This window comes from Acipenser ruthenus, chromosome 4 (genome assembly GCF_902713425.1).
Source record: "Acipenser ruthenus chromosome 4, fAciRut3.2 maternal haplotype, whole genome shotgun sequence".
Lineage (NCBI taxonomy): Eukaryota > Metazoa > Chordata > Actinopteri > Acipenseriformes > Acipenseridae > Acipenser > Acipenser ruthenus.
In genome coordinates, this window is record NC_081192.1 from 3111380 (window position 1) to 3183468 (window position 72089).

Below are 72089 nucleotides of genomic sequence, written 5' to 3' on the forward strand. Positions count from 1 at the left end.
CAAACCCCAAACAGAAGAGGAACAAGCCGGAGGTATCCAACTAACTGATTTATTCACAACACGTGCTGCCACTAGGGTACCAGCAATGGTAGCCCCAGTGTCACATTTAATAAAAAAAAAAAACAAAGCTAAAAATAGTTTGCCACACAAATGGTCCCGCTCCAGAAACTTACATTACGCAAATCCTCTACACTGTTTGGGATCAACATCCCCTAACTAACCTACTTCTGGACTCCCAGAGTCCTGGCATTCTCATGACGACTCCTGCCTCTACAAAACGGCCTTTTCAAACGGCTTCGGCTGGGCAATGCCTTCACAAGCACTGTCTTGCAGTGGAAGTGTTTCATGTAGTTAATCCTGTGGAGCAGACACTTCTCCTTGTAGTCAAGAAAGCACCCCTCTGTGTGGCATGGAGGTGCAGTCGCCATGAGTTGTGGCGCAGACGCCAATTCTTTCAATATGCATTCTTTTCGACGTAGTCTTCTTCTGTCACGTTGTGTATTTTTGGTGCATTGTTAAAACTTTTGGCAGTTCACTGCGCGTTCATCTCAGGAGCTGCTGAGTCCATGTGAACATATTAGACTGGGAAAAGATTGCTTTGCACATGCGCACAATGAGAAGGAGGCACCGAATTTGATTCTCCACCGGTAAAGTTTGCTTCTGGTAAGTGATTGATCACACTGCACAGAGCTGCACGATTACAATGCCCAATTACTAGCTGCAGCATCAAACATCTGAAATATGTCTGCTAAAGATCACTTTGTCCTGTACAAGAAGGGGACATTTCACTTGTCTTATTTTTACTTTTATTTAGGGAGACTCAAGCTCCATCTGAGGGGGAGGGCTTAGAGATGATTCACAATAATAAGGGCAATTTAAAATTGCAAGCAAAGTGAGCAGAAGTAAAATCTGCTATAAATTGCATTGGTTTTGCTTTTTATTTAAATCAGATTGTGTTTAAGACATATAGTTCCCTGGTGTTTAATGTATCTAGTTCCCCGGTGTTTAATGTATATAGTTCCCTGGTGTTTAATGTACAGACTATAGCTGCCTGAAATTGTATGCATTTAGTCCCCTGGCACATCGATTGTATATAGTTCCCCTCCCACAACTTAAAAGTTAATAAAAAAACATCCATTACATGAAAACAAAGCATACAAAAGGAATGTGTGTGCAAAATATACATGTCTCCTCATATTGTCCCCATTTGAAAATGTTGGCCACCATTAAAGTTCACTTGGCAAAGTTATTTGTCAAATGACCACCAGCCTACAAAGTGATTTGTCCCACCCTGGTCGAGACACAAGTATTTTTTTTATACATATTTCATTTTCATTTGTTTTATTCATTTGGTATATCAAGCCACTATCCTATTCTTGTTTTATACATTTTGTTTAAACTTCACATTATTGCTGTTCAGTCAGCATTCGAAAACACACATTTCAAAATGCCATCTTGACTAATTACAAACATGCACATGCTCAGTTGCCCTTTAAATCGTATTTTAGCTTGTTTACAAATTAAGTGAAGTGAAATACATGCAACACATTTATCCCCAATATTGTTATTTGCAGAAAAAAAATTCTCACACTTGTAGGTGACCTTAATTATTCACAACCCCTCCTCCACTGCAACTCCACTTTTAAAATGTACTCCCATCACAACTCCCAAGAAATCTCCTCAGCGCCCTTGTGAAACTCACATCTCTTGTGACTACCTGCCCCAAAGCTGCTGTTTTGTTTCAAGGCCAGAGTCTGCCTGTTAAACATTATGGAGCCTGTTCTGAGGAAAATCAGTGTGATGAGACATTTTTAATCCTTGTGATTTAAGAATTATTTATGCCAAACATCTATGATGTCCTGATTTGCCAAAAAAACCAAACAATATTGCAACCTTAAGCTTAATCCAAGCAAACGCTACACTCATTATTGATGTCATACTCATGAGATAAGATGAATGCATTGTGTTGGCAAAACTGGCCCGCTTCTCTGTATCTGCTTCTGAAAGGCGTGTTTGTTATCAAAGGCTTGTGATAGTTAAATAAATAAATAAATTCAAAGCATATGTAACCAAGTAGCACAAATGAATCAATTCATCACTAATCACATTGAATTGTTGTTCTGTTTGCTTTATTTAACACTACACATGTTTTGGAAACTTTCAAAATTTACCGACACCTGTATGTGCTAGTACAGTCGTCAGATATCAGAACAGATCTGGATAAAAAAAAATGATTTAAAAAAAATATATATATTTTTGCAGACATTAAGCTTACCAGACATCCTGGGAAAACTGGGATTATTATCATTTCTTTACTTAGTAGACACCTTTATCCAAGGCGACTTGCAGAGACTAGAGTGTGTGAACTATGCATCAGCTGCAGAGTCACTTACAATTACGTCTCACCCGAAAGACGGAGCACAAGGAGGTTAAGTGACTTGCTGAGGGTCACACAATGAGTCAGTGGCTGAGATAGGATTTAAACCGGGGACCTCCTGGTTATAAGCCCTTTTCTTTAACCACTGGACCACACAGCCTCCCAGTTTTCAGCATTCATTTTTTGTCCCGGAAAGAAACAGTAAAATCGTCCCAGTTTTGCCATTTTGTATTCACATTTTTTACAAGTACAAAATGGTAGCAGTGTGCTAAGCAAGTTGACAACACAGTAATTTAAATTATACAAAAATTAAAGAAACATATGGATTACTTGTTTAATAATTCTGATTATGTGTTTAATAATTAATATTCTGTTTAACTTCCTGGACCATGGCTAGTTTTTTTTTAAATTATTATTTTATCTTCGAAATGCCATCAGTCATGTTTTAAGTTAGACCCCATTGTATTTTGATTGACACAACCATTTTTTATAACTGATTTAAAATACATATATACACCCAATGTTTCATTTTTATGATTATGTTGTTGTATGCTTATTTTAACTGCTTCAGAGTTGAATTGAAGAAGAAATAAAGTCCCAGTTTTTCACTCTAGAAATCTGGGAATCTTAGATATCATTATAAAATCCTTGCAATCATCACCAGTCAAACATTGGGATAATTAGGAAAATGAGCACATTCATGAGACATTTACACAAGAAAAATGCTTTTTTGGGTTTCCATTCGCTCAGTTTATTTTACTTGAGTAAACCGGGCTTTTCACCCAACGTCATGCATATGAAGGGAGAAAGGTGGAGGTTGATATGTAAATTAACTATGCATAAAGTACTTGTGCTGTTTTTGAAGATTACTAGTGACATTTTGTGAAAATGTGGTTTCCATGCGCAGAGAACTGGTACACGAGTGAATCTAAGCTGCTGTAATAAAGCAAAATACCCTGTGCATGCTTGGATAATAATGTGTTTTACTGCTCTTGACCAAATTGTTTTTCAAATGTCAGGTGGGTTGGCTTGTCGTTAGTATTGAATCCGGTTGCAACTAATTTATTTGACGACTCATTAATTAAAAATTAACTCGGAGGTATAAAATGAATCTGACCGACACAGGTATTGCAGATATACCACGACTGAAAACCGGCGGAGAAGTTATTTTATATATATATATATATATATATATCATTCAGTCATAAGAACATAAGAAAGTTTACAAATGACAGGAGGCCATTCAGCCCATCTTGCTCGTTTGGTTGTTAGTAGCTTATTGATCCCAGAGTCTCATCAAGCAGCTAATTGAAGGATTCCAGGGTTTCAGCTTCAACAACATTACTGGGGAGTTGGTTCCAGACCCTCACAATTCTCTGTGTAAAAAAGTGTCTCCTATTTTCTGTTCTGAATGCCCCTTTATCTAATCTCCATTTGTGACCCCTGGTCCTTGTTTCTTTTTTCAGGTAAAAAAAGTCCCTTGGGTCAACATTGTCAATACCTTTTTAGAATTTTGAGTGCTCGAATCAGATCGCCGCATAGTCTTCTTTGTTCCAGACTGAATAGATTCAATTCTTTTAGCCTGTGCATACGACATGCCTTTTAAACCCGGAATAATTCTGGTTGCTCTTCTTTGCACTCTTTCTAGAACAGCAATATCCTTTTTGTAACGAGGTGACCAGAACTGAACACAATATTCTAGATGAGGTCTTACTAATGCATTGTAAAGTTTTAACATTACTTCCCTTGATTTAAATTCAACACTTGTCACTATACTGACTGGATACTGTTTTAATTCTGGAAACAGGTGTTTTTTTAATCTTTTTCTAAATGGCATTGCCTTTTACGTTTTACGCTGTTCTGTGCATGGGTAACATTTTGATTTCATTTTGCTGTTTGGGCCGTTCATGTGGAATTTTACATACTGCTAGAATATGTGCCGGATTTGAAAGTATTGTAGCGCTGAAAGTATTGCTGGCCTTTTTTATAGCTTCCCCACATTGTCTAGATGAAGACATTTCTGAGTCAGCATAAACTCCTAGGTCTTTTTCATAGTTCCCTTCTTCAATTTCACTATCTCCCATATGATATTTATAATGCACATTTTTATTGCCTGCATGCAATACAGCAGGGGATCAGGTGATGCTGCGTATACTACCCTGGCTTAGAAACCCTACCCGTACGGACGACTGACAGTTGCTGAGGAAGCATTCAACATCACACTTGGGCACTGGGCACTTGAAAGGGAGGTGGCAGATTCTGATGAAAGGCTATGTGGTCCAGTGGTTAAAGAAAAGGGCTTGTAACCAGGAGGTCCCCAGTTCAAATCCCACCTCAGCCACTGACTCATTGTGTGACCCTGAGCCAGTTACTTAACCTCCTTGTGCTGTCTTTCGGGTGAGACGTAATTGTAAGTGACTCTGCAGCTGATGCATAGTTCACACATCCAGTCTCTGTAAGTCGCCATGGATAAAGGCGTCTGCTAAATAAACAAATAATAATAATGAAACTGAAGTCCATTCATTTTTTCCCAAAATTGCCACTACCTGTTGCCTGCACAAACTCTTGTCAACAAAATTAGGTGTTCAGGAATCAGTGGCTACCTGTGAGACAGACGAGGAAGGTTACGTCTCATGAGAAAATAACGCGGCAATGCCTTTCACAACAAGCCCAAAACAACTGCAACCCATGTTAGAGTGGGTGTTTATGCAAATTACAACCCGTGACTCTAAAAATGTATTATAAGTGGACTTGACAACTGTGAAGGTTACCTCAGCTGCCAGTTTCAATTGGACGGCAGCGATTTGAGGAGGCTCGTGATGTCAGAGATGCTCTCCTTTCTTTTAAGTTGTGTTGGATTTACTGCTGTGTTAAATATTAATGATGCAAACAAATAAAACACAATCAATACGTTCATTTGCAATTTTATTTGGTCAGTTCTGAGAGGTCATCAGCAACTTGGATGTTGTTGCTCTGTTTTGGGCGATTGAGCTGGCTTTTGACATCCAGTTCACAAACTATATTTATTAATGTCGAGGGCAGACACACGCGTTGTCTTTGGAAATAGCTGGGATAAGAAAAAGGACGGGAATTAATTCAGTTAAGCAGCTCACTTGTTCTTCGTGTTTAACTTTAGCGTAGTTTTTACAGCAATGGTATTCTCAAACAGCTGCTTTAATACTATAACAAATGCATAACACAGTTCGTGGTAATTGGTTTTATACAGAACTGTAAACCCACAAGATATATACAACATGACAGACCAGACACAGCAAAAAACAGTAATAAAAAAGGCCTCCCGCATTAGCATTAAGGTGAACTACTCCACTGCTAACCACAAAATCACCCATCAGCCACTACTTTCTGCCATCTTGGAATCCACAGTAACAACTGACCTGCTCCCTTGCAATATTTATAGTTAAGAATAAACACGCTCATTAACATTTACACGTAAAATGCAGGTTTCCATGCGAAACTGGGTGTGAATTTTCCCCGTGTGTTTCGTCATTTACACGAGTAAATGAGATTTACCCTATCCTCCTCTTTGGCCATTTTTTTCAGCCACAAACCTGATTTACCCGAGTAATTCTCCCAAACGTGCACTCGCATCGCCATTTCACGTGTAAATTGCCCCGCATGGAAACCCCATGAATGTCATGCACGTCGACAGTCTCTCCTGCCTGTTGCAGGTTTGTTTTCACAAGGTTTGTATAGAAGGCAGTTTAGTTTACTGTATTTTTGTTTTCTTGGTCGCCGATGAATGACTGTCTAACTTGTGTGGGAATTTCATAAGAGGACAACAATTTTCAGCGTTTGGAATTTTCGTAAATAAAAATGACAGTCAGCAGTTTAAGAGATGTACAGAGAATTCCAAGAAAAAAAGTAGTTGGGAAAGTCATAAATAGGTCATATGCATTAAATATGACTTTTTGACGTGATATCACTTAATTGTGATTGTCCTACCCCCCCACCCCCGTATAGGATGAGATGCAATTATAGTACGTAGATAGATAATGGACGGTGCAAGAGATTTTTGCAATAAATGTGTTCAAACATTTAGACTGCCTGTTTTTGTTAATGGCAAGCTGTAGTTCACTTTCCTTGATCTGTTCTGTAGGTCTGTGAATCACACACTGAAGCTGTTGACATTATTCAAGCAAAATCAATGTATTCTTCCCTTGCCTCCATCTTAACCACATTCAGTCCATCAATTCTGATCTTCCCCCTGCAGTACCAATGAAGAATTAATATCAGTTCATTCATTTCCTTTTGATACAAGCATGTTACGGATTTTGTAGACCTACTGTTGTGTAAAAATAGCCTGCTTTAGCAGTTCCCATGCCCCCTCAATGGCCTTTGGGAGAATTTTTTTGAATTAATGTGATCCTTAAATGAATAACAGTAAAATCTTGTTTTAAATGATTCCATTATCAGGCATATTTGCATTGATTGTAGACCACTGGAGTTCAGTATTTATGTGATGGTAAAAAAAAAAAAAAAAAATGTTAAAGCATTTTGACTGACTTGTTTGATTTCCATGCAATAAATAAATCAAGACAAAACAAATTATTGATTATATCACAGCAATTTATGATTGCTCCAACCCCAACTTATTCCTATCTTCCAACTCCACAGCTGTTACTGAGCACGCTGGATCTTTGCAAAGACACGTTCAGCAAAGGATATTATAGGCCCCAGTCATAAACCCTGAATCCCCCAAACATCATTTAAGGGTTTTCTGAGGGGATTTGTACCGAAGCCCTGATCCGCATGGTGAAAAGAAAAAATGAGGAGGATTATTTTGTGCGCTGTGCATGTGCAGAAGTCTGATCTGAGCAGATCACAACCTTATAAGCTACTACATCATAAAACCACTGCATATTAACAAAGAGGATTTTATCTGTTTTGACCAGTCTAGGTCTGCTTTAAGGACAAAATCCAGAATTATACTAAATAGGGTGTATATTCTGGTTTAAAGCAACGGGTTTCGGCAGAAACTGTTTATTTTTTTCCTTGTTTATTCTCCAAACATACAGAACATTGAATAATAAAGCTATGGAAAGACTGCTCTGCCTACAGTACCAATGGGTTTATTTCTTATCACTTTTGGGCATCCTTATAAAAGACCAATTCAAAGCTTAAATTGAACCCATATGGGAAACCTGCTCTTGTATGAGAGGTGTGCTATTCTTCTGGACAGTCCAGGAAGCAGGTTTATTATTATTATTATTATTATTATTATGGCAGTTTTAAGATGCTCACCCCACTATTTCTCACCCTCTCCCCATAGTTAGGAGGGGAAGTGAAGTCTTTCGTAGACTCTTCTCTGAATCGCTGGCTATCTAAATGGTGTGCTTGCTTAGAGAACCTAGGCTTCATCGATAATTGGGAAAGACCTGGGTGCTTTAAAATATGGTCTGCACCCAAATAGGAAAAGCTCATTCATATTAACACAAAACAGAGAATTACTGTAATAATGCAGGACATAATTGTACAGGCATCCCTATCTCTTCAGTTCAACCACCCCCTGCCAACATAAGCACAGCATTACTTGATATGTCATTTGGTGAAGCAACTCACAAACCTCAGCTTTGTATTCAAACTTTACATCCAAAACATTTCATTGAAGTAATCAGTCCCCCATTATCAATTTCCTGCCCTCTTCTGGGGTTCATGCTCCGAGAATCTAATTAAAATGAATATTTCAGCTAGTGACTTGCCTATTAGTCCTGCATCGACCCCACTCCGTCTAGCATTATTAAAACACAAGGTCTCTGAATAATAAAATCAAATATCGATATTGTAACCTTAGTTGAGACCTGGTTGAAGCAGGATGATAATAGAACACTAGTAGAGGCCTGTCGCACAGGCTCTTCTTTCTTTCAGAAGGCACATTCTGTGGGTCATGGTGGTTGCATTGCCACCATTTTTGGCAAGGAATTTGATCTTAAAAATGAGAACACAGAAGGTTATTCATCATTTGAAATTCTATCCTTTGTTGTTTGTGGTCCAACCCCTATTCAGGTTGCAGTTATGTATTGTCCTCCTAGACCCAGCTCTCTTATCAATATTTTATCTTTTATCAACACTTGCTGTCAAGTATGACAGGCTTGTGATGTTAGGTGATTTTAATATACATGTCAATATAAACCTAGATCCCCTTGGAAATGTTTTTATGTTATTACTTGATTCTGTTGGCTTTACCCAGCATGCCTCTGGCCCGACCCATATCCATGGTCACACACTGGACTTAGTTATCACGCTTGGTGCCGAACCTCCAGAACCTGCATATTTCTGATCTCGCAGTTTAAGATCACTTTGCTATTGTTTTTTAACTATTAATACCAAATCCAATAATACTTCCGCCACAACTTACAAAAACTCGATCTCTCAATTTCAACACCACTGCTAAATTCCTAGAAGTATTGTCAACCTTTTAGCCTTCATTAAAGTACCCAATTACCAGCATGCAGCAATGATCTTATGAATCATTTTAACAGAAATTAGTGGTACAAGAAATCAGATTTCAGATAGTGCACCCAGCTTAGAGCATTCATCCTCTAACATTCAAAATATTACTTCCTCAGGTCCTGCTGTCCCAGGCCAGTCTTGTGTAGCCTTTTCTCTGATTAACCAGTCAGATTTAACTGACGTGATTATTAAGACAAAATCTGCTACCTATGTTTCGGATCCTGTTCCCACAAGATTACTTAAAGCATTCTCTATGATTGATACTACAGTTTTAAGCATTATTAACAATTGCTGTGGTACAACCTCTGCTTAAAAAAACTACTTTAGACCTAAACGTTCTTAACAACTATAGGCCTATTTCCAATCTCCATGATAAATGTGTAAAACATACTGGTGTCTAGCTTTTACAAGGATGTTGCACAAGTCTGGGGCATATTTTTGTCCCTTGTCAACAGTTTCTACTGTTCAATCTTCTTTTCACTAACTTTAACACAATCAAGCAATGCTCAATTGGATTTAGAACCACATTCTAACACACACACACACACACACACACACACACACACACACACACACACACACACACACACACACACACACACACACACACACACACACACACACATATATATATACATATATACATATATAAACACACACACGTATTACAGCAGTGTGGAGTAGTGGTTAGGGCTCTGGACTCTTGACCGGAGGGTTGTGGGTTCAATCCCCAGTGGGGGACACTGCTGTTGTGCCCTTGAGCAAGGTACTTTACCTAGATTGCTCCAGTAAAAACCCAACTGTAAAAATGGGTAACTGTATGTAAAATAATGTGATATCTGTATAATGTGAAATACTGTATAATGTGATATCTTGTAACAATTGTAAGTCGCCCTGGATAAGGGCGTCTGCTAAGAAATAAATAATAATAATAATAATAATAATAAATATGAGGTCGTCATGCAGTTGCACTTGCTTATGTCCCTATATAAAAGACTAGAAGAGTGTTATTTTATCCGTCTCCATAGTCATGCACGATAGAGTATCCTAATAAATTGGTCGAGTTAATCCGCATATGATATTGTTCATTTATATTTATTAAGCAGTTTAGTTCTCAAAAAAAACAAAAACACACACACACACCAGTCTTCTGTCGTTACCTATGACAAAGCCTCTTAATTTGCATGAAGTCAAGGCCCTCCATCATAACGATCCGCTTTAAAGCAGTGTCACTGAGCAAGGTAACCCTAGACTTTTAGGAGGCGGGCTAAAGCGGGCGGAGCTTGTGGGGTTTTTACACCGTTTTAGTCTCTCCCATCCACTGGGACGTAACGAGATATATTATACAAACCTTAGAGCCGAGCTCTCATACTGTGGAGAGAGACACCGTATTACTGGGCTACGAGAAAGGCTTTTTTTCTGATTCATGTTTACGAGAGTTTTGTTTCATGTGTATACTGGTACTGAAGCCGAGGCATTCATTCTGCCATCAATAAGATTGTCTGTGACTGATCTGTTCTGCACTACGTGGGATTCCTGTCTCTCAACGGGGGAATGAAGTGACTGAGTGACAAAGGGGAGGACTGTGGAGTTAATCCCTAAAAAGGATATTACTGAAGCACTGGATTGTTCGGGATTAAAAGTACAAAGACACAACTGTTTTGACTCTAATTGACGTAAGCTTTTTTTTTTATTTCTTCTGCATGAAGTATTATAGTTCTCATATTAATACAATGCCGTAGTCTGTCCGCTCAGCTCAAGTTTGATATGTTATTCCACACACTATCATGTATATAAAAAAGAGTTCATGGGCGTTCAGTGTATATAGGCTGTATAGAACCATGTTATTTAGAATGGCTTTTCTTTGCAAAGGTTTTTTTTTTTTTTTTGTCTTTGTTTCGGTTAAGGATTAAATATATTTGGAACGCTTTGATTTTATTGGAGTGAACTAAGAGTTTGATGTGTTGGACCAAGAAAAAACAAAATAACCATCAATTGTACATTTTACTTTAACATTTTAAAATAATGCGCTTGTTGTTTATCACTCTAATAAATCGAATTGTTGTGAATTTGAGATTGTATTTTAAACACAAGCAGTTGCTTGGTTAATTGCAGCGAGCGTATAACATTGTGGACTACATTCTCGAAACTCCAAATCGATTAGCACAATTATTTTTTTTCAGAAAGGGAAAAACAGCGAATAAAGTTACCAGACCAGAAAGACTGTACACTGAAGGCCATGCATGATGTGTAAAGTTGTTTATTTGTTTTAGACGTAAATAAATAAATGCTAATGACGATTGGAAGCAATAGCTTTGAGAATCTAGCCCAATGTGCCAATAACCCCTATAATTCAGATGCAATCACTGCCCGTGGTAGTTAAATTGTAGTCAGTTAAAAATAAAAATAAAATAGTATTCGACCGAATTTACTACGGTAGTGTGCTTGCTGTAAATACATTTGAAATACTGTGACCATAGTAAAACACTACAGAGAACTTAACCTCCTTGAATTAAAGTGCGTAAATACTCGTCATTGTCACAGTAAATACTGCAGAATTCTACAACCAAATTGCATTATTTTATTTTTTGATAACAAAAGGAATTTCACTAATTTGTATACAATTTAACCGAATCACATTATCAAAATAATGGTAACTTTCAGCAATTTATTTCAAAATAAAGTTTTAGAACACTGTTACAAAACAGGCTACATAAATACTGTAACTAAATAGTAAGATACAGTACAAGTTTCCCATTGTGGTAGTGAAAATAAAAAAAATAAAAAAAAAAAACAAACAAACAAAAAACTGCTCCCGGTGGAGCTCCGATTGCACCGTGTAACGAATTTATTTTTTTGGTTCCTGGGTAGTAAGTGTTATTTCCTAATTGCTTATGCCTCAAAAGTATAGAAAATTGCTATTATTCCCCACAAACTTTGCTTTTGTGACCAGGACAGTGATATTTTGAAATTTACCTATTTCCAATGAAAAAACGGGAGAATTTGTGTCTTTTCGTTCACATAAAGTCAGAAAAAAAAGAACATATGAATCCAAATTAACATGTATTTATACTAAAGTAATACAAAAATGACTACAAAAGATTTAGAAGTGAGTAGTTTTTCGAGATTTACGATTATACTGTAAATCACTTTCACGAATCAGCCCCCAAATGTAGAAATAGGTAAATTTCAAAATATCACTCCTGGTCACAAAAGCAAAGTTCGTGGGGAATAATAGCCATTTTCTATACTTTTGAGGCATAAGCAATTAGGAAATAACACTTACTACCCAGGATCAAAAATTGTGTTACATAGTGTTGTTAATGCGTACAATGCTAGAGATCACGTTTAAAACTGACAACAGGTTTCTATCAGTACGTTTACATGGCACAAGTATTCAGAATATGAAGTATTTGGAATAGTAGAATACTCTGTATACATGCAGACGGGAATCTCTTATTCCTTTCATATTCTGCGTTTCCATGGTAAACGGAATATTTCTCTTATGCCATTAACGCATGCGTACCTTGCTTCCAACGGCAAACCAAGAGTGCTGATTGTAGTAGAATAGTTGTTTATTGTGAAGAGCTGGTGGTGTGGACGTATATTTCTGTTATTTGTTTTTGTTTTTTGAGGTATGGAATCTGATATTGTGAGATTGTGCAGATGCTTGTCATAATTCAGTGCAATGTGTTCACGCAGACTGCACGTTCATGTCTATTCATATAACAAGGAGACAGATTGAATTTTAAAGATGAGTTGCCCCTGTTTAGCCAAGCACGTTGTCAACAGAGCCTGTGTGTGTGTATATATAATTTCTTTCAAAGAGCATTTGATTTAATTTCTGTTAGAGAGCTGTAATTGTATAAATAAATAAAATAAATAATAAATGCTGTTTTTAAATGTAGATGTATATTTGCAGATCTAGCATGTATTGATATTTGTTTTCTGTATATTCTTTTGTACTCAGATTGTAAGATCATTTTATTCTGTATCTATACAGCGCCCCAATACCTACTGGTGAGTGGCACTACAAATTTTGAAAAATAAATACATACTTACCGTATTCCTTCGAATTTAAGACACCCTCGATATTTAAGACACAGCCCAACTTTATTACCCTCAATTCGAGGAAAAAATAAAACTTCAAATAAATACAAAGATACAAACTCAATTATGAGTGTAGTTAAGAACATAAGAAAGTTTACAAACGAGAGGAGGCCATTCGGCCCATCTTGCTCGTTTGGTTGTTAGTAGCTTATTGATCCCAGAATCTCATCAAGCAGCTTCTTGAAGGATCCCAGGGTGTCAGCTTCAACAACATTACTGGGGAGTTGGTTCCAGACCCTCACAATTTTCTGTGTAAAAAACTGCCTCCTATATTCTGTTTTGAATATCCCTTTATCTAATCTCCATTTGTGACCCCTGGTCCTTGTTTCTTTTTTCAGGTCGAAAAAGTCCCCTGGGTCAACATTGTCAATACCTTTTTAGAATTTTGAGTGCTCGAATCAGTTCCAGACTGAATAGATTCAATTCTTTTAGTCTGTCTGCATACGACATGCCTTTTAAACCCGGGATAATTCTGGTTGCTCTTCTTTGCACTCTTTCTAGAGCAGCAATATCCTTTTTGTAACGAGGTGACCAGAACTGAACACAATATTCTAGGTGAGGTCTTACTAATGCATTGTAAAGTTAACATTACTTCCCTTGATTTAAATTCAACACTTTTCACAATATATCCGAGCATCTTGTTGGCTTTTTTTATATAGTTGTATGTTCACCACGGAGCTTGTTTGTTGTGCTGTGCACTGTGTAATACTTAAGACGGCGTCTGTCGTACACATTGTGGCAGTCCTAAGGGCTTTTAAAAACGCAGGGTGTGGGCATAGTTGATCGTCACCTATTGGATAGCACAGGAGAGACCGCTGATTTTAAAACAAAAACCAATCATAAACTCAAAAAGGTACATGTATGGACTGGAGTCTGAACAACAAAAGAAAGAGGAGCAGCACATGAAGGTGAACAAAATGACCTGCATATAAGTGATGCTGTCAGTTGTTTTGTTTCATGTAGCAGTTGCTGCAAATTGATATTTTGTTTTGTTTAGAACTCTGTGGAGCTAGCTTGTTTTTGTCTGGTGATTTTTTTTAGATTTATATAGTTTGGATATTATTTCATGTAAATGAAAATTTAAAGAAAAACGAGGTGCGATGATGACTTATGCTTAACTATCAACAAAAGGGAACAGTTCTCATAGTGGTTATGCTCACCACCCGTTTTTGCTAAACTGGAATAGATATATTTTGCTTTTTTTGTGTGTTTTTCTGTGTATGCACGGGGCAGGCGTGGTCATTGTTCAGTGTTGGGATTAGGATAGTGTTCTGTAGGAACCGCCAACCATCATAACATACCACCACTCACTTACTCATCCCAGTAAGTGTCCCAGTGAACATGGAGTCATGTGGGGAACCCTAGTACTGCAGCTACCTGTCCCAGTGAACATGCGAGTAACCCAAGTACTGTTGCTACAGTTCTTCCTGGAAATATGTTACTCCACCATGTTTTAGAAACATCTCCTTTCCTTTCATTCCATTGCTTTTATACAGATATTTTCCTTCTTCCCCTTACGCTGTGTTCATTTAACTTATAAATTCAGAAATGTGTGTAATTTAAGATTGAACCCTTTTAGTCCTTACCTTAGCTGCGTATGTTAACATATTCTGTCAGAAATCATGTTGGAAACACAGGACTCCTAGGTCCCAGTCTGAGCTAGTGTATAAATAAATCTAAAAAATAATGTTGTCCTCGTCTCATGTATACTTAATAAAGGGGGTCCTTCTTCAGCTTAACTATTCAGGACTGAAAGGGCTAAAGGAAAATTTGAAACAAGTTTAGTTTATGAAATTGTGTAATATATATAAATAAAACAACATGCTATATTACAAGTATATATACACACATATACATATATATATATATATACACACATATATACATATATACATATATATACACACACATATACATATATACATATATATATATATATACACATACATATATATATATACATATATATACACATACATATATACACATACATATATGTATATACACATACACACACACACACACACCTCAATGCTAGGAAGAGATCTTCCTTGTTCAAAAGGCACAGCACATGGATTTGAATGAGGCAGTGGTTACATTTTATTAACAAATGTCATAGACGGAAGTAAAATCATTCATACTTCACTGACTTACACAGTAGTAACAATAAACCTAGGGTTACCAGACATCCTGAGAACCTGGGATTGTCCCAGTTTCAGCCTTCATCTCTTCATTCCATTATTATCTCGGAAATGCCGCCAGCCAAGTTAACCTTTTAAAGTTAGTGCCTATTGTGTTTTGATTAACACAGCCATTTTTATAACTGATTTAATGCGATATTGTGGCAAAGTGGTTTGCAGTGCGCAGGTGCAGGAGTGATGCGGTGATCAATGAAAGACAGACAACGATAATCCGAAGTGCAGCGATGTTTATTTATAATCTTGGTCTGGTGACCACAAATAATCCCAGGCAATACACAGCAATGTGTACTGCACTGTTCTAAATAATGGTTTGCAGTCTCAAATAACAGTCAATTTACACAAGGGCTGTCGGTTAGGCCTCCAAATACCAAATCGATTAATTGGGCACACAAAATCGAATTGTTCAAATAAATACCAATGATTGTACCGCCCACATACATTTTCGCTTCATTCCTCTCACGTGATTATTTTAATATTTTTGCTGTTACATAAAAGCTTATGTACAACAATTGAATGTGAGGGGTAATTACGCCTTGGTAGCGGTCAGGAGAAAAATAAATAAACACAACATTCGCAAAAAGCCTAAAAGTAAGTTTAACCTACCACAGGGTGTTACTAAAATATTTATTCCAAACAGATGACAGTATTTGGAATGCAATTATATTATATATATATATATATATATATATATATATATATATATATATATGTAAACTAGACACGAGTTTATGAAAACAGTCTTTCTGTATTCAGTGACAGCTGCAGCATCATGCATTGCATCTTGTTAATACTGTACCACCTAACATTCACTATCTGTGAAACACACATTGCGGAAATCTCTACCTAAAACAATTGTTGAATATTCATTATAGAACAGTTCATTTTGAAACTCCAAGGAAGTGCAAACTATATGCAGTCAGTTTTCTTCAATGTGCATAATTTATTTACAGGCGGTTTGCCAGGAATACAAAAGACCAGCAAATCAGATGCTAGTTAACAGGAGCAGGAAAAGAAGAGCACGCCCACTGCTTGTCTGGCAGAAATACTGTAAATAGCAAGGCACGGTGCATTTGCGTTGATAAACTTAAATAATGTTATTAACTATGCGCGTTACAAAAACATAATTGAATAGATTATCCAGTATTTATATCGATGGATATAATGAGGAATGGAATAGATTGAAAAAAATCAATTTGATTTAATCATAGCAGCCATAATTTACACACACGATCATAAGTCCCGAGTAAGTGGTTTCAGTGCAAGTGGTGAAATACAATTCAATACGTGAACAATGGTGCAGTGTTGTCCAGGTTTGTGCTGGCCTTAAGCGACAGCTACTGGATCATGTTTAGCTGTCTAATAAATCACAAATCAAACACAGTATTAGCAACAACAAAACAAACACTCACTCATGATATTATCATGCTCCTTTCCGTTTCTTCCGTAATTATAACAAAAGGAACAGATCACCTCGTTACAGCCCCTCAATCACACCCCCTTGGTTAACGCTTGCAACCGCTTCTCTAATCCACGGCTGCCACATCGCTTACCTTCCGGTAAGATGATTTGGTGTACCATAGCTCCGCCCCCTTTCTAGATGGCCAACTTCCACCTAACCCGGAGAATGAATTGTCTGGCCATCCAGTCCAGGGCACTGTTCCCTTTACACAGCGCCCTCACAGGTTGGGAGGGAGATTCATCACCAAGAATCATTCTGTCTGTCAGAGTGTGTATATATATATATATATATATATATATATATATATATATATATGTAAGGGAGGGTTAGGTCGGCTAGGGTGTCCTCGGCGGTCGGCTGACGGCACACGCTTCGGAGGACAGCATGTGTTCGTCTTCGCCCTCCCAAGTCAGCACAGGGGTGGTAGCGGTGAGCTGAGCCTAAAAATAATTGGCCATTCCAAATTGGGGAGAAAATTAAAAAATAATTGGCAAACGACTAATTAAAAAAAAAAAAGATACCACATTATATAGAACAGTAATCATGTTTTCATAATTTAAATAAAAATAAAAACACACATTGTTTATTTACATGTAATTGAAGCTGCGTGTGATATATACAGTAGCATTGCAGCAGCACCAACTACAGCGGACTGAGGCAAGACAAAGCTTTATTTAACAGTCACCATTCCAAGCAGGTTATCAGTCAGTCACATTTTACTACTACTAAAAAACCCCAGAGATTGGATATGCCTCCATGATACGAGTCGCTTGCACAGTTTGCATTCAACTTTTTTTTTTGGTCGCCTGGGCATTTAACAAAAAAAAAAAAATCCCAAAAACAGCAGAGGGGTTTCGAGACAATTCTTTCAATACAGTTTACATTATACAACACTTTGCTGTCGTGATGGCGAATTAAGAAATTAAAGGTTTGCTCTACATAACAAGCTGGAAGGAGGAGAGGCGGACGGTGCTCAGTTTTCAAAATTAATTACAGGCTAACCACTATAACGAACCCCCATGGGACCTGCAGAAATGTTCATTATATCAGGGTGTTCACTGTAATAGGGTTTGGCATTTTTCTGTTTCAGAATAATGACAAAACGGCAAGTTTGAATTGAACATCAGTATAGTACTTTTATGAAGATTCCTTCACATTGATCAACATTTAAATGGTATTGTGACAAAGTACTCGTGGGTAACCACATTGCGAGGGAGTTGGAGTTGGAGTTGAAACACCGGCACAGGCGCACAGGATTTATTAGACACAAAACAGAATGTAAACAAGTCAACCATGGCCTTTGTTTTCACTGAGAGAATAACACACTTGACACTGGAGAAAGTTCAGTGTCAGTCAGCACTGAGATCACTGTATCCGGGTCGATCCTGTACGTGATCGTTCTAACAGGGCTTATTTGCATTGAAAAAAATCAGTTTTTGCTGTTGGGATTGTTCAGAACGGGTGTTCGTTATAAGAAGGGTTTGTTATAGTGAAGTTAGCCTGTATTAGTGTCAGCATATATTTTGTATGTTTCAAACATATTCTATCATAGCACTTCTCTTACACTGTCTTGTACACAAGGTATTAAGTACATATTTTACAACTGCGATAGGTACCCCCCAGTGCTTTGGATACTATACCCTGCTCCATATATGGCAGCAGTGCAACAACAACAACTTTTGTTTATGGAACATGCCTTATACAAATCAAGAATGTTGCGAATGACATTTATTTTTGTCTATTTTATAGCACTCATACAGTGTCAAACGGTTTCTGTTAACAGAAAAAAAACAGTGTGTGAATGCAACTTGACGAACCTTCGAAGGGTTAAAAGTAACTTTGAATTCCTTGCTAGTCAACGGACCGTCTAACCTTCAAACACAGCCCTACTATATTGTACCATTTGCAACCTTGTAATTATTGGCATGCAGCATGTAAAACCCTCCCAATGCTAAACTCAAAGACACTGTACACACACACAGAGTACATACTGTGCACAATGATTGTGTTCCAGCATTCTTGTAAGATTCATTGATTCTCTGGTCTAGGGAACATTGCTTAGTTAGGCACATTTGAAAGAGAAAGGTTTTGCATGAGCAACGGCCCACAGTTTGGGAACCCATGTTCTACAGCACTAGTTCTTGGTTTTTCTGTCTGTGTGTAAAACATGTTGATTTACTTTTTCATGTTACTGAAATCTCTCATTTTGTATGTATAGCCATAATGGGGAATGTATGGCACTAGCTTTACATATTTAAAAGTAATTGTTCCAATACATTAAGATTAAAATCAGTGGAAATGCAGATTGCATTTTAAACTTGGTCTGATATACCATAAATACATTGAAAAATATGGTTAGAGACAATTGCTTCTGCTTTTTTTTTTTGGTTTATCATAATGTATGGATCACTTTACTGTTTGTATAAAAAATTAATTCAATTTGAAAGTCAGCCTTTTTTCATATTTCATTTTGTTCTAGGCATTAAAAGGTTAAGCAGGTTTTTATTGCATTATTGCACCTTCTTTCAACACTGTTTAAAATTCTGTCTATGGATTGCATTTGCCCTCCAAGTTCTCTTCTAGAATTTGTCTAACATCCAAAACGCTTAAGAATTCTGTTTGAATATGAACATTATTATAATAATCACGTTACCAGCTCTCAGGAAATTGAGTATCCATGTGTAGGGTACCCCCCTTAGCGTGCATCTTTCTTTAAGGAGAGGAAAGAATTACAGTTTGTGAAATGAGTGTTTTCTTATTTGAAATAAATTTAATGATTTGTGCAAAATGAACTTGATAATCGGATTTCAATTCAGTTGAAGACAATTTACATTTTTTTAGATAAAAACTCAAGTCCTGTGAAGTCAAATGGAATAGCGTCTGCACTGCTTAGAAGCGTTAATACTCTACTTCAGCAAAACTGTACATTTCAATTGGAAAATAACCACAACACGAATGTCAGTATTACATTGACAGTCATATTCTGTTATTTTGGTCATACTCGTTAACCCTTTAAAAGGACGAAGGGTTTCAGTGAGATGCTCACCCCAGGGTTTTTTTTTTTTTTTTTTTGGCTGTATTTGACTCTCCTATACAAATTCACTAAAAACCTGTTGTGTGTGTGTGTGTGGTTTGTTTGTTTTTTACAGTAGAGTCTTGGAATTGTCCTTTTTTCAAAACTCCCTGGGGAACATAAAGTACTTCAGAAACCAATAAGTTTTTTTTTTTATTATTATTAATTTCTTAGCAGACGCTCTTATCCAGGGCGACTTCCAATCGTAAACAAAAAATACATTTCAAGAATCACAGTACAAGTAATACAATTAAGAGCAACATAAAAATACAATGACTTTGGTTCTAGCAAGTACAAGTATAACCAAATACGATTCAATAACGGAGCAGATTGCAGTGTCAGTGATAGTTACATCAGGATATAATTAAATACAAAATACTACAGATTAAATAACACTTGACAGATTACAGTACTCTAAAGTACAAGATTAAATGCAGCAAAATAGGGGGCAGATAAGAGCAAGTAAAGCGCATTTAAAAGGAAGAGTGAGAAGTGTCCAGAGGGAAAAAAAAGAGGAGTTCTACAGGTGCTGTCTGAAGAGGCGAGTCTTGAGGAGGCGCCGGAAGGTGGTCAGGGACTGGGCAGTCCTGACATCCATAGGAAGGTCATTCCACCACTGCAGGGTGAGGGTGGAGGAGGAGCGGGCTCTGGAGGCAGGGGAGCGTAAAGGAGGTAGAGCCAGTCTTCTAGTGCAGGATTATTATGTATTATGCTTCAAGATACATGCATACAAACGTGTTATTCTATGACCGAGACACTTTACAATACTTCCTGAAAGCTTTGTTGAAAAATATTGATGTTTTGGGCAAATTACAAGACGTTGTTTCACCTGAGTGATTGCAATGACATCACACACATTTATTTTCTAGTTATTTTCAAGCAATAATGGACACTAAATTGATTATTTTCTCAAAATAAATTTATAAATAAAAGTTATTTCCATTATTCTCAGTATAAAAGGACAGCAACAAAAAACAAAACACATGATACATTTTGTTCAGGAAACATTATCTGCTTATATCCACTCATTTCTCAGTCAAATTCATTGGATTTACAGTGTTTTCCTGTTTTTTTAAACAAGTTCCTGTGACATTTTGTTTCTGCATGCTGCTATAAAACTGTCTCCGCCCTTTATAAATAAAATGCCCGTCTCCGTGACGTCACACGAAAACACACAAAAACAAAACAAAAAAACAAGCTGTACTGCAAAGTATGGTGGTCCAGCAATGCAAATAAATAAAGTGCGTTTATTGTTTTTACCTGTTCATGGGCCAAGAATGACACTTCAGGATGTTCGTGTTTACACAATCACGGTCCTTAAAGGGTTAAAAAACAGTTGTGTTATGTTGAGATGCCAGTTGTTGAATGGTTCAGGTATGACTGTCATAAAGTTGTTCACATGACCACATCTGATGGGCACTTCCACAAGCTGGCAAGCTTATTCTTGTACAAATGACCCAGCTCAGCACTGTGACCTTTACAAGAATGTTCCTGGCTTTCCCTGGGCAACAGGCTTTATTATCATTCAGTGCTCAGCGTTATTATACACAGGAGCTGGGCACTGGGTAAATCCACAAGCTATTTAAAACCAGCCTTCAGAGAGCATGCGTCATTTTATAACCTGATCATTCAGGGCTGTCATACCCACAAGTACAGATTGAATCTGGCAAGGCTGCTATCATCCTCTCTCTGTCAGTTAAACACAAATGATCCTCCGGGGGTTATTTCCAAGTCAAAATGCTTATGTTCCATCTCGGTGGAGGACAAAACATTCATGTGAATACAAGAAATATTTACAAATATCTTATGAAAAACCGATGTAATTGCATTAGCTGAATTACTTATCTCCTTACTAAACATACAATTTTAATTGATAACATATTCACATCTTTACCTTAGAAGGTGTAAGCAACTGAGCTAAATGGGATCTGTAGTTATAAGCGCATCCAGTGATGTAGATGTTAAACTAAATCTCATCAACCTGACTCGAATGTATTTGGTGTTTCACATGCAAATATTTTGTCAGTCCCTGGGATAGCAACATTTCTTTAATGGGGTTGCGAATCTCTGCGCAATTTAAGAATCGATTTTAGTTTTAGAAACACGTACGTTCATTTATTATTATTGAACTTTTACTCCAAAATGTACTGCCAATGAGTCCCTCACTCTATATTTGTTTTGAACCGATTACCTAGCAACCAACTTGCATGTCAGCCAATCAGCGCAATGCACTTCTGTAGTGTTTAGTCCAGCTTTTATGATTTTTGTTGTGAAGTGAGTTCAAAAAGTTTTTTGCATAAATATCTAAAAATTGACAGTTTCCTGAAGAAGTGTTGGAAACGGGAGTAATGAAGCCGAATCGAGTGGCACTGCAGCAAAAGAAGTGCCGACAACTGTAATGAACTTGTTGATGCGAAACGGCTTGCTTTGCTAGCTTACATGGCATATATTTTGATCTCGAGATACATCTGTTCTTTCTAGTATCACTAACTAAATCCAAAGCTGGGCCAAGACGCTGTCCTTGTGGTACGATCGCGTAACGTGGAAGCATTTTTTTTATGTTTTCTATTTTTTACTGTTGGCTTTAAAAAATCTTGCGATTGTATTATGAATTAAAAATAACCAATGGTGGGGGCTCCAGAGTGGCACATCCAGTAAAAGCACTTGCGTAGAGTGCCGGATGCGTCCTGTAGTCTGGACGTCGTGAGTTCGAGTCCAGGCTATTCCTTTGCCGACCGAGGATGGGAGCTCCCAGGGGCGCCAACCGAGGGGAGGGGGGGTAGGTCGGCTAGGGTGTCCTCGGCTCACCGCGCACCAGCGACCCCTGTGGTCTGGCCGGGCACCTGCGGGCTTGCCTGTAAGCTGCCCAGTACTGCGTTGTCCTCCAACGCTATAGCTCTGGGTGGCTGCACGGTGAGTCTGCAGTGTGCAAAGGACCGGCACACGCGTCTGAGGACAACGTGTGTTCATCTTCGCCCCTCCCGAGTAAGCGCAGGGGTGGTAGCGGTGGGCTGAGACGAAAAATAATTGGACATAACTAAAATTGGGGAGAACACAAAAGATAATTGGCAACCGCGTAAAAAAAATAAATAAATAAATAAATAAAAATAAAAGCTTAAGCAGAAACAATTCATGTAAAAACAAAAAAGTTATCTATCCCGAGGTCACAGTTGCACTCGAGCTATGAAATGCCAGTCACTCCCTGCAAGGCCAGGGCAATACATAGGCAAAAATCCTTACATACTGGTACTGGCATCTTGCACTATTTTCAAAGAAATTTTGTACTGGTACTATTACTGGTATTCTGCACCATTTGCTAAAGTGTTTGGTACTGGAAGCCGTTAAAGTTGCTGGCAACTCAAGCTGTAATTATAAATTGTATTACTGTAACTTCTACTGCAAGTACAACTTGAGATGTACAGCAGCCAGATGCTTCTCGTCTATCTAGGCTTAAAGTGTAAACGCCGCTTTGGCAATTTAAAAAAATGACAGCCACTTGGGAAAATGACAGTGTATGGTAGTTAAAAGCACATCAATTACAAATGGAAACACTGTCAGACAGCTGTTTGTTTTCAGCAGCTCCAAGGCTATGTGCATGCGCACCAACTTACCCAGAGGTCCACGCAAACCAATTAGAAGACATTTTTATTAATCTAACAGACAGCAAAAAATACTGTCTTATTTCAGACAAAAGAAAGTTACACCAATATCTCCAAGCAGCAGCAATACAAACAAAGCGAATGAATCAGAAATTACAGAAGAACACAGTTCAAATTTTAACCCCATGACCTTGGAGTTTAAGTTCTGAATGTGTTCAACCAAAAGTTCACATGAGATTTCAGCCATCATGGTGCCAACAGTTCAGCTGATTAGTTAATGAATCTGGGTAATGTACTGCAGGTATTGTAAGCAAGCGTAGTAACGAAATTACTTCTGTGCAGAAAAACAAATCTGCAAACATATTGCATATACATGGAAATAAAATATTTAGATGCACATTATTATAAAATCAAAAGCAGCTGTGCATGTTTTTTGCAAATGTAATAATAAATTCTCTGCATATTCCACAGCAAACTGATTCCTAGGATCCCTGCTGATTGTTCAAAACAAATCAATCTGTAAAGTGCGCCGAGCACAGTATAGAGAACTCAGTTATTGCACCATGCCAATTTGCGCTTAAGTTTCATACATTTTTCCCCATACATTTGTTTTGTTTCAGTTGGGAATTGAAACAGAGTCCCTCTGTTTGGTGGTATCTCCACATCTGGCAGCAATACAGCATTTTGGCATTTTCCAAATCTACCTGCCATACACTTAGTGTTACAAGGCAGCTGCATTCTCCTTCGCGTGTCACTTCCGCTGGCGTCTCCTGAGAGGGGTTTTCTGAACCAGGAAGTTACTGAAGGTACAGAAATTGGCTGAACGGAGCTCAAAAAAAAAAAATAACCAATTAATTGTTAACTACCAGTGGTTGCGGATAGTGCATTGCTTCAAAACGAAAAGGTAAAAACAAAACAAAAAAACCACACTCACAACTTTCTGAAACCGCTGCACTGGCACGTAACATAGTAATGTTAAATATTAGTTTCACTCAAAACAGACGGCTACAGTTGGGACTGATTTAAAACAAATCAGTATAAAATACATTAATAAAGCAGGTTACTCATGATCTCTGCATCATCATCCTGTATTTGTTCACAGACGCATATTCTCAGTAACCTTTAGCAACAACACAGATTACTTTCTTGACAGTAAGTTAATAGTGCAACGACCTCGAGAGGTGGCGGGAATCTTGGAGGACCTCCGTGATGGACAGGTGAAGAGGATGCTGATTGGGCAGAGGGCAAAGGCTGCCAAGAGGTCTCCTCCCACCGGATCTGAGAAGCGAGAGGGTGCGGGCCAGCATATAACAGCTGCAAGAATGACGCGAGGGAGAGAGAGATGACAGGCAAACTGATAGGAGTGAGGAGATAAGAGAGCGACAGAACCACCCACGATTACTACTGTCAGCCGGGAGACAGGCCCCCGACTACAGCTGTACCATTAACCCCCCCCCCCCCTCGGGAACCTTGCAGAGGAAAGCGAGAGGAAAAGAAAAAGAGGGAGAGAACAAACAAACAACCTGTCGGGACAAGGGAGTGACACCCGTTCAGCACAATCACTGCCGTCGTCAGAGTCCATAAGGCCAGAACCCGAAAAATGTCACAATATGTACAAGACACGTTTAATTTAATGGAATGTTCGATTTCATTAATATAGATTTGTTATCATGGGGTCCCAATCGATAAATAATCTGATTATTATCGTTAGGCAGATAAGAGTGGGGGACTGTATGTTACTGTTACTGCCGCTAATGAGAAATGTTTAATAAAAAATATGTATAGTTAAAACAGCTTACCATGGTAATTTAAGGGGGTAACCAATGGAAAACAAACCATGGATGACAGATTAAATGTGAGCTTACTTACTGCTAGCCAGTGTCTCAAATATAGAAGATGACCACCTAGCCCTCACGTAAACATTGGTCAAGCAGCTGTGTTCATAACCCATTTCATAAAAGAAGACTGATCACTGGCATTATTGACGTAACTAACCTTGTTGTACACATAAGCACACAGAGAAATGGAGCATAAAACAAAAGGGAAACAACAAGTAGTGGTGACAGTGGCCAATTGATATATCTCAGTTGCAGGGCATGAATTTAAGGTCATGAAGGGAAAGGCAATATTGCCTTTGGTGGGCATGCAAATCCAGGGGCACGCAAATCCAGGGGCACCAAGGCAGTTCTATGGGGCAAAGAGGCAAAACAAAAATCCAACTCAAGGGCACCAAGGCGATTTTGCACTCATTCATAAAACTAAAAAGAAATACAACAAGCCTAGAGTGATCATTATCGAAGCGGGGATTGCTGCATGATCTGAAAATAATGAAAGAAAAAAAAAGGTTATATGGAAGTGATTATTTTGTCAAAAAAATAAAATGATAAAGGATTGATAAGGGCATCTGCTAAGCAATGAATAATACTTTAATAACTTTAAAAATATATATTTATAACTCCTTGTGTAAGAATTTCATCAAAATGAGTTATTTACTTATTGTGTTCATATTTAGCATGGGTGTTTGAGGAATAACCCAGCAATGGTCATTGAAGTGTCCATATAAAATTAGCAATTTATATACGCTGAAGACCCAAAAGGATTTATAATGCGCATTACATATGAAAGTATTGCAATTGTAAACAGAATCAAATCTTCTTATACCACATATGATCATAGAATCTTTCCATGTAATGTGATATATGATAGGTGATTTTTACTAAGCTGCAAGTTAAAATATATACAGTGTATGTACTTGAAGGATGTTCACAAATCCATATACAGAGTGCTTTACTTCATTTAATATAATGTGGTCCTATGGAACATTCTGATTTATACACACTATGGTAATTTGCTCTATTCATTAATTAATTGTATTTTTTGAATGTACAAAATAAACAAACAGCTACTGGACCAAATTCTCACTACTTAAATTTGAGAGGGGGGAGATTTGTCAGTGAAATAGCAGTTATTTTGATGTTTGTATTGGGGGACGAATTGTTGTACCTCCATTTCCTACCTGAACATCACATTAATTCTGGAATATAGGCTGTGTGGTCCAGTGGTTAAAGAAAAGGGCTTGTAACCAGGAGGTCCCCGGTTCAAATCCCACCTCAGCCACTGACTCATTGTGTGATCCTGAGCAAGTCACTTAACCTCCTTGTGCTCAGTCTTTCGGGCGAGACGTAATTGTAAGTGACTCTGCAGCTGATGCATAGTTCACACACCCTAGTCTCTGTAAGTTGCCTTGGATAAAGGCGTCTGCTAAATAAACAAATAATAAATAAAATAAAAAGAATTGAATTGTGACAGAACGGGCCAGCGGACGTTGAGCACGTTTGTGAATGGGTTGTAAATCAGATGTGCTGGTGACAGATAACAGCGGGTACGGAGGAAACTTTTGCAGCAAGACTACTGTAGATATAATTATCATACCGTCCTAGTCAAATAATACCCCATTCTGATAGGTTACGAAGCTGGCAAGTACACAGATAAACAGACTGGGTACTAGAGGCTAACAGGCACATTTTAAGCAATATATCCCTAAATAGGTTACCTTCTGGAGTTAAAATACACCCCCTAACTAAATTACTCTGCACAGTATTTAAATTACCATTTATGACCGAAGAAGCCATCTAACTGTGGCGGGTTTCTGCTGAAAACAAAACCCTGGGAATATTGCATTTGTGAAAGACATTGTGGCCTTGTTTTCTCAGGGACAAAGAACCTTTGTAGGCTTTAGTTGGATAGAAAAAAACAAAACAAAGTCAATAATGTGATCTGAATCCAGGAGATGGGTTTTAGGGTGAAGCAAGGATCAATGCATGTGTTATTTTGTAGAAATCAAGAGCTTAGCTTAAATGTCGAAGTATTTTAGGGTATTAAGTTAAAAAAAAAAAAACTTAAATTGTAGGGTGTATTTAGCTGGTAGACACCGTGATAAACCTGGGTATCCTTTGCCACTTTCACTCTTTGGTAAAAACAGTACCACAGATATGTTTAAAACAGGGTGGTGTCTGTATTTTTAGTCCTTGACCAAACACAAAATAAACAAAACAAAAGCCTAACTCCACCTAGTAGTGCTTAGCTAAACATTTCCCAGTCTTAGTTAACCAACCGGACAGCTAAGCCTTTTACTGGAACCAAAAACCCTTATAAATCAAGTATTAACCACAGTACCGTTTCTCCCAGACACCGGTCTCTCCCCAGGCCGTAGCCTTCACACAGACCCCAGGCAAATATTCCAGCCCTGCTTTATACAGCTGCCTTCCTAAATTGCAAGCAGGTGTCCATCATTATTGGCTTAATAGCCCATCAGCCCTGAAGCATTCTGGGAAATGTAGTCCTGTATCCTCCAGGACTACCCCTTCACTCCCCCTATTCTGCTACAACACACACAATTCTTTCAGTAAAGGGCAGCGCAGTGAATTGGTTCCCTAGGTAGTGGTGAAAATGATATGTGGTGGTCACAGCCTAGATCCAATGCAGCTTTGTGATGCTGATTAGTTCAGACTCCTGCACTATATGCCCTTGGATAAAACATAAAATAAACCAAGTCAAGGAGAAATACTTTCATCAGGGTGTCAAAACAGTATCCAAGTAGCATCCACATATCATCTTCTGAATAATTGCACGTCCCAGTTGCAGTCTGTAATTCCTCAGTTAGATCACTTTCTGACAGTATTGGTGAAGTTAGACGCTGGGTAAAGCTTATGCACCTGTCTCTGTCAAAGAAAAAAAAAACAAACAGAAAAAAACATTTTTTGCACTTCCATTATACACAGCATGCCCTTGCAGGTTATTGTAAAGTAAAATCATAATGAAGCGTATTATTAATAATGAAAGCACAGTTAAGCAAGGTAAATCAGAGAAATGAAACAACAGCATCAATTCACATTTCTGTAGTGCCTTTCATCACAAGGATCCCAAAGCGCTGCACACACAAAAAATGAACAATTAAACATTCAATTAAAAACAGTCTAATAGAGAATTAGAGTCTAAAACAAAAATGTAATAAAAATTGAAATAAAAAATAGTTCTTTTTCAGCACACTTTTCACAGTCAATTCAGTCAATACAACTCTTTCAGGGATGAGTAACTGCTGTATAGCTTATCTCTACATGAACATTGCTGTAACACTGGGGAATGTTACATGTCCCTAATGTTTTTTAATTAACACTGAGACCGAACTATAGGACAAAAACACTTTAATTAAAGCTCTTCTTGTATCCTCTCTTATTAGAAGCTTATTAATATATATATATATATATATATATATATATATATATATATATATATATATATATATATATATATATATATATATATATATATATATATATATATATTGTGAGACAGCAGGGAGGGGGTTAAAACCTCCCGGCACAGAAAACATGTGAAAATGCACACTGGTTTTAAATTGGTTAATTGTTTTATTGTTTAATTATCCCCTGCACCTGGTGGTTGTTATTAAATTAGGACCAGGTGCAGGGTATTTAAGGAGTGAAGCCAGTGTGCTCAAGGCTGCTGAGTAGAAGGAAGCAGGAGAGGTGCTCAGCTTCTGAGCAGTCTGGAGAAAAAAAAGGTACAGTTTAAACCTGTTAAGGTTTGGGGCAGGTAAACGGCTTGGCTGTCCTGCGAGTGAGTCAGGTTCCAGTGTGTATAGTAAGCGCTCCAAAAATGGAGTTAGGAGTTTGTTTGTCTTTTGTTTGGTTTGTAATTAAAAAGAGCGCAACCGCGTGTTTAAAATCCATTTCTGTGTGCTGGGTCGCAGTTATTATTATTTATTTCTTAGCAGATGCCCTTATCCAGGGCGACTTACAATTGTTACAAGATATCACATTATTTGTACATACAATTACCCATTTATACAGTTGAGTTTTTAAAGTTCTTAAAGGGGCAACGAACCTGAGTGAGTTGCAAGCTTGCTCACTATATTTTATTTATATATATATATATATATATATATATGTGTGTGTGTAATTGAGTATGGAGGGTTCTACTGTTAATTGGATAAAGAAACATATAAAGAATCCACAAGCAAACCGCTTGGGAAATTGGTTTAGAATGTATTGTTTGTACCGACAGTAAGAAGCCGTCATTACACAATGTAGTCACTCAGGCTCCAGTGAAAGAGAGCCTTCCTGATCTCACTGGAATTCCTGGGATGACAGTCTTATTGCCCAATGAGCATGTGTCTTTCTGTTACTAATATTCACAAAAATAAGACAGTCATTATGTGCACAGACTGTATGTGTATGTGGCTTGTATTGCCCCTCTACTTCATTGCATTATAATAGTTAGCAACATTTAAAATGTGCTAAAACTGCAGCGTCCCTGACTGAACACCTAGGGCCACTGCCTAGCGTGACACAATATCACTGCTGTCCAGCAATGGCTTTTATTCAAACCAAGTTCATAATATAGGATGAGTCATGAAGTGGTTTATGATCTATTATTTAATTAATTATTTAGCAGATGCTTTTTTTATTCAAAGTGACTTACAGAAACTAAACAAAATATAAAAATTATAAATTAAAAAATGTTTCTTGTAAGAAAGAAAAAGAAGGATACAGGTTTTATAGTAAACATCACTCTATCTGCAGTGTGTAAGGAGCTATATACTGTCAAAACCGTGAATTGTCCAGTTTGACCATGAATGACAATTATAGCCATTACAGTTTTTTGGGGGTCACAGCTTGTGACCCCTAAATCCATATTTCACTTATTCATTATATAGAGTCAGTTGACAGCTACCAGCATGCACAAACAGAACAGTTATACTTGACATGATTCCCAAGTTATAGCCATTCCAGTTTTGGGGGGTAAAACTAGGAATGGATCAAACCGCTATGCAATGGTATTATTATTATTTTTATTTCCATTCCTGTTGTTATGTAGTGGAGACATGTGGTGATCACTTTTATAACACTTCATTTTATTGCTCTGTGCCTGTATCTGTGAACCCAGACTTCCCCTCTGCTCCTCTCATCATTACATTATTATTCAGATTATGTATGACTGTCTGCTCAGTGTTTAATAATAATGACCTTTCAAACTTACTGAAAAGCCGAATGCTCGTTCGAAGTTCAGCACACCAGGGAAATGAGCAAACATTCCTAATGAGCTGCACTATGTAAATATATTTAAACCAATACACAAAACAGCATTAGACTATGGATAGGCGATTTCCTGTAACCTGATTGGTCAATCAGGCGGGCTTAAACTATGATAAAATTAAGCCTGCCCGAATGTTAGTATTCAAACTTTGTTTATTCACCGTTCCAAATCAATCCGCAGACCTGTACTCGCTTCTGATATTATTGACCTTGTCCTGATTGATGGAAGAATATTTCCGTTCTTATTGTACACACACTCTGAACGCAGTCTGTCAATGTCTGCTTCCTAGCTGTCCTTACTGTATTTATTTAAGTTTAGAATAGCAAGTTTATTTGTTGTTTTTTTTTAAACTCAATCAAAAATAGTGTTAATCAGCGGCTATAGCAGCTACTCTACGGTTTTATTCACAAGTTGTAAAACAAATGGATGCAGAATGACATTCAATAACTTTATTTCAACGGATCACCAGCAACACAGATATGGTACCGTGTTCTCTGACAGCACTTTGAATAAACTTTATGAACAAAACAGCACGATTACCAATAACACATTCAAAAAAAAAAAGTAGCCTGACAGTAAATACTGATATCTGGCTGCACAAATATGCACTCAGATCCTATTTCTTTAAAAAAAACAGTCTAAAAAAACAAACACTTCACAAAACAGGGTACGAACAGCTGCATGTAAGTAGAATATTTTAATTAAATATGGTACTGTATGAAGTTGTTATTTACACCACAACTGGAAGTAGCCTACAGCGTCCACCGCTTGGATTAAACCAAAGATCCTGAACAGACCGCAGATGTTTTTTGAGAAAACCGCATTACTCATGGAATACTGAGGTAAATGCTTAGCAACCAAAACTAGTTCTTCATAAAATCAGGATAAAACTATTAGGAAAACATCATTTTTTAATGTTGTTTAACTTATCCATATTCTAATAGCATTTGAGCCTGTAGGAGCGGGTTTAATTGTGTGATAATGCCCTTCTCGTTACGTTAATGCCCTCGCCTCCGGCTCAGGCATGTAAATGCACGAGGCAGGCATTACCACATGATTAAGCCCACTCATTCAGGCTCAGATGCTTATGTAAGTGGAACAAGGGGAAAGTCTTTCAAAAGCACTACATCTAAGATAGTGTAATACTAGCACATGATCATTTACTTTATTCTGATTATGAACAGGCATGTCTAAAGTAATTCGATTGATGTGTCGAGAAAGCAATGCTGACTACTATTCTGGACGCTGCTGTTCATTCTTCAAATTGAACACAGATGCTGGCTCAAGGCTACGGCTCCCCCATGCATGTGTCAGATTTCAGTTTCAAAGGCTTACATTCATGCAAGATAAATGCCAAGGATGGAATCTGAGTTGAGGGACATGATGTATATATTAAGGCTCTGTATTTATAAACTGCAAACTAGGCTGAGAGGATGAAGACATTCTTTTCTATTCTTTTTTTTCTTCTAAAATGTAACCAGTGACCCTGCTAGTAAAATCACTGCTGTATGCAGGGTGCGCCACATATGCACGACTGCTCCATGTCCCGCAGTTGCCCATCTTGACTAGGGAACCACAGGCAGGGATGCACTGGCCCTTGTGCTTCTGCAGGATTATGGAAGAAAGTTATTGGGACTAATTCAGCTCATCACTGCTGTTCATGTGCCCAGCGGGGCCCATCATTAACCTTCTCAGGCTGGACTCTTGCCTCCAATGGTCTGGTAGCTTGGTAATATCCGTTGCTTAGGTCATTGGCTTGACATCAGGAATAGGGGTTGGTCATTGGATCTGTAATCCAAATAAATGGTGAGTGGGTTGCAGAGGTAAGACAGTATGGGTATTTAAAAGGTTTAATTAAAGTTTGTTATGAAAATGACGAGTTGAACTGCAAAGGGACTAACTCCCAGACCTGACATATCTAACACAAACTTAAACATTACAGCAAACTTGATTTACACAGAAGCAGAAAATAATCCTTTTTACACGTGCAGGGCCTTAGTCCTGCCACACCTTGGTTATAGTAATTATCCAGATTGTGCACTTTAACATTTTGTACAGTTGGTACTTAAAAGTTTTCTATGATTCTTTCAGTCAAGTTCCGTTACCAGATTGAGCAGTGAAAAGGAACTGTTTCACTGGCATATTGTTTCAGCTGCTGTATCAGTTCCATATCAGTTCCATATCAGTTCTACAGATCTTTTACACATATCCATTCAATCACACATTCTGTCCTCCGGGTTCCTTTTTGTTTTTGTTTAAACCCAAAGAGTGACACACAAAGTATGAATTGTGTTCCATGGGGTTTTATCACAGTTATATTAAAAAAAAAAAAAAAAAAAGCTTCAAAGGATTTTTTATACCATCTACATTTTCAGAAGTTTTAATTTCTTACTTATATAATAACCAATAATGTGTTTTTGTAGCACTCTCTATTTATGCTGCTGCTTAACCATGCAGGCAATAGATATGTTTCTGAAAAGGCAGATAACTTTTAAATTGACATGTAAATTATACTGCCATTAAAAACACACTTTTATAAAATGGCTTTCTAATCTTAGTGGATTTTAATGTAACTTTAAAATTGCTGCAGTATGTGTATACTGTTATTTAAATGGTCTGATAATGGCAGTTGTATGTATGTGTGACATGCTATATAAATGAATTGTGTTTTTTTTCTGACACTACTGTACAGTGCTTTGTAATACTTTTGTATATAAAATGCTATATAAATGCAATAATTATAAATAATAATAATATCCTAAATAAGAATTTTGGTCTTTGGTTAAAGAATTCTACCTAAAAGCCATTATTGGTGGAGTAATAAAGAAAAAAGTTTTAACATTGAGCAGTGAGTTCAACCCTTATTGTTTTAAATTTCAATTTGAGATTGTGCAGTGCTCATACATGCAAATACTGTAATGTGAGTAAGTATTCAAGCAAACACAATAGCAGTGAATGAGGAAGCTGTACCTTATTATATTTCCACAGGCTATTACTTTGAATACAGGCTACAGTAAAAAGCACACTATCAAAATATTACAAAATAAAACAAATTAAAACTGCTTTAAGCCTGGCTTTTACATAAATAATGAAAATAAAACATGTTTTTATTCCAGCATTGTGGGAGTTTCCATGTATTTCATCTGTTAATTCAGTTAACCAAAGTCTGAACAGTAAGTGTTCTTTTTCCTATCAAAGTAAAATAAAGCCAACCTAGATACCTGTACCACGGGTGCAATTCATATCACCCGACGTCCCAGACAACAAGTTTAGTGTGAGGTACAACAAGTTTTGGTGTTATACTTATATTTTTAAATACTGCGTGCCCGTCAGACAAGTCGTTTTTATTTATTTATTGTTCCTGTGTTTGTTCTGTTGCTAGAAAGACTGCGGAAGTACCGAAGCACAAACACTTTAAAAAGTGTTTACGTCCCACCCCTATCATTTCTGATTGGCTAGCTGTGGGAGAAGCTGATCTTCTATTGGTTATAAAGAAACCCAGAAATGGCTGCTTGAGAGACTCTGGCAAGGCAGACTAATCTAAGGTGTTATTTAGGTTTTTTGTAAATTAGCAAATAAGTGATACTGCTTTCTTAATACATGAATCTGACATTTAAATTATTATTATTTATTTCTTAGCAGACGCCCTTATCCAGGGCGACTTACAACTGTTACAAGATATCACATTATTTTACATACAATTACCCATTTATACAGTTGGGTTTTTACTGGAGCAATCTAGGTAAAGTACCTTGCTCAAGGGTACAACAGCAGCAGTGTCCCCTACCAGGGATTGAATCCACAACCCTCCAGTCAAGAGTCCAGAGCCCTAACCACTACTCCACACTGCTGCCCTGTATGCAGCAATCTAGTAAAGTCACATACAAAAAAAACCCACCACAGTCGCTGATAATAGCAGATTAGAGAAAATCGTGTTGTGGAATTTATAACACTTTGTGGTCAAGCATGTACTTTTTGGGATGTTTAAAAAAAACGTCAAGTTTACTGTTTAGAAGCATATCAAGGTAGACTTTCCCTGGCAATATATTGTAGCGTGCACGGGGGAAGGCAGCAGCAGGGCTGGTGGGTGACGTAATCACACACAAAGACATAAGCCCGATGTACGCTCCGTGCAAGGGAGCCGGCTCTTTTGTACAGCGGTATTGGCGCTATGCTTTAGTGCGAGAGGTCCCGGGTTCGCGCCCGCCTGTGTGTGGATTTCCTCGCCCTGTGTGATGCGCCTGCCTGCGGGAACCGAGATCGCTACAATATATATATATATATATATATATATATATATATATATATATATATATATTTGTTATTTTTTCTTTCGATGTCAATGTTTTCCATATTTACGGGTAGAAAATCCGGCGCCGGGTACCCGCCGTGAAAACCAGATCATCACGTTCTGATCTATCCTTCTTCCATGTATTTCTTCTCTCTTCTCGCCTCCTTCTCCCCTGCATGACAGGAGCCCGCTGTAAACCAGCCCTCTGGCTGTGTCGGGGCCGTTGCTGTGATCTATGTGTAAATGTATTTTATCATTGATTGTACACCTTTTTTTCCTGTATAAATACATGCATAAATGTACTACAATGGCAAAAAAAGTAAAACACAGCTGATTATAAGTAACGCAGATAATTCTGTACCACCACCACCCACGAAACACAGGGATGGTAATAAATATAAATTGTATAACTTTAAATTCAGCAAAATATCCTTTGGATGAGCCGTAAAACCGAGGTCCTATTGTAAGTGACTCTGCAGCAGCAGTTGTGATGCATAGTTCACCCCCTAATGTCTGTAAGTCGCTTTGGATAAAGGCATCTGCTAAATTACTAATTATTAATTATTAATTATGATTATTAAAATAACGGTTTCAAATAGCAAGTTATAGCTGAGAGAATATTATATTATAACAAATAAATTGAAACAGTAACAAACAAAAAGTAGCTTTTTGCTAAATCTTACTGCTGATGGTACAGAAATATCTGTGTCATTTATAGTAAACAGTGTTTGAGTCTTGTTAATATGTGGTAATTTGTGGTACTTTGTGGTAAATAGTAGGACTCTTTTGGAGTGCATGCTTTTTCTTTGTTAATCATTAACACAGCTCACAATACTGTATTTATTTGTTTATTTATTTTTAAATAAAGGCTACTTATTTGATCTTTTTGGGAAGAAACTATATCTGTGCAATCACTGTAGATAAAGCATTCCAGGGCTGTAGCCAGCCATGAAATATCACCAAGTATAGTAAGTTACAGTGTCTATCGGGGCAAGCCCCCAAACCCCTACCTATAATGACATCAACTGTTGTTAGAATTGTTCAAATGTGCATAAACCGGGTCCACTAAACTGCAGTTTACAAGCCACTTCCACCAGCGTTTTAGCATTGGAATAATAGTATAAGCTGGGTTCGCTAAACTGCGGGCTACCAGAATGGATTATTCCTTTTTCACCTTGTAAAAAAGTCAGTAATCCTTGGTTGTTTGGAAGTCATTCGAACGGGTTTAACTCGCTATGGTGGTATGTACTGAGCCGTACGGGGTCTCTGAGGTCTGCAATGACAGTAAACATTTATGAAGAGCACAGCAGAGGGTATAGATATCAGCGGGACTTGGGAATTAATGTGTGCACACGAGGGATGAAATACATTTTATATTGCGGCAAAACAACTAAACAACGAGTAAAAGAGCCTAAATAAATAATTATTAGTATGATTTTATCCGAGGCCTGTGCCTCATAGCTGACTACGGGTTTGGCATTGAAGCCACAATATTATAAGTATATAACAGAAATATAAATAAAGAAAAAACATTTTGTCTTTGTAGAATTTGATGGTGCCTACACTAAATGTTGTGTGCATTACAGGTTATACACACGTCCTTTTAAAAATCAGCAGTTACAAAACTGAAAGGACGTCAAAGATCAGAATTCCACAAAGCAATAGTTGGCAATGATTTCGTATCTGTGATGCAATAAACTAAAACACCTGCACATCAGGAGCTGGATTCAGCTTATAGAGAAAGAGTGGAAAAAAAAACAGGCAGAAGCTATTTTTATATTTCAAATTGCTTATTATAGTCATACTCTTAGTATGTTACTTAAATTTACCAGTAAATGTGTACCAAACTGCATTGAAAGGAACATTTCCTTGAAGTATGTTATAAATGTGTTGAGGTGAGGTGGGATCACAGGCAGCCTTTTGTGTATCTTGAATTTAGTGAACCCCTCAAGCTACAAGGCTAGATCCGCCCTTGTTAATCACTAATTGATTGATTGTGTTCCCTGTTAAATAAAACCAAAATCCTACAAGTTACATTCTACTTTTTTGTGTGTGTTTTGCGCGACGGGGAGGGAGCAAGTAGATTTTTAAGAAGGACAAATAGATTTTTCTAGCATTTTGTCTGTTAGACAACACTTTTTTTTCAAAAACTGCACACCCCTGCTGTATGTGTACATACAATTTAGAGATCCATACCTGCAAATCCCCTTTAATGCTGTTACTGTACCTGCCAGTAGTATTAGATATCTGAAAATGGTTAGTTTCCTGATTAAAAAAACAGGGACCCTTTACGTGCAGACACACTCTTCGTCTTCACCAAACTTCTAACATACATGCCTAGCCTCCCATAAAAAGACGTTTCGGATTGCGTTTGGCTATAATGTGATAAACTCTCGATTTTCTACAAATATTTCAACCTGTGAACTTCCTTCTGTAATATTTCAATAACTGCACTCACAGTACTGTAGTAATACATAGATAGCTCTTGAGTTTACAACAGAGAAAATAAGTCAGTTGGAATGTGGTGTGCGTCATCTGAAATTTACAACATGTCGAGACCAGAAGGAACCCCAGAGTGGCATTGAGGGCAGGTTCACTTGCAGCTGCTTCAGGTCTGCCCGTACCAGCTGGTGTAGCACTGTTAGACAGTAGTGTCTGAGGTTAAAGAAATACTTTTTAATATCTACAAGTAGTGGGGTTCCGAAAAATACACCTTTACACGTCCCCAGGTGTTGCTACAACTGTTTAAATAATGTACTTGTGATTTTTTTTCATTGTTAACATCTTGACAACTTTTTACAATTTTTTTACTTTAAAATCTGTTTCAAAGCTCTTTTCAAAATGGATGCTTAATATCAACAAAACTAATATATAACCATTGGTTATTTTTATTTATTTATTTTTTTATAAATTTAGTCTGTGCCAATTATTTTTATTATTTTCTCCCAATTTGGAATGGCCAATTATTTTATTATGCTCAGCTCACCGCTACCACCCCTGCGCTGACTCGGGAGGGTGAAGACGAACACCTGGTGTCCTCCGAAGCGTGTGCCGTCAGCCGACCGCTTTTTTTCACACTACGGACTCACCATGCAGCCACCCAAGAGCTACAGCGTCGGAGGATAACGCAGCTCTGGGGCAGCTTACAGGCAGGCCCGCAGGCGCCCGGCCAGACTACAGGGGTCACTGGTGCACGGTGAGCGGTGAGCTGAGAACACCCTGGCCGACCTAACCCAACCTCCCCTGGGCGGCGCTCGGCCAATTGAGCGCCGCCCCCTGGGAGCTCCCGTTCTCGGTCGGCAAAGGAATAGCCTGGACTCGACCTTGCGACGTCCAGACTATGGGACGCATCCTGCACTCTACACAAGTGCTTTTACTGGATGCGCCACTCGGGAGCCCCCACCATTGGCTATTTTTAATTCATAATACAATCGCAAGATTTTTTAAAGCCAACAGTAAAAAATAGAAAAAATAAAAATAATGCTTCCACGTTACGCGATCGTACCACAAGGACAGCTTCTTGGCTCAGCTTTGGATTTAGTTAGTGATACTAGAATGAACAGATGTATCTCGAGATCAAAATATATGCCATGTAAGCTAGCAAAGCAAGCCGTTTCGCATCAACAAGTTCATTACAGTTGTCGGCACTTCTTTTGCTGCAGTGCCACTCGATTCGGCTTCATTACTCCCGTTTCCAACACTTCTTCAGGAAACTGTCAGTTTTTAGATATTTATGCAAAACAACTTTTTGAACTCACTTCACAACAAAAATCATAAAAGCTGGACTAAACACTACAGAAGTGCATTGCGCTGATTGGCTGACATGCAAGTTGGTTGCTAGGTAATCGGTATATAGAGTGAGGGACTCATTGGCAGTACATTTTGGAGTAAAAGTTCAATAATAATAAATGAACGTATGTTTCTAAAACTAAAATCGATTCTTAAATTGCGCAGAGATTCGCAACCCCATTAAAGAAATGTTGCTATCCCTGGGACTGACAAAATATTTGCACCAAATACATTCGAGTCAGGTTGATGAGATTTAGTTTAACATCTACATCACTGAATGGTCTTATTAGTACAGATCCCATTTAGCTCAGTTGCTTACACCTTCTAAGGTAGAGATTTGAATATGTTATCAATTAAAATTGTATGTTTAGTAAGGAGATAAGTAATTCAGCTAATGCAATTACATCGGTTTTTCATAAGATATTTGTAAATATTTCTTGTATTCACATAAATGTTTTGTCCTCCACCGAGATGGAACATAAGCATTTTGACTTAGAAATAAACAGTTTATTTTGAAATTAATTCCTGGTGTTGAATTTTCTTATTGATATACAAAATACAAAATAACTAGTGTGTGTTTGAACTGATGCTTCAGTACTAAGAACTCTAATGTCTGAAAATAGTAAAAAAAAAAAAAACATATATATTATTATATTCAAGAACAAAACCCTCAAAACTTTTCATATTTAAGAATAACAGTTATACTACTTAGGGTATCTTCCTATTATTATTATTATTATTATTATTATTATTATTATTATTATTATACAGTCTGCACCACATATATTTTCTTAGAAAATCATTATGTTAACCAGAAAAAAACTTCTGGGAAACTGTCTGCCAGAAGGTTGCTAAAGGTTAGCCACTAGCGGCAAACAGCTGCAAACTTCTGGCAATTCTGGCTAATTATTTCTTTTCCTGCATGTTTGCCGCAAATTAACTGCAGATTTGCAGCAAACTTTTCATTTTTGTAAGGGTAGTGCACTGACAGTGTCAGGATTATTGTCCACATTATAGAACAGGTAACACAGCAATAATGATCCATGATGTGGTACAGAACAGAAAAGCCAGAGCACTTGTTGTTATATATTTTTTTTAAATGGCTCTTCCTGCAGTGATTTAGAGGACATATCTCAAACCCCAGGGCATAAGCAGCTGTTTGGAAAAGAGCTTTGAAACAGACTTTAAAGTTATAAGTGTAAAAAGTTGTCAGGATCTTAACAATGAAAAGAGAAGTTACCGGTACATTTTTTAAACAGTTGTAGCAGCATGTGGGCACGTATTTGTTGGTTCCCCTCTACTTATTCTTTAACTGAACGTGTAGGGGGTGTACAGTCATACTGTATTTACCTAGATTGTGGTGTACAGTCAGATTTCAGGATACAGTGAAGTGCCAATGCAGAATAATTGTGTATTGTACATTGTCCTGACTCTCTTCTGTTTCTTGTTTTCAGGTAATGGGCAGAGGTCAGGGTCCTGCAACCCTGTAAAGAACTCGAGCCCTTGGCATGTCTCCTCGATCAAGCTGACACTTGTGCTTCTGAGCTTCTGTGTGCAGAGGAGGGAATTCTCTCCACAATTTAGAATTCAAAACAGCAACTGGATTATGTTTTTACAGGTGCTCTTACACTTTGCGACATGTTTGGTGTTTAGACATTCAAACTATATATCCCCTGAATGCTGACCATCGTAGATTGATGTTTTCTTGGTCTACCCTCAGCCACATTCCTCCTGCAAGAGCTATTAGTTATGACTTTTTAGTGATGTCCTTGTCGTTCATTGGCCCCTCCACCCAGCTGATGGTAAACAGAAATGATCTGATTTCCCTTGGAAAAGTCCAGTCTTCAGCTGTGCTACGTCAGTACTGCTAAGTAGCCTTCTTGTCATTCTGCCGTTGACACTGCTCAGAACCTTAAAATAAATTGTAGGGTAGGAGGATCTCCTATTTTTAACACTCGGGACAACTATTTTGGATGCTTAACATAAAAGAAAAAGCTGTGGGTGATGCAGCGGAAACAGAAAGTCCTGACCCTGTTGTGCTTTCTCACCCTGACCACCATTGTGTTGAGGTACTCCTACCACGAGTCCTCCTCCATGTACTATCTGAATATAATTCATGGCTGGTCAGACAGCACCCTACCCAACAAGCCCTGTGCCTGTGAGCACTGTGTCTCTGAGGCTCATACTTCTCCCTGGTTTGATGAGCGTTTCAATCACTCCATCAGGCCCTTGATGTCCAAAAACACTGTGCTGTCTGAAGACACCTACATATGGTGGCAGGTACTGTATGTTTAATGAGCCCTGAATTCAGTAAAAGCCATATATAGTATACCATAATTAGCACAGATTTCACTTGAATTTACTTAGTTATCTATCCAGGAAGATGTAACTTGAAGTTTAACCAGTTGATCTCTAATAAGTGATTATGTTGAAAAAGTGATTTTGTAGGTCAGGGAAAAAATCATTTTTAAAAGGCTTTAGAGCCTCAAGGATGCATGTGCTTGTTTGGAAACGCGTTGCTTGTAATCTCTCTAGATGCTTCAGCAGGAGCAGGATCCTGCCAACCTCACTGCAGTAATGGAGGAGCTGTATAAGATCATCCCCAGCAAAGAAGTGTACTTGGACTGGGGGGCCCCTCGCTGTAGGAAGTGTGCTGTCATCGGGAACTCTGGGAACCTTAAGGGATCCAATTACGGCTCCCAGATTGACCTCAATGACTTTGTGTTCAGGTAAGGAAGTAATGCATGCAACTAGAAAACAATAACTACTACACTGTCTTTAAAGGTAATGCAGACCCTGTCTGTCAGAAAAGCTAACTGATGACAGCTCAGTCACTGAATAGCCACTGCGCTGTCTTTAAAGGTAATGCAGACCCTGTCTGTCAGAAAAGCTAACTGATGACAGCTCAGTCACTGAATAGCCACTGCGCTGTCTTTAAAGGTAATGCAGACCCTGTATGTCAGAAAAGCTAACCGATGACAGCTCAGTCACATGCTTTATATCACTCGGCCAGCGGGATCTAACATTTTATACAGTGGTTAAGATGCTCACATGGGAATAATTTAGCTTAACATGGCATTATTTAGAAAACAGCAACTGATTGATTGTGTTGCACAGTTGTAGTCAGTCCCAGTCAGTGTAATCGTTGGTATTTGTGCTGTAGCATTATTGCATTTATGAACTATAATATCCAGTACAAACATCCAGCCCCACACTATTACACCAACAACTCCCTCTGAGGCTGCAAGTGTTGGTATCTGTTCTGTTAGCTGAACCTGTGAGGTATTCACCCTCACAATCTCCAAATTTAGATGTAAGTAATAACTGAATGCAAACATTGACTCTGATTATTCGCAGCAACAGATTTGCATATTTATCTTGATTTAAATAGGCAGTATATTGTAGCTGTTGCATTTATTTATTTATTTATGTATGTATGTATTTGTGTGAATCCTCTGTTTCACTAGCTTTGCATAGGAGACTCTGATGTAGTGATAGCTTTAGTTGCACAGACTCACGCCATGAAAATGTTGCATTTGTTACATTGATAGTCCAGACAACACCAGACTAACAACAAGCTCAAGATTTCTGCCGTGGTCCTGATTGTGAGAGGTGCTCTTTGTTATTCTTAGACACAGAAGCTTGACCAGCACATTGCCTGTATGTAATAAGTCATTTTTGTGGAGTGTCCCCAGTGCAGCACTTTCTTGTGGAGAGCACATAAGCATTTTTTTTTGCCTCTCATATTCATAAAATAAATACTCTAGAAGGATCCTTTATTTGTAGCATTTTAGTAATGGGTTGAAAACCGCCCAGCCTTGAAAAATCTATTAACATAGAATGTAATATCCTAATTAAAATCCACCGGTTCTTTACATTGGGTTAGGTCATATAGATATAATTGAACCTGCTATGTATATTGCTGCTGAGCTATGGGTGAAGCTGGTTATTCAGTGTTCGTGCTGACCTTTTTGAATTGGTATGCAACGATCATCACTTCCTTAATAAATCAGTAACTAGTGGATGTTTTTAAATAAGGGTTCCTGGCGACGACCGTGAAGACGCTGACTGGTTTAATCATGCAACAGGGTTTTGGGGAGTGGGGGTTTGCATACTGTATGGAAATTAGAAATTGCATTCAACACAGCATGTCGGTCAAGCTTTAAGCATAAATAAATTGAAGCCAGTCCCAGTTGGTTCACGGTGACCTTTCATTTCTTTGATTTATTAAAATCTTTACACCGGATGCATGAGAAAGCGTTGCTACAGTGTGATTTCCAAGGTTACGGTTATCCAGTCATGCACAATGCCTACAAACCCCCCTGTTCATGATTGTACCTTTACAGTTTACTGATGTTATACCTGTAATGTAGCTCTCTGAATTTCTCTTGTACACAGCATTGCATTGGATAATACTGTACACACTTCCTCTGTTACATATACACTACTAATCCAAACTCTAGGTAAAAGAATTGAGTTGACACGTGTGCTACTGCCGTCACCCTGATTAATCCATTATTAGGGCCTTATGAAATCTGTTTTATTATTTAGAATTGTCAGATTTATGACAAAATAAAAACTTTCTAAATGGTTTTAATCAAAGTGCTTTCAGAAAAAAGGGTACAAATTGGCACAATGTAATAGAAACAAACTAGGAACATTGTACATTTTAAAAAAATCAAAATGTAGGCTTTTTTTAGTAGTTTTTATTTTCAACACAAGCTGAACTATAACATTTCAAAATAGATGTAATGTTTTCATTAATAATTAATGACAAACAATGTAAATAAAAGCCTAAATATTTTGATTTATTTTAACTTAATAAAAAGGCACTTAGTAATATCTCCCTGAGAACCTCAGAATAACTTCTAGGTAGTCGTTTTAACCCCAAGCGATAACGGTAGCTAGCAAGTGAAGTGGCACGAGAGGCAACGCTTTTTTACAGTGAAAATCACGGTCGTGTATGGTGGCTGAGAGGGGCACACAGGGACGTGTGTTTCTTGAAGCCTCTTGTCGTACAAACACTGTGCTAGTTCAATGTAATTTTAATTTTAATTTTAATATATACATATATATTTTGTTTGTTCAAACTGATTTTGTGGTAATGTTTTTCTCTGAATTCTGTGATTCCGTCCGTGTTCTCCGCAACACGGATTTCATAGGGCCCTACATTATCCACATTTGTGTACTCGTACTAAGTGATATATATGTTACAGTAAAAGTCAGAATCTGGGAAATCTGGTAGCGTTATGTTTATTTTCAGATTTACCAGTAAATGTCAGAAGTAAAGCGTTATCAGGTCTATTTCTACATTTAGCAGCAAGATCTTGAATATTCTGACTCTTTTACTGTAAGATATATATATATATATATATATATATATATATATATATATATATATATATATATATATATATATGCTATCAATAGGCTTTCATGTAATGCAAAATACCCAGGATTACATGCATATTACCAGGTGCATGAGCGTGATCATGAAGTCTGGCAAAGAACATGAAAACCCATGAATCCATCTGATTGATGAATCCATCCATGCATTGGAACCTACTTTTGTTTTTTGTTATGAGTTCTATTATATTTTCTATTGCATCTGGGTCGATTTTTCTTAATCGAAAACAATTAATACGTAGCTGAAAAATCTTGTGTAGCGGGATGAGTTACAGGAAGCATGTCAGAAAGTAGTAATCTATAGAGGATCATACAGAGCCAGAAAAGGAATTCAGTTATGAGGTACGTGTAGGTCTACGGTCAGCAACAATTCAATGATAAAGGGCTTGAGGTTGGGGTTATGATTGGCTCAGTTTATTATGTAAGGGCATTGTTGGAACAGAATCCAGATTATATCAAGTATCCATTTAAGTGTTTGTAACCTTTTTCAAATTGTTCTCACGCCACTCAAATCTCTTAGCCGTTTTCAACATTAAAAAAAAGCATGACCCAGTTGCTATCTTTTTAGCTGCAACTATAAAAACGGACTCGCAGACGTCTCTTTTTCCTATTAGCAGGGGTCCTGAACATGGAGCTTAATGCTATCTTCTCTTCATGGAGCCATGTTAGACTTGGAAACCAATTCAAAGTTCTGGCTGCAAGTTGTCAGTTCTTATAGGACTTTCACACAAAGACCTATACATTACCCCTACAACTGTCTTCCATTTTTTTGGACCATGGGTTGCCTCACCCTGCATGGGATGACCCCATTATCTAATTTATGACTTCCTTCTGCTGTCTGCAGCTTTCATTTCCTCCTTAAATTCTGATCAGATGCTCTGATCTATTCATGATCCTGTAGAGCCCCTTTGTGTCGGGCTCAGTTAAAGTCCACCGGCCCGAGGCTCACTACCCTGCTCCTTTGTGCTGTGTGTTTCTGAAGTTGCTCCAGTCAATAGTTCACATGCTGCACTGCATAATATGTGTTCAAGAATGAATCCAAAAAGACTAGTTCAGAGATGTACTTATATCAAAAATAGACTAGTTCAGAGATGTACTTATATCAAAAATAGACTAGTTCAGAGATGTACTTATATCAAAAAAAGACTAGTTCAGAGATGTACTTATATCAAAAATAGACTAGTTCAGAGATGTACTTATATCAAAAATAGTTATTAATTCCAGGCAATTGTGCCTACAAGATTAAACTCATTTTGCTTCATAAAGTCGAATGCAACTTGCTGAATAATGTTACGTTAACATATTGAATTACATACCGCGTTGTAGTTTTCCATGTACTTAACGAAAAACTGACAATTAAAAAATGTGACATTTGGAAATCTAACACGTAATACTGTACTACTATTATGGCTTCCGGTAGACTTTTGCGATATCATTTTGTAGTTTCTTTGATTACATAAACCTTTGGCCATAGCTGTAGTGCCTTGTGTAGCAAAATAATAATAATAAAAATATATCCCCACTACTATTTCATTACAGAATGAACCAAGCACCAACAGCTGGATATGAAAAGGATGTGGGCAGCAAAACCACTCATCACTTCATGTACCCAGAAAGTGCCAAACACCTGCAACCTAATACCAACCTGGTACTGATTCCCTTCAAAACCCTGGACTTGCAGTGGCTCATGAGTGCGCTGACAACAGGAAACATCACACAGTAAGTAAAAGACAGGATGGAGAATTAAGAAAAGCAAGTGTGCAGTCTAAAGAGTGCACAGGGGTATTTGAACAGTGGCGTGGCTAGGATTCTTGGCCAGGGGATACCGTCCATCAAGGGGACATGAGCAAAAATTAGGAGTAAGTGATTCATCCATAACTCTGTAACTACAAAACAGAAAGTTCAATGGTGTTACAGTATGTAGTACCGTAATACTGTGAAAAAGACATTCAGTAACTGTAAAAAGTCTCTCTCAATGTGTTCAGTGTCTGTGTTTTAAGTTTATTTGAGTAATTACTGCAGGAGTAGGAGATTGTCTACTAATCAACACTAATTAAGGAAGAGGGGGTTCAGTAAAACCTAAACAAAGTAATTTTACTGTCACTGTTGTTTTAGTGTTTGACCAACCCTTTCCAGTACCTGCACTTGTTATTGCCCCTTAAGTACCCACTGAAATACACATACATTTGATATACAGCAACAGTTTCCTGAATACAAACCTTTTTTTTTATTGATTTAAATTAGATAGCTGGTTAGTTTTTACTGGCCAAATAAAAAAAGAAAATGCTGCAGAGCTTCCCACTGTAGAGCAGTTTGGACTCATTTTCCTTTTTATATTGCAGGACATATACTCGAGTTTTATCCAAAATCACTGCCAGCAAAGACAAGGTGAGACATGTTTTAGCTGTAGTGATGCCCTGTGTATTGTGTTTTTAGTTTTTAGTACAATACATTTCCTTTAAACTGCTGAAATGTGGTTGACTATATGGCGCTTTAGCATTTCTTCAGAATACTGTACAGTGCCCCAGAATTCAATTCAAAAGAAAATATGCCTGCTAGACAAACAGTATTTAGAGTATAAAGACACAAGTAATTGCATTATTGAACACAAATTAGGAAGCACATCGTTCTACTGAATAATAATGATAATGATGTGTGTAATGCTGTTAGGAGTTATCAGGTAAGGTTTTAGAGGCATATTCATGTAGGTTATTAAAAACAGACATGATTAAAGGAGTAAACCAGAGCTTTAAAATAAAATGTCCTACATCCTGTTTGTGTTGGTAAATTAATTAATTAACACTTGTCTATGAAGATGTGTTTGTTTTTCTTATTTTTCTATAATTTGGGATGTGCATATTTTTGTTTCCAAGAACCAATTTATATTACCAGTCTTCCTGGTACACCTTTACTTCCTCTGTGACATCCTCGGTCACATGGTCTACTAGAGTGTTCCATTTGGACAGGCCTTGGAAATTGATATGGGGCCATGAAGAATGAGTGTAGACTCTCTCTTACTGCAGTGTTTTTTAAGATTCTCAGCCAATGATAATGTTGCAAATGCCAACAAGAGGAAGAAAACCCTGGTTATATGTTATTATAAAAGGTACATCAAAATACATGCAAAAAAAACCCAAATCTCTTCTAATTCTACACATTAAAATAGTTCATGCACACTGTGTCAGAGATCGAATGATTCTTGGTGTTAGATCTCCCTCCCGACCTGCGAGGATGCTGTGTAAAGGGAACTGAGTACCCTGGACTAAATGGCATGACAGTTTATTCCCAGGGTTAGGTGGAAGTTGGCCATCTAGAAAAGGGGCGGAGCTATGGTACCTGAACGGCGTGGCATCCGTGGATTGGTGGAGCGGATGTGCTTGTTACCCAAGGGGTCACGAGGGAGGATATAAATAGGGGAAATTGTGAAAGTGATCTGTTCCTTTGTAAATGGTTAGAACAGACCTAGAAAGAGAACCTTGCAATATGAGAAACGTGAGTCTTGTGTTTGTTTTGTTTGTCTAGTGAAAACTGTTTGTTTGTTGTTTAGACTACTAACACGAGATCTCTTTTTCATATAGATCTTAATCATCAACCCAACCTTTTTCAAGTACGTATCCAACAACTGGCTTGAAAACCGAGGGAGGTACCCATCCACTGGATTGCTGACGTTAGTGTTTGCTATTCACATATGTGATGAGGTAAGGCCACATTCCAGGAGCACAGTATTTGTAATAATAATAATAACTAGAACTGCAAGGCAGTTTTATGGCTTCCAAGCTCAGTACCAGTTGGAAATTTTGGCAAGCTGTAGCATTGCAGCACAAGTGTCAGCAACTGATCCGTTTTTTGGAGCAGTTGCAATTCAAAACAATGCTTTATAACTTTAAACACCAAAATAACAATGACCCTATCTACACACTGTAAGGCGGTATAAGCTAATTTTACATTTAACCTTAAGGAGAGGTCAAAGGTCATGAGTGTGGGGCAGCAGTATGGAGTAGTGGTTACGGCTAAGCTAGTTTTACATTTGACCAAAGATTTTGAAAGGTTTTTAAAGAAATATGTCAGGTGGCCATATTGGTTAACGCACAAACACCATTTTTGAAAAAGTCAATTGTATTGACACAGGGATGATGCTTGTCAACTTTGGAGTTAATCATCTAAACCGAATTCAAGTGAAGCAGTTTTAAATTTAAGAACGAAACGTAGGTCTGGCTGCCATCTTGTTTTATGAAAGAACACCATTTTGTCATATCTGAATTCCATTGTCCCCAGGATGACGTCTACAAAGTACAGTTAGTTGGTTAAACGGTTTGCAAACAGAAGCAGCCATTTTGATAGTAAAATTTATCGCAGCAACTTCTGCTTTGCAAGCTTGAAGCAGGTTTGGTTGCTGATGACATATGCAAAGTTTACGAGCAATTGGTTCACCGGTTCCCAAGAAGAAGATTTTGAAAGGTCTTTCCAAAAAATGCGTCAGGCCACCATCTTGGTTGACACAGGAGCGCAATTTATTTTTGCATCTGAACTGTAATCAACACAGGATGCCAAGTTTCATGTTGATTGGTTACACCGTGTGCGAACTGGAGCAGTTTAAAGTTTTGGGAGGAAAAACAACAACAATAATAATAATAATAATAATAATAATCATCTTTACAATAACAATAGGCTTCCCAAGCCAGCTTGGAAGCCTAATAATAAAATTCCTTATAGTGGTTGTAACTAACAGTGTAGTTCATTATATTGCAGCATACTTCTCTAGCAGGTAGCGTAGCTCATTGTGTAGATCATTGAATAAAGCCTTAGCTTGATCTTCTGGAGATCATAGCACTGAATCCTGTGGCTGGAAAGTATTTTAACATGAAGATACTTCTAGTGTAATAATTATAATCGTTATAGTGGAGAGGGGTAACCGTATATAAAATAAATATCAATAGTAGTTCAGCAAATAAACTTATCATTCTAACATCATTCTAATATCTTACAAAGTCATTATAAACACCCTTTTTTAATGCAGTACCCGTTTGTTCCTTTGATGCAAGCCCCTCCCTGCCGTACAATGACACCCACTGGCATGGTGCTTTCAGCAATAATACAAAGTTCCCATGGTCATGGAAAATCCTGGAAAAGTCATTGAAAAAAATGTCATGGAAAGTCATGGAAAAAAATGTCATGGAAAGTCATGGAAAATGGCCAAAAAAAGGAAAGTCATAGAAAAGTCATGGAAAATAGCCAAAAATTGATAATACAAAAATTGTATTTTCACTACAGGCAGCTATTTCAAATTGGCAGTCTTCCAGTTTGTTGATTTCTCTAATTTGGATTTAAGTTCATGTTTTCAGACCTATTTCATTCTTCTGATATTCATACTGTCAGTCAGGCACTGTCTGAAGACCTTACATTCTGTACTACCAGACTAAAAATGCCCCTGCTTTAAACGAAGACTGAAAGGGTGTGGCGCCCCTTGCCGCCAGAGCTGTCCTAATGACCTCTTGTTCACTAGGTGTCTATAGCTGTTAGCTGTACCTGTTCTCTGGTAATGGTATGCATAGATCTTGGCATGGTGGGTTAGGGATTTGGTCTTGCAGTGCATCAACTAGCTCTTAACCTGAACATTTATTTTACAGGTAGCAGTAAACTAGACTGTTCTTCATGAAAAACCACAGAAAATGAAGCAGCTCTTTGATAAATTTACCTGTCATGAGATGGCTTCTGAAACATGCGTCTCTGTAAAGTGAGGTGTCACCATATCAAATCACCGTATTTATCCCAATGGATGTGCAAACACAGAGCACAGAGGTGCATCTTCTGTTGTAGGTGAAATTTGATCTGGTTTCAAAATCAGGGACAGTGGAAAACAGAAAGTATGATTAGGAGTGTTATCGTAATGTTGATGAGAATTTTTGACTACTAAAAAAGGTCAGTGTGTCTCTAGGGGACATGCAGTTGTGGATAACTGAATGTAAGAGCATGCCAATGCCTTTATTGGGATAATACCGTATATAGGTATATGTTTCCATACAGGTAAGTCATTGTTTTTTACTTTTGCAGACTAGCTGAAACTTTGTGATAAGCAGACATGTCCTCCAAGAAATGCCAGTTTTGAATGTTTTGGAAGGATGACCCAGGGAATGCCTCATGGCTGGATGAAGTGAAGGATAATGTTCACAAGGCATATTGCAATTTGTGCAAGAAAACATTTGATGTGAGAAATATGGGAATAGCTGCTGTCAAAAGCCACCTGAAGGGTAAAGCACACCAATCACCGTCCCAATCAACATCTTCATCCACACCAAGAGATCACCAGCTTCTTTGCTACACCAAGGTCAGACAAATCAACTGATGGTTATGGGTCATCTGGTACATCAGACAGCTGATGCCGAAGTGGCTGTCCGTACTCTTCAGATGTGGCCGAATGTGAATTAATATGTTTCAAACTTTGGCAAAGATCCAAAGAGGGCACCCAGTACAGTCTTTTCACTGCAGTCAAAACAGCCTGTGATGACCCACTGACAGACGCAAAGTTGGAGTTCCTCATTTCTGTAGCCAAGCAGCTGCAGTCCTTTCTCATCAAGTTCCATACAGATGCTTCTATGGTTCCATTCTTGGGGCAATGCTTGAACGATCTCCTGACAAGCCTGATGGGCCGTTTCATAAAGAAGGAGGTTCTTGAGAAAGCAGACACCTACCAAAAGCTGTCAAGATTGGATCCTCAAGACAAGAAGAACCAGATTAATATTAAGCATGTGGACTTGGGGTTTGCAGCTCAGAAGTCACTAAAGATAGTGATTGACCAGAAGGCTGTCAGTGACCTTGGGGTTCTGCAGTTCAGATCAGAGTGTACTACTCTTTTGGCTGCCTTGACTGCCAAGCTTATAGAGGTGTCCACTAAAGTACCCTCTGTTGCAATATTTGGCTTCACTGAACCCCCAGAAGATGGTAGCGTCATCTACTAATTCTGCAGCACATTTTCAGAGTCCTACAGATCCTCCTGAATGGCAGGTGGCAATCAGGTGAACAGTGTGATGAGCTGCTCACCTTACACAAAGCTTTCTCACTCGAGATGAAACAGCATCATGCAGCCGATTTCATGGAATTAACAGTTGACAGCAGTGGAAGGCTGGATACCTTCCTTGGTAGGTACATGCAGGATTCAAAGTACAACAAGTTGTGGGAGGTCTTCAAGATGCTGCTTACCATCTCACATGGGCAGGCATCAGTAGAGAGGGGCTGCTGTGTAAATAAGGATCTCCTTGTCAAGAAAGGATAGTTGTTGCCCTATGAACGGTCTATGACACTGTCTCTTCAACAGTTTCTGAGTTCACTGAGCTGCCCTTCACACCCAAGCTGAAACACAAAGCAGCAAGAAAGAGGTACCACCAGTACCTAGAAGACAAGAAAAAGGCACAACTTGATGACCAGAAGGCCAAGAAACCTAAGACACTCCAAGAAGACATCAAAGAGGTGGAGAAGAATAGGAAGAAGGTTGAGAGCAGTATAGAGGTCATGTGCAAAGAAGCTGATGAGCTGGCAAAGAAAGCTGAGGAAAAGCATGATTTTACCCTCCTGACAAAATCTAATGCTTTCAGAGAAACAATGTCTCAAAAATCAGGTGAAGTGCTGCAGCTCGAAAATAAACTCACAGAGCTAATAGAAAAGATAAAACCACGGATGAAGCAATGCTTGAGCTCACCATGCATATCTGCATGCATCATTCAAAGATGCTAAATATTAGCTGTAGACAGCAGCAAATGGTATTGAGTAATAATGGTACTTACAGTGGAAAATGACAATATAAAGCCACCCCTTTTTTTTTTTAACAGTGCCATATAGCTTTTCAGCTGCAAATAATGAAACAAGGCCACATAAAGTTTTATTCTTTGGTGTAGTTTTCAAAATTCTTCTGTATAAATGAGACCCGAAATTGGCATTCATTTTGTTGACTCAGGTGTGTTTTGACTAGACTGTATTCTTCATGAGGCCAGTTGGAAAATATAATTTTGCATTGACATGTTTGTGTACTCTTTATTAGTTGATGGTAGCTTGTTTCGGTAAATCCCCCTTTACGTGCTTCCCAGTCTGCTGTCTTAAACTGGCTGTAAGGGGAGGAGGAGGCCATCGTGACAAAAAAAGCTGATTATGTGGTTTTCTTTCCTATCATCTTTGTCACGATCCTCATTATTTTCTGTGTACAGTTCCAACTTTCCGGCCTTTTCATTGTAAACATTAAAGAATTTAGTCACGGAAAAAAAAAATCTGATTTGTGTGGGAACCCTGATAATAGCTCTACTATCATAGCGTGCTACTTCTATTTCTGTTGTAAACACAGCCACTCTTATAATCAACCATACATCAAACTAAACCAAACCTGAACACTTAGCAAAGAACATTTTTATTGGAATTGTAAACACACACACACCCCATGGAGCTTGTTGCCATGCATATTCATAAACCTGTACCCGTCCCCTGAACCTGTGCCGGATCAAGCAGGCAGGACAAGTGAACCAATCAAAATGCTGAACTCTGGGAGAGGAGTTGGGAACCAATGAAATGTTTCTGGTCGAACAGGTTCGATTGAAGCTGCCGATGTTCTGAATTCAGAAGACATTGTTGTGATAAGCAATAAAAGAAGAAGCGAAAGAGAATTTGCAGGCTTCTTGCTTTCGAGTCCAGATAAGTGTTGTTTATTGAAGATAAAAGTTCTGAGTTTCAAAGTTACAACCAGACATCTTAAAGGTTACATGGTGAGGTATCCTCTCTCCAAGCACAGATCAGAGCAATACAAAGAACATTTCAGTATTCTCAGTTTAAATGCAGTCTTTCAGTGACATCATGATTTTTATTTAAACCAATCAGACAAAGACACAAATCTCTTATCACTTGGTTAATTGTCCATTGTCCTAACCCTAGCTTCCAAGCATCTGGTTCAATCCAGTTTCTCTTTGAAGTAGCTAGTTTTTAGAACCCTCCAAAGAAACCCTGTTTTATATCTAGTCTGTAAATATGTTTAACAATGTGTTGTACCTCTAACACAAAAACAATGATCCACCCTAAATGGCAAATGCCTTTCATGTTAGAACTAGACATCAAAGGAGAGGCCAACACCCATTTCAGATTGTCTTGGAGCCTTGTCCTAGCAAGGACAAAAGTGACCAGAAAGATCTTTATCAACTTACTGTCTACCTAGGAATTTAACCAGAATCTGACTTAATCTTTAACCCATTCTGTGAGTTGTATTCTAAGACCAAAAATCCATTTATATCTAAATAAAATGTTCCAACAGACATTTTGACAGGAAAACCTGATGCATAACCAATGTAAAAAGGAAAATAACTGGTCCAGACTGATTTATGATCAGGGATATGCTTATAAAAATATATGTACAAAAAGGCAGAAAGCTATGGAAAGCAATGTGTTCTGTTTTAAACTCAACAGCCTGTTCAGTACCACTTTAACATGTATGCCCTATCATCTACCTCAGATTGTACTAAAAGTCTCATTTTGGTTGTCATTTTCTGCAGGTGAATGTTTATGGATTTGGAGCAAACAGTGAGGGCAACTGGCATCACTACTGGGAGAACATTGAAGGAGGGGCCTTCAGACAAACAGGGGTCCACGATGCGGACTATGAATACAACATCACCAGAACACTCGCCGATATCGGCAAAATCTACTTTTTCAAGGGGAGTTAATGCATTCGCTCCTTGTATAATTTAGGTATTATTAGACATTGTTTTTATCATATCCGATAAGTTTATATTTAGAGACTTTTATAAATTTCATTAAGTGGAACTGTGCAACACTTCAAAAGGAATAGATAGAATTGTGTCTGAAGTGCAAATGTGGGGCAGGTGTCATCGCTGTGGTTTTATAGATTTGGGTGTTCAATACCAAAATAAAAATAAAAAAAACCCAGCTGCAAATGCAAAGTGGGTAAAGAGGGCACCCCTGCAGGGTGCTTGTTTGCCTTGGACAGTTTCTTGAAAAAGTGTTCTTGGAAAATATAAATTCCTGCAATAAATGGAGTAAGTAAGGATCTGTTGGTTTTATTGCATGCATTTAAAAGCTATTTAAAATGCCTTAAATGGGTATTAGAGCTAATGCAATAATTCCATTAACCTTGCCTGCTGGACACATGCATGTTTGCTATGATGGTCTCCAATGTGAGCATGTTACAGCTTCATTAATTAAATGACATAGGAAGTGCAACAGACTATCTGAAAGTAAGGCATACAAAGGAAGCATTTCTTTAACCAAGCTTGGTACCAGATACAGCAGTCCCTTTCTAAACCACACAAGACAGGTTGTCTGAAATTAGGAAGTGTCTGGTTTAAAAAATGATACGCACGTGCATACAGTTACAGTGCTCAATTTATTTTAAATGTATAACTTGCTGTGCTGAAATAACATTAATGTGTTCTCTGTACACATTACATTATGTACAAGTGTAAATCCATACAGTATACTCTATACATTAGACAGTACCGTAGTAAATCAAATCAATACCTAGCACACTTTCTTTTTACTTTAGCCTATAGGCTACCAGTAACACACCATGCTTCTGCAGTGTACACATTCCTGTGCAATGCGAAAATAATGAAAGGGTTTTTATTTTAAATTGAAACTAAATCATTTTAGTGCATTTTCTTTTTTTACTGTAGCCCACTTCATACACAATTAACACAACATAGATCACTATACAGTAGCTTACTGTCACAAAGATGGCCGGAGTGGGTGGCGTCAGACCAGAGCCAGGAAATAAATAAACAAAACGAGAGGTAGAGTTTGGTGAAGCTGAGCGAATTCTTTCGCTCAGCATTTAATAAACAAAACAGAAAATAAAAGGTTTGAAACAAAAACACAGGACACGGCACTATACGCCAAAATAAAAAGACAAACAAAACGTACTACACTTAAACAGACAGACGAACAAACACGGTGAGTGAAAACACTATTCTTAAGTTACGTTATTTTACTTTATTTTTCCTCCTCTCTCCCGTTCTCCACTCACCGAACACCCAACCACGAGTGAAAGAAAATGTGTCTATATATACACTGTTGTGCTGGGATTCAATTACTAATTAATTATTCACTTGAATCCCAGCACGTGAATTAATTCTGTGCAACCCTGTGCTTACATATTACATTTAACCAGCACGTGAAGTGATTTGTGCCCTCCTCGTGCCTAAATACAAATCTACACTTTTTAAATCACACGTGAAACACAGACCCGTTTATATCCCCGTGTACCAGTGACTATACACCAACATTAACACACGCACGCAACATACAACACATAATATGCACACAGGGGCGGGGCACATTGCCACACTTACATACACTGCACACACTTTACATGGACAAGTTCACCGTGTACGCGTGGCTGCAAGTAGAACACATAGCTCACCTGCTACTTTTCTTTTTTGTTGGTAAGAGTCAGGCTTTGCAAAAGCAATTAAAGACACTCAAATTAAAAAAAATGTATTATTGTATTCCACATCGTGCGTTTTCAACCACTGGGCACCATGATTATTTTTGAAAGCTTCTTGGTTGCAGCTAGTTTAAACTCTGTACAGTATGTTTATATGCCCTATTTTAATGATGTTCTTCATTTTAGACATTTGCAAGCTGCTTGGATCTGTTTTCCCGTTTATTTTCGTCCTGTCTTTGATGTCAGTATAACAGCCAGGGTTTTTCTTTCAGTGTGTCTAATAAGGTGGTAAATGCACGAAATTTTGCTTTTCGGACAATTACAGGTTAATCTTATGATTTACCAAAGCATATTGGTAAATGCAGGTATATCATCGAATAATTGATTTATTCCTGCATATAAATTGTCAATTAACAAAATAATCATTAATGTCGAACAATGTATTCATTTCTGCATACCCATTTTCCATTCACAAAATAATCATTAATCAGCTAACGGTAACGGACAATTGAGCAATTTTAAGTAGTTGAACACGGTTCTGAACAATATTGTGATCCACTTATGTAGAACAACCAACATTCTGGTAAATTTGCAAATAAAACTATTCACAATGGTGTTGAAAGATATTGTACTCCAAATACATAGTAGTTTGCTGAAAAATAACATTCTGTTAAATGCAAATTAAATCATTTAGGACCTTTGTTTTTTCAATAGAAAATCACACTTTGGTTATGACACAAAGCGCCACAAAGACAGGCAGTGAATAGATATATTAATTGCAGCATGGTAGACTCTTGTGGCACTTGGAGTTACACAGGACTCTTGAATACAATAGCACTAAATTTAACCCAAAACAAAAGAGGTAAACGTTTTGTAGTGGGCTACCAGAATGGATTATTCCTTATTATTAGGCTGATATCTACTTCTTTAATCAACATTATTACAGTACTTTGCCTCCCCTTGTAAAAAAAGTCAGTAATCCTTGGTTGTTTGGAAGCCATTCGAACTGGTTTAACTCGCTATGGTGGTATGTACTGAGCCGTACGGGGTCTCTGAGGTCTGCAATGACAGTAAACATTTATGAAGAGCACAGCAGAGGCTATAGATATCAGCGGGACTTGGGAATTAATGTGTGCACACGAGGGATGAAATACATTTTATTTTGCGGCAAAACAACTAAACAACGAGTAAAAGAGCCTAAATAAATAATTATTAGTATGATTTTATCCAAGGCCTGTGCCTCATAGCTGACTACGGGTTTGGTATTGAAGCCACGCGGTTATATGGGTTTGTGTTATCACTGACATGAACCCATGTTATGTTGTTTTCTTTCCAATTTAGTTCCTGAGAAGAATAGTCGCCGCAGTTGTTGATATCCTCTCAGTTAAGAAAAGGCTTAATACAAAGCTTGTTTTATTACTGTTGTCTTTATTACGCTGGCCAGAGACCCACACTTACAACTGCATTGTTATATTTTCTACATTTTCTTTAAATTCTCAAATTAATAATCAAACCTGGGTATTAAAAAGAGACCCAGTTCAGCTCAGGTAATTTCAAGCCCGACAGGTACCCAGGTTTTCAGGTAAACAACCTCTAATATATATATAGTATGTATTATCCTTCAAAATCTGTACATAACGAATACAAGTGCATGACAATTAGGGTTTATGGAATTAGTTCATTAGCTACAACCTATTTAATGTTGTATAAGAGTATTAAGCCCCTTTCACAATGGCAATCTTACCCGGGTCCCAGCTACCCGGGTCACAATCCCGTGTTGTGTGAAACCATGTACCTGGGTCGTACCCGGGTTGACTTGGGTCGCAGCAACCGCCTCAGGAGTGAGACAAAACGCTTGACCATTTGTAAGCCGACAAAATAACAAACAGCCACATCTGCGTGAAGGTTTCACTTCCGTAAGGAACATTTCTGCTTATTCTGTTTAGCCGTATTTGTAGCAGGGATGAAGAAACATTTGCTCTAATCAACATTTGGGCCGACAGTTCAATCCAGAGAAGCCAACCCTCATGAAACGGGGTCTCGAAACGGGTAGGTTCCAACCCGGGTAGAGCATGCCAGTGTAAAAGGGGCTTTAGTTACTCGTGGATTAAAACCATACCATTAGAAAAGAAGGTGTGTCTGGATCAAAGGCATTGTCTTCAAGATGGAGTCTCTCCTGAATGTAAGGGCTCTAATCTCATATTATTATTATTATTATTATTATTATTATTATTATTATTATTATTATTATTATTAGATTAGATTGCCAGGTTAAACTAAGCACAATTGGGACTGCAATATGTAATGAGAGTATGTGCTTAAATACAAGATGGGGCCAGTACTGTAAGTCTGTACTCAATCCATTTGGTCACTTGATGTAGATATCACGTCTTTATACTGTGTGGGTGAGGATGGCTTTACTTCTTTTAACTTGGCTTATTGTGTACATTTGAAATGTGTGGATCAAATCTCAAAATGTCTTTGTAAAATCATTTACTGTACAGTTAATTTAACCCCTTCAACATTTGATGATAAAAGCCCATATTAAGAGGAATTCTGCAGTGTTTTTTTCTGTATTCTGTATGTCCTGTCTGTGCCCGGTAGTAGAGAAGGCAGTGTGTTTCAGTGCAGTAGTGTCCCCATTCATTCCATCTGCACTGTTCCTGTGGTGCTGCTGAGATTTCTGAAATGGACACCTATCAGCTAGAAACTGCTCGGATACCCTAGAAAACAATCTTCATGGTTATGTTGACATAGGAACAAAGTCCAGGCATTGCTGACAAGATACAGTAAACGCCCAGAGGAGAAGCGACTTTTCTACCATGAAGAAAACAGGACGTATCTCACTGCTGGCATCTTCCAGGTGACTGGAATCACATCTGAACTGCATGACCTGCAGGGAAAGTGCAAGCTGAACACTAGTGAGTGCAAATCTAGGAAGAAAATGCAGAAATGCTGTCTGTGTGGAAGTTACTGTGCAGTACCTGAGCCGCATTGGCTCAGTGTCGCCATAAGTGCCTTCTGAACAAAAAAAACCTGTAAATGTTTCAAAACAGTTTATAAGCAGGTCTTTGATTATGGCACTAGCTTAACGGCAGTGCTCCGCAGTTCTTAATGCAGATGCACATACATTTTATTATATCCCTCCAATGTGTGCGGTTCTTCTTTAAATAAAATACACAAATTCGATATTGAATATAACCTTTGTATTTAATAACAGGTATTCAAGAACAAAAACACATTTGATGAACTCTGTCGCAGCTTTCAACTCCCTAAATTACATGCACTAAACACGTCACGCAGCTGCTGAATGTAAACACTCACCCGTATGCAACAGAACATTCACATCACACTTTTCATGGAGTAAAGTTATGCAGTAAACCTGTAATATATAGTAACGGCAAACAGTTGTAAACTTTTGTGTGCTGTTGCTTTGTCTGTGAAACGTGTTCTAGAGATCATACTGATATTTTTATTTTATTTTTTTTTTCAATTTTTTACCCCGGTTTTCTCCCCAATTTAGTATGCCCAATTATTACACCGTGTAACAATTTTTCTTTTTTTTATTGGTTCCTGGGTAGTAAGTGTTATTTCCTAATTGCTTATGCCTCAGAAGTATAGAAAATAGCTATTATTCCCCACAAACTTTGCTTTTGTGACCAGGACAGTGATATTTTGAAATTTACCTATTTTCCAGAACATTCCAGCTAGATTCAGTGCTGAGTAAACTTGGAGTAACTTCTAGAACTTTCTAGAACATTCCAGTAATATCAATAGTAGTATAAATACAGGGGCCTTAAGCCCACCAGTTTAGTTCCAGCTGCCTAAGTGGATACATATCTGCATTTTTCTGAGATGGCATCAAGGTCATAGGAGACTTCAAAATGGTGGCATTCCTGATGGGTCTCCATGGCGGTTTTACCAAGTTTCCCTGCTATCTTTGCCTTTGGGACAGCAGGGTCACCAAGGCGCACTACCACAGGCGGGACTGGCCACAGCGGACCGAGTTCTCTGTGGGGAGGAACAACGTCAAGTGGGAGCCACTGGTGGACCCCCGGAAGGTGCTGCTGCCACCACTGCACATCAAATTGGGCCTTATGAAACAATTTGTCAGAGCTCTAGATAAGGAGTCGGCAGCCTTCAAGTACCTTCAAGACTTCTTCCCTAAGCTGTCTGAGGCAAAGGTCAAAGCCGGTGTCTTCGTCGGACCACAGATAAAGAAGATCCTGGAGTGCAATGAATTCCCCAAGAAGCTCACTAGTAAGGAGAAAGCGGCTTGGAACAGCTTTGTCGCAGTGGTTCGGGGCTTCCTGGGCAATCACAAGGCCGAAAACTATGTGGAGCTGGTTGAGACTCTGGTGAAGAACTACGGCACAATGGGCTGTAGGATGTCCCTCGAAGTCCATATCCTTGATGCTCATCTTCATAAATTCAAGGAGAACATGGGAGTGTACTCGGAGGAGCAAGGCGAGCGCTTCCACCAGGATATACTGGACTTTGAACGCCGCTACCAAGGACAGTATAACGAGAACATGATGGGAGACTACATTTGGGGGCTGATTCGTGAAAGTGATTTACAGTATAATCGTAAATCTCGAAAAACTACTCACTTCTAAATCTTTTGTAGTCATTTTTGTATTACTTTAGTATAAATACATGTTAATTTGGATTCATATGTTGTTTTTTTCTGACTTTATGTGAACGAAAAGACACAAATTTGCCCGTTTTCTCATTGGAAATAGGTAAATTTCAAAATATCACTGTCCTGGTCACAAAAGCAAAGTTTGTGGGGAATAATAGCCATTTTCTATACTTTTGAGGCATAAGCAATTAGGAAATAACACTTACTACCCAGGAACAAAAATTGTGTTACATAGTGTTATCTGTATCCTCGGCTCACCGCTCGCAACCCCCCCCCGCCGACTCGGGAAACGGCGGATGGAACACGCGTCCTCCGAAACGTGCTCCTGCCAAGCCATCATTTTTGGAACTGCAGATCCACTGCAATGCCACCAGACCTATAGTGCCGGAGGACAACACAGATCTGGCGGCTCCACTGCAGAACCACAGGCGCCCTATCGGCCACAGGGGTCGCTGATGCGCGGTGAGTAGTGGATTCCCCTGCCGCCCTAAGCCCTCCCTACCCGGGCAGCGCTCAGCCAGTTGTGCGCCGCCCCCTAGGAACTCCCGGTCACGGTCGGCTGTGACATAGCCTGGATTCGAACCTGTGAGATCATACTGAGATTAAAACAAAAAAAAAAAATCGGGGCACAGAAATATATATTTTTTGTAACTTTACAACTGTCAGATGTGCGAGACGTTGTTGAACAATATGCTTTAGTAAATTACATTTTACGTTATTGTGATGTGCATGTGTAACTGGTTCACTTTTGCTCCGGTAATGTGAATGTCTCTGCGTTGTGTTTAATTTATTATTCTCGCTTCTGCTACTCTGTCCCCTATCCTTATCATACACAGACGACACAATTCAGGTACGGCAGGCAGTTTATTGTGGTTATTGCTGTTAAAATAAAAAACAGATTTCAGTTTCAGGCAGCAATGTACGTTTCCTTAAATCCATAAAACAAAATCAAATAGATTCACCCGATATGCAATTCAGGTTAGGTCAAATCCCCGGGGGACAGCGTACAGTATACATAGCAACCACGTGTAACTACAGTAATCACAAATACAACAATAATATATGTATTAAAAACATATAGCGCACTTACATGGGAATAAAACGTTACAGGTAGAAGTTATTTTCAGTTTATTAAAATTACAAAACTATTGGAGTACTTTTATCTCGATAAAACTAAAGATTATGATTGGAGTAAACGTCATGATGCTTGCCCTCTTTCCATTCAAGCAGTGACTGGGCAGAGGTAACCCGAAACCGGAACTATTTAAAAGGGCGTTGTCCACTCCCTTTGTCTCACAAGGTGTCAGAACAGTTAACCTCATTATCACAATGGACTTTTGGTGAAATTAAACTGGTAGAATTAAACTCTGGATTAAACCTGTTACACCAATACTAGTTGAACCATTTGGGAACTGTGTTTTATTAAAATAATTTTAAAACTATTTTGTAGCCTATTTGATATGTATTACACACACGATGAAAGCGTCATTCATATTGTAGCATTCCCCATTGACTGACCCCACAGAGGCACTCCGGACCACATTGTTCAGGTTCAAAGAAATATTTATTGCCCTTTAACTGTTTACACTGTGCCAGCCCACTCTAACAGTGTACCGGAAAATCACAATTAGCTCAGCTCCGCCGGGGCTAACCCCACGCACCCCTATATAATCATTCTCTTATCCCGCCCACGAGAGTCAATCCCCTATCATAGTCCCATATTAAACCCGCGAAAACACTCATGGGACCCCCACTTGTCAATCAAGACCCCCCTAATGTGCTATAGGCAGGCGGGTCCCTAATCCTGTTTCCCCTGTTTCTACAATGGAGGTGATAGCACGTTACACTGCCCCCCTCTCAGACACATTCGTCCCCGAATATGTTAAAATTACATCCCTAGCCAGAGGGGGGGTCCCCAAAATAAACCACCCTGTGACTCCCGAACCCACCTGGTCTTAACACTCCCCCTAACCTAACTATTTACAATGACAACTTCCCCTAACTCCCCAGGTCCTCCACCGCTGAGGTTGTCAACCTCGTCCTGGGTAACCATGGTGGCTGGGGAACCCAGCCGACAGCAGAAAGGGCAGTCCGTGTGGGCCCTTGTGGCCCTCCTCGGTCTGTGTGGGGCAGCAGGAACCCTCGGCGGTTGAGGCTCACCCACTGGAGAGTAGGGCCACTCTTCTGTTGTGGGCAGCAGGTCTGGTTCGTTGGCCTCCTCCCCTGGAGCAGCGTTCGGCGTACACTCCGGGTGGGGGTCACAGGGGTCTGAAACCGTAGCCCTGGGAGAAAGAGGAACAGTGACAGGCTCCTGGAAAAGGACAGGCAGGTCAAGAGGGGGATCTTCCCGCTCAGACAGGGGCACCTGCGTCTCATTCTCTTTAGGCTCTCCAGGACGATAGGGTGCCAGCCGGTCCTGATGAAGGATGACCTTTCGCCGTCTTCCCTTAAGCTGCACCCAGTAGACAACGTCTGAGAGCCTTTCCAGCACGGCACAGGGGCCCTCCCAGGCGCTGGTGAGCTTTGGGCTCCTGCCCCTGATCCTGCGCGGCGAGTAGACCCACACCTTATCCCCAGGTTGAAAGTGGGTCTCTCGGGCACGGATGTCATACTGCCGCTTCTGCCGGTTAGACTCCCCTCTTACATGGCGGCGGGCAAACCGGTGGATTTTATCCATGCGGTCCTGCAATTGGTGTAGGTATTCCGGACCTGGCCCATTGCCATTTTCATTCCCAGGTGGTCGGCCATAAAGCAACTCTGTGGGTGTCCTGAGCTCTCTGCCAAACATAATGGCAGCTGGGGTGCACCCTGTGGTATGGTGGACCGCTGTCCTATATGCCATGAGTAGGAGAGGGAGGTGGGTGTCCCAGTCACGCTGGTGCTGCTCCACAAACAAAGATAGTTGAACTTCCAAGGTACGGTTGTATCGCTCCACCATGCCATCGCTCTGGGGGTGCAGTGCCGTGGTGTGCGTCTTCTGTATCCGCAGAAGCTTGCAGACCTCCCGGAAGATCTCAGATTCAAAATTTCGTCCCTGGTCACTATGGAGCTCACTTGGGACGCCAAATCGGGAGAAGAACTGTCCCACGAGGACCTCAGCCACCACTACAGCCTCTTGGTTGGGTAGGGCGTAGGCTTCAGGCCACTTAGAGAAATAGTCCATGGCGATCAATATAAATCGGTTGCCGCTCTCCGTTGTGGGCAGGGGGCCAAGAACATCGATGGCGACTCTCTCCATGGGCTCACCTACATTATACTGGTGCATTGGGGCTCGCGCTCTGTGTTGGGGCCCTTTTCGCGCTGTGCAGGCGTCACAGCGACGGCACCAGCTCTCCACATCCCTCCTGCAGCGGACCCAATAAAACCGTTGGCGCACCCGGAGCAGCGTCTTGGTAACGCCAAAGTGGCCAGCTGTGGGCAGGTCATGTGCAACTCTCAAGATGGAGGACTGGATGGCACTGGGTGCCACCAACTGCCACATGGTGCGGTCTCCTGCCGGCGTCTGCCACTTCCGGTATAACACGTCTTCCTTCATCTCCAGGTGGTCCCATTGAGCCCATAGAGCCTTCACCAACGCTCCGTGCGGGGCAACCTCCTCCCAAGTAGGCCGTTGGTCTGCTCGCTTCCACCCCAGCAGTGGTGCAATGTCCCCATCTTCTTGCTGCAGTTTGGCCAGCTGCTCCCACGTCCACTCTTCTGGTTCCCACCCTGTTGTCTCCCTGATGGCATGGACCCGACAAGCCTCACTTTCCGTCTCCTCCCTTCGGTCACAGTATTTGCACTCTGCCTCTAGGCAGGGGCGCCGAGACAAGGCATCAGCATTGCTGTGGTGACGGCCTGGGCGATGCAACACTTGGAAGTCGTATTGTTGCAGCTTCTCCAGCCATCGAGCCATCTGGCCCTCCGGGTTACGAAAGCTCATTAGCCACTGGAGTGAGGCATGGTCTGTCCTTGCCACGAAGGATTGCCCGTACAGATAGGGGTGGAAATGCTCTACCGCCTTTACCAGAGCCAGAAGCTCCCGCCGTGTCACGCAGTAATTTCGTTCTGGTTTGTTAAGTGTTTGACTGTAGAAAGCCACCACTTTCTCCCCATTCTCGGTCTCCTGGGAGAGCACTGCCCCCACTCCCTGGTCGCTGGCATCGGTGTCCAAGATGAAGGTGCAGCCTGGGATGGGGTAGGCTAAGACTGGGGTCGTGCAGAGGGCTTGCTTTAAAGACTCGAAGGCCTTCTCGCACTCCTCCGTCCAAACAAAACTCTGCTTGGCCTCTGTAAGCCTATGCAATGGCCGCGCCACTGTGGCAAACCCCCGGACAAACCGTCGGTAATAGGACGTGAATCCCAGGAAGCTGCGCAACTGATGAACATTCTTGGGCCGTGGCCACTTCCGGACCGCGTCCACTTTCCCAGGGTCAGTAGAGATCCCTTCTCCGCTCACAACATGGCCTAGAAACGGGGTCTTCCTTTGGAAGAGATTGCACTTGGCTGGGTGAAGTTTCAGCCCAGCGCTCCGTAGGCGTTCCAATACCAGTCGCAGGTGCTTCATTTCCTCTTCCACCGTCCTTGCGTGGACCAGGATATCGTCTAGATAGACGAGGCACACAGTCTTGGGAAGGCCATCAAGGACTCGCTCCATCAATCGCTCGAAGGTCGCCGGGGCATTGCAGAGCCCGAATGGCATGACAGTAAACTGCCACAGCCCTTGGCCCGTACTGAATGCTGTCTTTGGCCGTGATGCTGGCTCCACCTCCACCTGCCAGTACCCGCTCTTCAAGTCTAGAGTGGAGAACCACTGGGACCCGGCCAAAGCATCCAGGGTGTCGTCAATGCGGGGAATGGGGTAAGAATCCTTCGTTGTGACCTCATTAAGGCGGCGGTAATCAACACAAAACCGCTTGGTGCCGTCCTTCTTGTCTGCTAACACCACCGGGGATGCCCATGGGCTGTCCGAAGGCTCAATTACTCCTGTCTCCCGCATCTCCCGTATGAGACGCTCGGTCTCCTCACGGCGGGCCCAGGGCATGCGTCGTGGAGGCTGTCGAATCGGGGTGGAGTGGCCAGTGTCGATGCAGTGCTGGACCCAATCTGTGCGCCCTTTGTCACCCTTCCCTTGGGGAAAGGCATCCCAAAACTCCTCCACCAGACAGTACATGGCTCTCTGCTCCTCCCTATCCAGGCAGAGACTTCCCCGGTGGCACATCTCAAGCATTGCCTGTGTCATGCGCCCAGAGGCGCTCGGCTGCAGTGACTCCCATTGTTGCTTCACCAATCCAACATGGAACTGCTGACCCCGGGGCCCCAAGATCAGCCTGTCCTGGCTAAGATCCAGGCAGCTTCGGGTGGCACGCAGGAAGTCAAGGCCCAGGATCAGGTCATCCTCCACTTCAGCAATCCAGGCCTCATGCCTAACGGACATCGTTCCCAGCTCAAACTTCAAGGTCACAGCTCCCAGCACTGGAGCTGGTTCACCGGTTGCCGTCAACAGCTCACCATCCACCGGCCGGAGCTTTTTCCTCCATTCCTGTCCTCCCCTGTCCAGGACATCAGCCCTCACAATGGTCACCGAGGCACCGGTGTCGATGAGACCCTGGCAGTAAGTGTCTTCCACACAGCACCCGATGCGGAGATGGCGCGCCCGTCCCAGCTGGCAGACCTCTAAAGTTGGACCCCTCCTCGCGGTGCCCCGCCTCGGTGTGAGGTCGGCTCCGGGGATGTCTTGGCGGCCCACCTTGCATTCCTTGGGGATAGACCTGGCCTGAACCCGCTGCATCTGGCTCCATTTTGGGGCACTAGGAGACTGCCTACCTGAAAGTGCTGCCGCTATCGTCGACCCACAGGGCTTGCTCTTTTGCCTTGTCCTATTTGTGGTCTTCAAACCAGTGTTGGATGCTGTATTGGTTGCAGACTGTCCCCTGTTATCCTTTGGCCGTGAGGGAACCGTTTTGTTACGTCCAGGGGGTGCTGTTTTGGGGGCCTTTTGAGGGGTTGTAAGAGCCAGGTTCCGCCCCACGATCCTAGCTCCCCTCAGTTTCCCGACAGCTTCCCCGCATTGCCATGGCCCCCCACTGGCCCACCATACCTCTTTGGGCAGTTGCGAGCCATGTGGTCTTGACAGCCACACACCCAGCAAACCAGTCTCCGGCCCCGAGTGGGTATGTGACCCGCTCCGTCTTCTTCCATGCAGGACATCACCGCCCTCACTGTCTCTCTCAGCCCACCCTGACTCTGGCTGTATGGCTCAGGTGACCAGTCCTGTATCCACCCAGTCCCGGGATAGGTGGCTGGCAGGTGGTATGGCAGCATGGCCGGCTGGTAACTCACAGATGGCCCCTGGAGTGGTGCTGCTGCGGGCTGATAGCTTGGCATGGTGAGTGGAGTCATAACGGGCATGCTGGATTGACAGGGGATATGCTCGCTCCCAAGTGCAGGTAATTGTGGAGTCACGTTTCTGCTGTAAAAGGCATTCACATTATTGATAGCACTCACTGGGGTTGTGTTTACATCAAACGTGGCCACAGGCTGGACTTCTGGCTGTCGATTTGGTGTAAAACCTACATTTGTAATAAAGGGGGCGCTGTGGAGTGCATGGGGTAGCAAACCCATCTGTGGGGCATTGGGGTTCCTGCCTGTAATATTTAATCCCATTTGGGGCGTCCAGGCAATGCTCTGAGGGCTGGTGTACAAGCTCACATTCCTCATATTACTGACTGTTGGATTATCCATAGAGAAAACAGGCTGCTTTACATTGCCCCTCATAAAAATGGCGTCGCTTTTGACCTCATTGCCCCTCATCCGGTACCTGTCCTGTGAGGACTCAACCACAGCTGCGGTAGCAGTTACGTCACTTCCTGTGAAGGCGGGTCTTTCAGTAGCACATATGCCCAACGTGGAGGGCGACACGTTAGTTTCGAACACTTGCGGTTTCATTACTGTATGCGCATTTTTCTCAGCCCAAAACACAGTCTCGACCTGAAGCGCAGCTAGCAAGGCTTCTCTCAGTGTTTTAGGCGATTTCAGCTTAACTTGTATGCGCAGATCGGCATAGTCTAAACCTTCTATGAATTGTTCCGTCACAATCTGTTCTTGCAATTCCGACCCCGACCCAGGATACGCTATTCTGAAAAGACGTTCAAGGTCTCCAGCAAACCCCGGCAATGTCTCGCCCACCTCTCTCTTTCTTGCTCTTAACTGCATCCTAGCAATCGCTACTTGCTGTTCTACCCCGTATCTCAGCGCGAGAGCCTGGCAGAGTGCTATAAAGTTACAGCGCTGTTGTGTAGCTACCGTGGCCAGAATATTCATGGCTTCCCCTTTCAAACTCGTAGCCAAGTATGCACCTTTATCCTCCTCGGTCCAGTTATTTAGCTGGCTGACAATTTCGAACTGGGTGATATACGTCTCCCAACTGGACTTACCATCATAAGTTGGTGGTTTTTGTCTCAGTGATGGCCGTGGAGGAATTTCTGCCGCGCTGTTTCTTACTTGGAGGCAGCCCGTCGGACTTCGGAGGCCCGGTTCCACTTTCACCTCTCGCAACTCATGGCCGTGCGGAGCGGGGTTGAATACATGTCCCGTTTCTGACACCATTGTAGCATTCCCCATTGACTGACCCCACAGAGGCACTCCGGACCACATTGTTCAGGTTCAAAGAAATATTTATTGCCCTTTAACTGTTTACACTGTGCCAGCCCACTCTAACAGTGTACCGGAAAATCACAATTAGCTCAGCTCCGCCGGGGCTAACCCCGCGCACCCCTATATAATCATTCTCTTATCCCGCCCACGAGAGTCAATCCCCTATCATAGTCCCATATTAAACCCGCGAAAACACTCATGGGACCCCCACTTGTCAATCAAGACCCCCCTAATGTGCTATAGGCAGGCGGGTCCCTAATCCTGTTTCCCCTGTTTCTACAATGGAGGTGATAGCACGTTACAATATCAACTACATTCTTTTTATGTGTTTGATACACAGAATTGTACCCACACGATGACCACGTTATCTGCAGCTTTATTTTGATGAGTAAAACAGATAGAGGGAAAACATTAGCCCTCTCGCATGCATCAGCGTACATTGAACATAAGCACACCGGGAACTGGGACGAGTTAATGGCTGCCAAGGATTTTTCTTACAGGCTTTATATATATATATATATATATATATATATATATATATATATATATATATATATATATATATATAGTGAGGGCGTCTAAGGGGATACATGGGGCATCGGTAAACGTGTCCCCATGCATTCTGTATTGGGTACAAAGGGCTACATTTTGGGGTGCTGCTGGTAGTGGGGTACGGCTTGCTCATTAAAATCGTTTGTGTTTTTGCAAAGAGGGGGTGATAACCTATCTAGGGATACCTCGATATTTAGTGAGCAAGGCGTCTAAGGGGGTAAATGGGGCAAAACAAACTATATGGGTACCTTATGCTGCTAATACAGATTTTTTTTATTAATATTTTCGTTTTCCTTGAAAGAGGGAACGATTACCTTTTTAAATAATAGCAATATATTAATTATTTTCCTTGAAATTTTTGTAGCTATCTATCTAACCATACACCTCTAATAGGATAAGTATGTACTAGTACGTGAGCATTATTTCTATAGTTTTAAATCGCTTAGACAGCTTGAATACGCCTGTATACCGCTCTGCTGCTCAAAGCGGTACAGTTCAAACACTGACTTACAGTATACAGAAATATCGGCCAACCAGTGTACAAGCCAGAGTGAGATTACAAAATAAATACAAATGGGCCAACCAGCATATAACACAATATTACATTCAAAATACCTACTGTAAAAATAGCAATGTTGTTTATGGAATAGCCTGTGAAAAATGTGATGAAATCAAATATGTTGGAGAGACTGGAACTACTTTATATAAAAGAATTCAGAGCCACCTTTCATTAATTAGAAATAAAAAAAAATGAGTGCACCAATAGTACAGCACTTCACCAGTCAGGGATATGACATAAATGATGTAAAGTTTGTAGTATTAGAACAGCTCAAATTAGACAATGCAACATATAGAAGAATAAAAGAAAGTAAATGGATAAATAGACTGAACACGATTATGCCAGTGGGACTCAACAGAAAAGAATTAACTAATTACTTCAATAAATATATAACATTTAAATAAATAAACAAAATTCATTCAAAAGTTGTGCATGCTCATGCGCTGGGGAGGCCAAATCTAGACTGATCCTCAGAGCCAGCATTGCATGATATAATAAAAATATAAGTTTATATAAAGTAGTGTTAATTAGAATTAATACAGATTCAAAGATAGAAGTAAAAATGATGTCACAATATATAGAACACCATTACATCATGTAAGAATAAATCATGGATTTGAATATAAACAATAACAAGTAGTTCAAACACAGGCTCCCTTGAGAAAGATATGTACAACATATCGAAACATTGGGCAGCTGGCTCTTTGAGCTAATATATATATATATATATATATATATATATATATATATATATATATATAATTTCAAGTGGGGGCATATTTCTCTCTGTTACATCAGGTAAGTAGAATTTACACTTACAATTAATACACATTAGGCAATATTCACAAAGATTTACATCATCTTTGTTTTTAATAATGTTTTAATAGTAAAAATGTGATACATAAAGTAATCATTATTAACTTTGCAAGCAACTGCTAGTGAGCCGGTGAGCAGCAGGAGATAATGGTGACACATAGATAACTTTCTTACTGTATATAACCCAACTCACAGGTTTACCGCATCGACTGGATTTAGAAATGTAACAGTAAAGGGATGTAAATGGTCTGTTTCTATCTTGAATCCTGCTTCACAACCAGCTCACCAGCGTTGCAGTGCACTGACAACAGTATCACTTCTCCAGAGTTCACAGTGCAACATTTTTTTTAATTGCCCTATCCCTGTTGTCTCTCACATACCTGTTCTATCCTCCCGTCCTCGTCCTCTGCCCTCCCTCCGCTGCTGCTCCTCCAACCCCTCTAACCTCATTTCTCTGCCTCTCCCCCCCTCCCGCACACTCTCTGGTGCACTCTGGAACTGTCACTCTTCTGCTAACAAAGCTGATTTCATATCTGCCTTTGCCTCCCACCTCTCGCTCGATTTCCTTGCTCTCACTGAAACCTGGCTGTCCCCTGATAACACTGTTATTCCTGCTGCCCTGTCCTCTCTCTATGTCCTGTCCCATACCCCGTGTCTCACTGGACGAATTTCATGCAGTCCAACTAACCTCTCCTTGTCAACTCCTGCTCATTGTTCTGTATCGCCCCCCTGGGCCTCTCACTCACTTTCTGGATGAACTCGACTATCTACTCTCCTCCCTCCCCTCTCTGTCTACCGCGACTGTCCTGTTGGGTGACTTCAACATCCATCTCTCCAACCCCAGCCACTCTGCTGGATTCCTCCCTCTCCTTCACTCCTTCGACTTCTGTCTCTCTCCGTTCCCTCCTACCCACAAAGCTGGCCGTCAACTGGACCTCACCTTCTCCAGGGCCTGCTGCCCCTCCACCCTCTCTGTCACCCCCCTGGACCTCTCTGATCACTATTTCATCTCTTTTTCTCTGTCTCTCCCCCTTCTCCCTGCTCCTCCTACCCCCACTGTCACCTCTCGCCGTAACCTCCGATCTCTCTCCCCCTCTGTCCTTGCCTCCACTGCTCTCTCTCACCTCCCTCCTATCGACTCCTTTTCACAACTCTCCGTAGACTCTGCTACCTCCACCCTCTTCTCCTCACTCACCTCCTCCCTCGACTCCCTCTGTCCCCTCACCTCCCGACCTGCTCGCCCCTCCCCTCCCCATCCCTGGCTCTCCTCTGCGCTCCGCTCGGCAAGAATCACACTGCGATCTGCTGAAAAGAAATGGAAGAGAACCAAACTCCCTGCTGCCCTAGACCTTTACCGCACTCTCCTCTCCTCCTTCTCCTCTACTCTCGCCTCTGCTAAATGTGCTTATTTCCAATCTGTAATCCAAGCCTCCACTAACAACCCACGTAAACTATTCGCTACCTTCTCCTCCCTCCTAAACCCTCCCCCCCTCCTCCTACCTCCTCTATCTCCCCTGATGACTTTGCCTCCTTCTTCTCTTCTAAAATCTCAGATATCCGCAAACTCTTTAACACCTCTCCCTCCCCCGCACCCCCTCCTGCTCCAACCCCTACACCCACTACATCCCCTACTAACTCGCCCTCCTTCTCCACCTTCTTGCCCCTCTCAGACTCTGACCTCTCCTCCCTGCTCCAGGGTCACAAACCCACCACGTGTGCCTTGGACCCCCTCCCCACTCACCTCTTTCAAGCTGTGCTCCTGCTCTACTCCCCTTCATCTCCTCCCTCCTCAACACCTCTCTACTTTCTGGTATCTTTCCCTCTGCCTTCAAAAAAGCCTCTATCACTCCCCTCCTCAAAAAAACCTACCCTCGACCCCACCTCCCTCCAGAGCTACCGTCCTGTCTCCCTCCTACCCTTCCTCTCCAAAACCCTCGAGCGGACTGTACACCGCCAGCTCTCTGCTTGACCCTCTCCAATCTGGCTTCCGCTCTGCTCACTCCACTGAAACCGCCCTCCTGCCTGTCACCAACTCACTTAAGTGTGCCCGAGCTGCCTCTCTCTTCTCTGTCCTAATTCTCCTCAACCTCTCTGCTGCCTTTGACACTGTTGATCACTCTATTCTACTATCATCTCTTGCTGACCTGGGGATCTCTGGCACTGCTCTGGCCTGGTTCTCCTCCTACCTCTCCAACCGCACTTACCAGGTAACCTGGCGTGGAGCAACCTCCACACCTCACCCTCTCTTAACTGGAGTCCCCCAAGGGTCAGCCTTGGGTCCTCTCCTGTTCTCTCTCTACACCCGCTCCCTGGGCCCCCTCATCGCATCCTATGGTTTCTCATACCATTTCTATGCTGATGATGCTCAGATTTTCCTCTCCTTCCCCACCTCTGACTCCACCATCTCCTCCCGTATCTCTACCTGTCTGTCTGCTATTTCCTCCTGGATGCACTCGCATCACCTCAAACTCAACCTCTCTAAATCTGACCTCCTTTTCTTTCCCTCCTCCTCCCTCTCCCCTGATCTCTCTATCTCTGTTCCTCTGGAATCTACCACACTCT

General features: G+C 40.1%; 1 protein-coding gene across 2 annotated transcripts; it reads left to right on the forward strand.

Annotated features, from left to right (window-relative positions):
• The first annotated feature begins 10154 nt into the window (after positions 1-10154).
• On the forward strand, positions 10155-56056 carry LOC117399438 (CMP-N-acetylneuraminate-beta-galactosamide-alpha-2,3-sialyltransferase 1-like). 2 transcript variants are annotated; one of them, XM_033998590.3, is made up of 7 exons: positions 10155-10524; positions 39941-40766; positions 41022-41215; positions 45432-45611; positions 46235-46280; positions 47471-47590; positions 53414-56056. In XM_033998590.3, exons 2-7 carry the CDS (start codon positions 40491-40493, stop codon positions 53582-53584), a joined length of 987 nt encoding a protein of 328 aa, XP_033854481.1. In that variant the 5' UTR covers positions 10155-10524; positions 39941-40490; the 3' UTR covers positions 53585-56056. The 2 variants fall into 2 exon arrangements, with proteins under 2 accessions (XP_033854481.1, XP_058877298.1); XM_059021315.1 differs by lacking the exon at positions 10155-10524 and adding an exon at positions 31813-32212.
• Positions 56057-72089: the final 16033 nt, after the last annotated feature.

What these genes read in the sequence shown, in the direction of transcription:
- LOC117399438 (XM_033998590.3), top strand. Translation starts at nt 40,491, where the DNA reads ATGCAGCGGAAACAGAAAGTCCTGACCCTGTTGTGCTTTCTCACCCTG. An exon ending in CTCAATGACTTTGTGTTCAG is followed by an intron (nt 41,216 to 45,431) that starts GTAAGGAAGTAA and finishes ATTTCATTACAG; the next exon opens with AATGAACCAAGCACCAACAG. An exon ending in TCACTGCCAGCAAAGACAAG is followed by an intron (nt 46,281 to 47,470) that starts GTGAGACATGTT and finishes TTTTTCATATAG; the next exon opens with ATCTTAATCATCAACCCAAC.